This window comes from Lontra canadensis, unplaced genomic scaffold (genome assembly GCF_010015895.1).
Source record: "Lontra canadensis isolate GAN:19392208 unplaced genomic scaffold, GSC_riverotter_1.0 scaffold23, whole genome shotgun sequence".
NCBI lineage: Eukaryota > Metazoa > Chordata > Mammalia > Carnivora > Mustelidae > Lontra > Lontra canadensis.
In genome coordinates this window covers 12242605-12314693 of record NW_022631017.1, presented here as the reverse complement: position 1 = coordinate 12314693, position 72089 = coordinate 12242605, and the positions used below count along the sequence as shown (strand labels likewise).

Here is a 72089-nt window from a genome sequence, read left to right as displayed (position 1 = left end):
GGTGCCCCAGAAGTCTCACTAATTTTAGGAATAAATGAGGTAGTGTGATAAGATATTTCTAATTATTTCAAGAAGCAGCTCAGGAAGTTAATATAAATTGAATTCTGTCTTGGTGTGACCTGTGCAAGGTATTTTCATATTTGTGATCTTTTTATCCCCAATGTGCACTAGGACGTAGATATTCTTACTACCACTTTATGTAAGAGGAGACGAGGCTCACCACAGATGAGTGCTGTGACTGAGGTTACCAGGACTACATTGTTACTGTGGTAGGCCTATGTGACACTTGGCTCAGTACCCCTCCTTTGTATTTCTGACAGCAGAGATTTGTTTGTATTTGATTTTATCAACCAGATAGAAAAAATATATATATTGCTTGATGTAAACATAGTCCAGAAAGATAAAAGAACCTGGATATTGCACATGGAATTTTATTGTCCTTTAGGTCTTATTAGATTTGGAATTTCTGATTGATTTATTTTATGTTTGTTTTCACCAGTATTTGGCAGTTCCTGGTTTGACCATTTAAGACTGGGTACATTCTTTTTAAAGTATATTTGCCTAAGGCCTTTTTAAATAAACATTTTTTCAGGTTATTGATGAGTAAAACTTGACTGGAAATTTCAAAAATTCATGGGCTTAATTTATTCTTAAGCCTTCATATGTCCTTCTATTTAAGATAGGCAATACTAATTTCTTCATTTATTCTTTCATCCCACAAACTTATTCAGTGCTTACTACATTCTGGTTGTCATTCTAAGAATTGAAGAAAACAGACAAAGTCCCTATTTTCCTACCACTAACATGTTAGGGGGGAAAGACAGACACTAAACAATAAATACAATAAATAAGAAAATTGTTTAGTATATTGGAAGGAGAGAAATGAAAAAGTAATGTAGGAAAGTGGTGATCAGAAGTGAAGGGAAGGGTATTAGCAGGTTGCATTATTATTTTTTTTTTTGGCAGGTTGCATTATTAAATAGGATAGTCAGGGTAGTCCTCATGAGCACCTAGGTGCGCATACATGAATGGGATTTATTGTAGAGTTTTTTCTCATAGTTCAACTTGATTCCCTAACAGTTTCCTCAACTTTTTTAAACTACAAAGATAAACACTTTGAGATATAGCTGCCCTGCAGGCTCTTATTCGCACATCTAGTTACACTGATAATCCCTTGTCCAACATCTAGTTTACTCATAGGTACATTGTTGCTTCATCATGGGAGTCATGTGTGATCAACCGAACTCTTTGTAGGACCGCAGAAGCACTGTGTTAAAAATCAGCAAATTTCTTCAACAGCAACTGACTAATGAGGATGTGGAATCCATAGTGAAACAGGCTACTTTTAAAAACATGGAAGAAAAACCCAGAGCAAATTATGACATTGAGATCCACTCTCTGGAAAGGGCGGAGAACAAGACTTCCTCTGAAAAATTAATGATAAAGTGATAGGCTTTGTTTCAAAATTAGTGACAGTGTCCTACTCTAAGCGTCGTGTTCTTTGAAATAGTTTTCTGTGTGTAGATGGGTGATGCTGCGGTCTCCTCTCTGCCAGCATCTCTTGTGCCCAGTGACCTGGCCTGCCCAGACAGTCAGCCATGATGACCAGCTGTCAGTCACTGCTTGAAACCCAATCTTGTCAAAAAGATGTTATTATAAGAAATTGGCCTAAACTTTGAATTAATAGAAGAGCCAAATATATATAATTTATAATTCAGCGAGAGTTGTCAGATATGTGACCTGGTGAACTATAATTTTAAAGTTACTGCACATACTATACATGCCATATCTGAAATTCAAACAGTGCTCCAGTTTCTAATACTACCTTCTATAATACGACCATGTTCTGATACTCCTTTTGTCTTTATTTGCCTAAATGTTCTCTTTGTGATAAGGTCATCTCTGCACTGAAGTTTGCACTATTGACCATATTTGGATCTTTGATACCTACATTGATATTCCTTCACTGCCATTTTGTAGGTTAACCTTCTCTCTATTAAAAAAGTACTTCCTTTCCATGTGTCCTCCTTTTTTTTTAATTAATCATTTTTTTTAAATTTATTTTCAGCATAATAGTATTCATTGTTTTTGTACCACACCCAGTGCTCCATGCAGTCCGTGCCCTCTCTAATACCCACCACCTGGTTCCCCCAACCTCCCACCCTCCACCTCTTCAAACCCTTCAGATTGTTTCTCAGAGTCCATAGTCTCTCATTATTCACCTCCCCTTCCAATTTCCCCCAACTGCCTTCTCCTAACTGTCCTCCTTTTAATATTAATTATACACAGTGAAGTTGGGCTGGACTTTTTACCAGTTACATTTGAATGGACTATTTTGTATAGTTTGTGTTTTCTAATAAGAGGGAGGATTGTGAAGGTGTATCAAAGCCCAAACAAATTACAGCTCATGTTTTCCATGTTCATTTTGCACAATCTCAAGCTAGTATTTAGAAATATACCATTTTATTCCATTTGTTATGTGTCTGGTCTGGGTACATAATATGGTACCAGCGGAAGACCACCAAACTCTTAACTTGGGTATGTTTTGTGCATCTTAAGGATTAACACCCTTGAGAGTATCTTTCTTCTCCTTTATGAGTTGCCAATATTCTTTGTCCAGAGAATGCACTCTTTTATCTTTCATAAATCTAAGTCTATTCAGGCATTCACTCATTTTCTTATGCTTCACTTTATTGCACTTTGCTGATAATTGCATTTTTTACACATTGAAAGTTTGCAGCCACTCTGCATCCAGCATGTCTGTTAGCGCCACTTCATGTCAAAAGTTGCTCGCTTCATGTCTCTGCGTCACATTTTGATAGTTTTCACAATATTTCAAATGTTTTCATTGTTATTATATCAATGAGCTGAAAGCTCAAATGATGATTAGCATTTTTTAGCAAGACAATATTTTTAAATTTTCCTTTTAGAACAGGAGAGAGGTGGGGGTGGAAGAGAGACAGAGGGAGAGAGAGAATCTTAAGCAGGCTCCAGGCCCAGTGCAGAGCCCAACATGGGGTTCGATCTCATGACCTTGAGGTCATGACCTGGGCTGCAATCGAGAGTTGGATTTTAAACCAACTTAGCCACTCAGGTGTCCCAATTTTTAAATTTAGGTACTTACATTTTTTTTTGGACATAGTGCTATTGCATACCTAGTAGACTACAATATAGTTTACATGACTTTTATATGCACTGGGAAATCAAAAAATTCACTTGACTCACTTTATTGCAATACTTGTTTCATTGAGGTAGTGTGGGATGGAACGAATCCACAGTATCTCCAAAGTATGCCTATATTCTTTATCTACAACACTTCAGAAAGTATTTCTTTTCGTAGGATGATATCTTTTATTCTTAAAAAATATGCTGCTTCATCAGTTATCTTTAATCTGGAACTACAGGCTTAACTGCAGATATGTCCCCACATTCAGTCCTTTTCTCCAGATCCTTTACTTTCTCTAGAAAGCCAGATGTACCACAGAGCTAATGATACTTAATATAGGCCCTTTGCTATGCATGACACTTAATTTTGTATTTTCTTAAGAGACCCCTCCAAATTATATAAGCCTTAGGTGCCACAAATCCTGTATCTGCCCTATTCTTATATAGGACTCAAGAGGAAAAGATACTCACATGAATAAAGAACAATCCAGTGACCTGATTTAAACTAAGAGATGACTTTATAGATGAGCAGCCTCATTCTCTTGGGTTGCCACCTTTCCTAGGTTAACTCGAATGGAAGCACTTCCCTTGTGGCTTTAGTCAATTTTATGTGCAACCTTCTATAAAATCCTATCTTACAGTGAGGAATTAACACTTTGGCAAACACCTCTGTGCAATGTTGTTAATATAAATACTCTATTTGACCTCTACAGAAACCTCAAACAGTAAGAATTATGGTCCCAAACTCTGTCTCAGAATATTAGGATAATTTGTCCAGGGTTACACAGCTAAAAAGTTGGCATCTGGGATGTAAAACCACTTTTATCTCACTCTACAGCTCCACACAACACAACTGTATTGTTCTCTTTATTTCTCCTACGTTGATATTTGATTTTACCAAGATATCCATAGACTACAAAATTGATAAGCATGGAGGATAAAATACTCAGAAATTTTCCAAATAAGTTACTTAACTAATATGAAAGTAGACATACTGCATTTTTCCATTTGCCACAAGATAAAATTATCAACGAGGACTACTTAAAAGAGATGTTCAGCTCTAAATAGGATGGTGGGGGCAACATTTTGTTTTACAAAATAACATCACTTTCCAGCACAATTAACATTGCTTTTCTTCCACTCTGTATATCCATGTGGAAACATTTGTCAGGGGTTTAAGCGAGGGCCAGGAAAACAAAAATGGCACACTTCTTAGCTTTCTGTTTGGCTAACTGTAAGCTCAGTGAACATTTGGGGGATGAATTTATAAGACCTGGCCATAGTTTTGCTAAATATCTACAAAGCTGCAGAGTTCCTTAGTCCCGAGGCATAGGTTTCCACAGCCTCTCCCAAATGCCTTAAGGCTCCGCTCAGCCCCCCTAGTGAGTCCTCTTCTCCTGGCTGCGGTGGGGGCTAATCATCGCAGGTCGGAAGGTCACTGAAGGAGTAGCCCTGGCAGCCCCGGTGCGCTCTGTAGGCGATGAGCAGGTGGTAAAACCCGGGCAGGAATACGAGGATGCCAACAATCAGAACCGGAACGGCCCGGTTGACGCCCACTTTGCTGATGTGGCCCGCCAGCAGGAGGCAGCCCACAATAACGAGAAAGGTACCAATCAAAAACTGCGCGGTGGCACAGGCAATGGCTTTATAAGGAATCTTAGTAGAGCTTCTCTTAAACTTTAATATGTGAGTTCTCACTGTACATCTTTGCAACTTAAAGCTCGCTTTGGCAGGTAATGTTTCCTTCTGACGATGAATGTGTCCACTGTCAGTGCTGGAGAGCTTTGAGTATTTCACTTTGCTACTGGGGATCCCGGCAGCCACGTTGGTGCGACTGGGCACCATAACCGGCAGAGTGGATGGCGAGCTCGCCCACTGCAGCGGGCAAAGGCATCAGAGCCCCCGCGCCCACCCAACGGCTGCCCCGAGCCCCACGGAGGCTCGCTTCAGCATCTCCCTTTCATCTAACTCCCCCTAAAGAACTGTTTCTGCAAGACTGCCGTGTTCTTGATGGATATTCCTCTTTTATTGTGAAAAGTTGCGATTACTTTGATAGTCTGATGTTATATTGGCGTCTTTATTTTCTTAGGGCAGTTCTAGTCAACTCTGATTCCTTTGTCATTACAAGTATTCATATTGAGTAGATTAGCTTACATTCAGTAGAGTTCAATCACTCAATCTCATAGAATTTCCATTTTCCGTTCATGTTCGTCATCACATCCCACGTTTGCCTCTCTTCTCTTCCATTGGTCTAACATGCAGCAGACTTAGCTAATTTGATCAGCCTCCAATGGCTAACTAGGGTACAGGAGAGATGTGACCGTTGCCATCAAACCTTGATGAAATCCTGGCTCTGCCTCTTCTTAACTGTGTATCCGTGGTCATAATGTGTATCTAAAAGCCTAGTTCCTTCTGTAAAACAGGGAAGGGAATCTTAGCAGGCACTGCAGGAGATCATTGTTTGTACTTACTGAATGAAGGATGCAAACTGCCTTGCTTCTAGAGGTGCCCCCCATGGAGCTCAGGTCCTGACATGATCAACGGCAAGACATGTTCAAAGACTTTAAGGCATCTCATGCCCAAGTTTTGACTCATTTTATAGATAACAGCAAGTTATATTGCCTGAACATTGAATTGGCTGCCTTGTGGGAGTGATGTGCCCTTTAGAATGATAGGGTTTAATGAGAAGTGGTGTGGTCTTCTGTTAGGCTGTTGCTGAAAGGGTTCCTTTTTCATGAGGGGTTGACTTGGAGATCTCTAAGTTCTCTCTCAACTCCTAGAGTTTGTACCTGAGCTGCAGGCTCTGCTTCAAGCATTTTCTACCAACCAAATATAGGATTTCTCTCACTTCTGTGCTCTATGCCTACTACTTATTAACCTATCCCTTCTTATTAGTTTATAATTCATCATAAAATTTATCACCTACTATATCCACAATCTTATTTAATTCAATTTAACCTCATTTGGAAGGTGTATTTTAAGTTCTACCAGTGAGTTGTATTTTTTTAAGTGTATTCTTTTATATTTGACCAAGCTTTACCCAAACTAGAATATAAAGCTTCTCTACAGAAGTAATGGTGTATCTTCAAAGTCCTCTAAACCATAGAAAGCCTAGCACTAAGCCCTCTGGCTTTTTGTAAACTCAGTGTTTAAAAAATATACTACAAATAGAATATAACTACTTATGATAATTCTTCCTATAGCTATTTAAATTATAATCGTCCCTTTATTTACAAGACATTTTATAAGGTACAATCTTGTTTTTCTAACATACCTCAGAAATACAAAGTTTGATTTGCATTTTTGGCCTATGGTCACACACCTAGTTAATAGCAAAGCTAAGATGAGTTATACGTAGAGGATGTCCCAACTATTAGGAGCTAGAGAAAAGTCCTTTGTAATGGAGTTAAGCTTTGACTTCATTCCAATTTGTATTCTATGTCTATAATCACAATTGGGGTGAACTAGATGATAGAAATACTATCTCAGACATGTCCATAATGGGTTCTTGAGACCAGACATTTGCATTACGAAAGAGAAGAACAGTTGGAAGAGATCTGTCTGAGAAAAGAAAGTTAAACTGAGGCAGAGGAATGCAGTCTTATTCCAATGGCCAATCTCAGAGATGCTAACCAATTTTAGTGGGACTTCCATAGTCCAAAGGGGACCTGTGCCTTCAGTAGTAATTGTGCTGCTAGAAAACAAGAGGAAAAGATATGAATACAAGATACAAATTGTTAGACAATACTGACATACCAAAGGACAGAGGAGATGGTAATTCATTACAAAAATGTATTTCAGGTAGTTTAACATTAATATATTATTTATTATATTAATTTTACCAACTGGATTGGTCCATATCATGTTACTATTTCCTTAAATAATACAGCTGACTTATTTATATGTAAATAAATAATCCATTTTTAAGTTTAAAAATGTAAACAAGAGTAATTTCAGTACTCATTTATTTATTTTTAAGCTTTTTTAAAATTTAATTTTATTTTTTCAATGTTCCAAGATTCATTGTTTATGCACCACACCCAGTGCTCCATGCAATACGTGCCCTCCTTAATACCCACCACCAGCCTCACCTAACTCCCTGCCCCCTTCCCCTCCCAAGCCCTCAGTTTATTTCTCAGAGTCCACAGTCTCTCATGGTTTGTCTCTCCCTCCAATTTCCCCCAATTCACTTTTCCTTTCCTTCTCTTAACATCCACCGAGTTATTCCTTATGTTCTGTACTCATTTAAAATAGTGTAGAGTCCAGGCTTTCACTGAGGTAGTGTGACCATGTATCCAGTTGCTACTTAGGATCATTAAGGAAGAATTCAGCTTTGTAGACTTAACCCAGGAACTACCCCACACCTCCCCAAATTGAAAGTGGCAGAGATGCAATAAAATTATCCAGAGATCTGAAGACTTTCAACAAAATATAGCTTATCTGAGCAAAACTCACTTTTCTGTTTTCTTCCATATGCACACATCACTATTGCATACACTTACTGACAGCTAAAAGCAACAAAATCATGTTTCACTATAGTGCCCCCTTCTCTTTAGCATATATAACAGATATATTAGAGGTAACTAAAATATGTTAGAACTGTGCCTTATCTTCTGTCAGTAATATGTGTGCTCATGCATGTGTGTGTTCACTCTAATTCGCATGATAATACATTGATAAATGAATTTGTCTTATCTCTTTCTAAGGACAGTTGGAGATTGGAAAAATCACAAGACTGCCAAAGAATGAGAGATTTGAGAAATTTTTTAAAAGAAAAGATGAAAAATTTTCCTATTAAATTTATCTGTGATATTAATGGAGAATTTTAAAGTCAAGGCAACAGAAAATCACCTATAACATTTGTGCATTAGAATTACACAAATACATAAAATGATGTGGTGGGTTTTATGGTTCATTGATATTTTGCCCTGTGTTTACTTCTTTTAAGCTTTGACTTAAATCTTAGCCACATTTTTTATCCCTTGACTTGATGGTATAAACTTGGGCTTGGCTATTTGGGAGAGAAAGATTTCCCACTTCTTAACTTACAGACTATTTACAACTTCTATGCCTCCATTTACCAAAAGAGAAAAAACATATAAATATGGGACTAATGGGAGGACTGTTTCCGTAGCACCCTTTCCATGAACATAGTCCCTCAAGTTATAGATCTGTCGCCAACAGAGTGCTTCATACTGGTTCTTTTTTTTTTTTTTCTTTGAAAACAAAGTAACACTAGTATCTGTCAGCCATTTATGTTTACCATCATTCCAAAGGCCTTGAATGCCAACAGCTATCTTCGTTTCCTTTGTTTTTGCTTTTTGTTTGTCTTTTATTGCAACAGCTCCTTAATAACCTTACCATGCAATAGCTACTTTGTTTATTTCTTGCTTATGGAAAAGCTTGAACGAAATGACTGTATTACCAAATCGTCTGAATTTGGTTTGGTCTGATTATTCATCCATGTATATAGCTAGATCAGCAGAATTAAGCTATTTGCAATAGCTATCCTCCCCTCTCTCACTCAACACACACACACACACACACACACACACACACACATTAGTGAAACTACTACAGGCTGAAACACAAATTGTTCTGCAGAGGACAAGGTCAGATAGAGTCAATAGATTTTTCTTTGTCAAAGATTTTTCAGAAATTGTTCAGTAAGATGCTTTCCATTTAGGAATAATTTTTAAGAAGACCATAAAAGATTCTGTGTATCAATAATTATTTGGATTTAAAACATTTTAACACTACTTTTCATTCATATACATATAGACTCTTCATATTTGGCTGTTGACTTGGAAATCCATTCATAATTAAAACAAAATAATAATGGAAAAATTAGCATTTTCTTTCCATTAAAAGAATTAGTTATAATGCCTGACAGGTTCAGGTTCACTTCTATAACCATTTTCCTTTCATTTTTCATGATTTTTCTGGAAACTGTCCTGAAATCTACCTTTTCTCTTGGCTATCTATCTTTTACTGTGTGCGCACTGATCTCTGGCCCCACTGATCTCTTCAGTGATTCACAAGAGCAACAAGCTCTCCTCATCCTGTAAGCTTTCATAATTCCTGCTTTTCCCCTCTGAGGAATAATTTTCTTCCCTGTCTGTCTAGTTACTTTTATTTCTCCTTCAACCACTGACTTATTGAACATTTAGTTCATGGCTGCTGTGTATCAGGCACTGTGATATAATGGTCAACAAAGTTCCTTTTCTCATAGACTGTTTAGTCTCAGCATGAAGATGGAGGGAAGTGAGAGGGTAATGAAAAAACACAAGTAAATATAGAACTAGAGACTGCAATAAATGTAATAGGAAAAGGTAAATGAAACAATAGCACTAGTCACTGAGTGACCTACTCTGAGATACCAGGGAAAATTTCTTGCAGAGAAAATGGACTGGGTGAAAAGCCTACTGGTCCAAAGTGTGGCACCGTAGGAAATGCTGGGAGACAAGGGGACTGTAGAGCAGAGAATGAAAGGGAGAGCAGGGTAGGAGGAGCCTGCAGTCACACCTGGGTCAGCCACATAGGCTGGACTTCTGGCCAGCTACTTTAGGCTATAGCGGATCCTGAGGTGGGAGATATGTGCCTCTATGTATCCATTCCATCACAAAAAGTGGCTTTTGATGTATGTAAGTTTAAAACTCTGCCGTGACATCAGAGGAACTGGGATGGAATTGAACCTGGGACAGATGAATCTATTATAGATGTGTAACATGACACTACTCAATGGGGTGAGGGGGAAAAATCTGGTCTAAATAACTTAAGAACCAGTATTTTGTCTAAGTACTGTTAAGACTAAAGACAGAAAGAACTGAATACCAACATTGTACTCCAGTAGGTAAGTTTTTTTCCCGTAGACATATGATGTAGCAGTTCCTAAACTACTTTACGTGTATATTAGGGTTGGACAAATAAGCAAGTGTGTTATAGGTATAGGTTTCTTACTTTGAGAAAAGGAAGAAACATTGGCATTCTTTTTTCTTTTTTTTTTTTCTTTTGGTGTAGGAATTTCTTTTTTTTTATTTTTAAATTTTTTAATTTTTTTTTAATTTTTTTATTTTTCAGCGTAACAGTATTCATTACTTTTGCACCACACCCAGTGCTTCATGCAATCCGTGCCCTCTCCAATACCCACCACCTGGATCCCCCAACCTCCCACCCCGCACCCCTTCAAAACCCTCAGATTGTTTTTCAGAGTCCATAGTCTCTCATTGTTCACCTCCCCTTCCAATTTCCCCCAACTCCCTTCTCCTCTCCATCTCCCCTTGTCCTCCATGCTATTTGTTATGCTCCACAAATAAGTGAAACCATATGATAATTGACTCTCTCTGATTGACTTATTTCACTCAGCATAATCTCTTCCAGTCCTGTCCATGTTGCTACAAAAGTTGGGTATTCATCCTTTCTGATGGAGGCATAATACTCCATAGTGTATATGGACCACATCTTCCTTATCCATTGGTCCGTTGAAGGGCATCTTGGTTCTTTCCACAGTTTGGCGACCGTGGCCATTGCTGCTATAAACAAAGCCGTGATCACCAAGACAGCATGGGACTGGCATAAAAACAGACACATAGACCAGTGGAACAGAGTAGAGAGCCCAGATATGGACCCTCAACTCTATGGTCAAATAATCTTCGACAAAACAGGAAAAAATATACAGTGGAAAAAAGACAGTCTCTTCAATAAATGGTGCTGGGAAAACTGGACAGCTATATGCAGAAGAATGAAACTCGACCATTCTCTACACCATACACAAAGATAAACTCAAAATGGATAAAAGATCTCAATGTGAGACAGGAATCCATCAGAATCCTAGAGGAGAACATAGGCAGTAACCTCTTCGATATCAGCCACAGCAACTTCTTTCAAGATATGTCTCCAAAGGCAAAGGAAACAAAAGCAAAAATGAACTTTTGGGACTTCATCAAAATCAAAAGCTTCTGCACAGCCAAGGAAACAGTCAACAAAACAAAGAGGCAACCCACGGAATGGGAGAAGATATTTGCAAATGACAGTACAGACAAAATGTTGATATCCAGGATCTATAAAGAATTCCTGAAACTCAACACACACAAAACAGACAATCATATCAAAAAATGGGCAGAAGTTATGAACAGACACTTCTCCAATGAAGACATACAAATGGCTTTCAGACACATGAAAAAATGTTCATCATCACTAGCCATCAGGGAGATTCAAATTAAAGCCACATTGAGATACCACCTTACACCAGTTAGAATGGCCAAAATTAGCAAGACAGGAAACAACGTGTGTTGGAGAGGATGTGGAGAAAGGGGAGCCCTTTTACACTGTTGGTGGGAATGCAAGTTGGTGCAGCCACTTTGGAGAACAGTGTGGAGATTCCTCAAGAAATTAAAAGTAGAGCTTCCCTAGAACCCTGCAATTGCACTACTGGATATTTACCCCAAAGATACAGATGTAGTAAAAAGAAGGGCCATTTGTACCCCCAATGTTTATAGAAACATTGGCATTCTTTGTACTCTCTTTGAAATACTTCTGTAGGATCTTACTTAAAAGTAAAAATATATATATATTTAAAGAAATAAAACAAATGAACAAGAAAAAAAGAAGAGATAAACAAAAACAGACACTTAACAGTGGAGAACAAACCGCTGGTTACCAGGGAGCAGGTAAGTGGGGAGATGGGGGAGACAGGGGAAGGGGATTAAGAGTACACTTATTTGAGCACTGAGTAATGCATAGAATTGTTGACTCTTGGCATGTTACAGGAATACAATAAAAATTTATTGCATGTTGAATATTTGAATTCATAACAAATTGGGTTAATGGCATATCAATCTACTTTTTCAATGAAGAAATCTGTCACATGAGGAAATAACATTAATCCAAACCCCATACTCCACATCAAAATTCATATTAAGTTGACTTTAGAATGTTCTAGGAGAAATAAAACAAAACAAGAATGGAACTCTTCTAGTCACATATATCTATTACCCTCAGGTAAGACTTGCTAACGAATTTTCAAGAGTAGGGTCACATGGACTAGAATGAAGAAAACTTGTATTTATTAATCAGGTTCCAGTGTCAGACTCTGTACTAAAGACCTGTTTTATTTCCTGGGACATTTCTCAGAGCCACTTTGGTTAGGATAATTGATTCTTTTTAGGGCCCAATGATAGTTCTAGGAGAGACATGTTGGAAACACTCCTTGTTTAGCTTAGGGGCCAAGGACTCAAGAGGAGTCTCAACACTTCTATAAACCACTGAGCATCACCTTTGCACAGGAAAATTCTTTCATTTACTTGTGTCTTGATTACATCTTTTAGAATATAATCATAGTTGATTTGTGGATCATATACCCTGTTCTGAAGTGTAGCCTGTTTTTTATTTATTTATTTATTTATTTATTTAATTTTATTTTTTTTAATTTTTTTATTTTTTCAGCATAACAGTATTCATTATTTTTGCACCACACCCAATGCTCCATGCAATCCGTGCCCTCTACAATACCCACCACTTGGATCCCCCAACCTCCCACCCCCCGCCCCTTCAAAACCCTCAGATTGCTTTAGCATCCACACCACTCAGTTCTTTCTCCAAAACACTGCTAAGTTTAAGCACAGCACTTCCGAGATCCTGAAAGAATCATATGAGAAACTTCAGCATTTGAGAAATGCATGAGTTACCTCCTAACAATCTTACCACATTGTGGAAGACTGAAGGTGTGTGCGCTTATTCTAAGTTTCACAGGAATGTGTTACTTCTTTGTTCCTTCTATGAAAATGAAGGCTCTGGCTGTCAGATTTGTTATAGCTTCCTACTGCTTAATTTTATAAGGATAGCACATCACTCATTCATGCAAGAAACACTTTCAGACTATCTTTTCTGTTTCAGAGCTGTGCTAGCTGCTGAAGAAGTTCAAGAGAACAATAATATGCTATTTGTGCTTGTTAAGAGCTCACAATTTCATGAGGAATGAGTAAAGCAAATAATTAAATATAATGGGCCCGAGGAAGAAAACTTAGTCTAGATAACCTTTCTGGTGCCTTCTTCCAGACATTAAAGAATTGACACCAATTCTCCTCATACTCTTCCAAATAATCGAAGAGGAGAGAATTTTTCCAAAATCACTTTATATGGTCAGCATTGCCCTGATACAAAGAGTGAGACAAAGACACTACAAGCAAAGAAATACGATTCAGGTCACTTGAATTACAGCGCAATTCATGGTAGAAGTAGCTTTTGTTGGGAGGTGCTAAGTTCTATTTTGGACCTGTTTTGTTTGAAGACCAAATATTAGACATAAAAATAGGTGCATAAAAGACCAATTCAATATAAATGTACCTGCGCTGGTGAGATAGATATATATATATATCTATAGATATATATATATATATCTATAGATATATATATAGATATATATTTATATTTGGGATTCACCAACTTATTTTCCAGCCTGCTCTAATCTGGTTTACTGTATACCTCATTCTAGACTTCATGTCACTAGATTTGATGGACATTTTAAAGTCTCTTTTTCACTTGATTTAATACACCTGCTTGGCTTCTATGTCACCACAAATTTCTCATTTTCTTTCTACCTCTCAGACTGTTCCTTTTCTGTTTCCTTGGGGAGCTCATCCCTCTCCACCCAAAATTAGTATCCTAAGATCTCTCAGTAATAGATTCTAGTTCCCTTTCTCTTCTCTTCTTCCTTCTCCATTTCTCCCCTTTTTCCTACCTCCCTCTCCCTTTCTGCCCTCCCTTCCCATTCTCAATTTTATCCATGTTCATAATCTCCGTTTTTTTTWAAAAAGATTTATTTATTTATTTATTTAGAGAAAGTGAGGGGTGGGAGCTGGGGGGCAGAGGGAGAGGGAGACAGAGAATCCTAAGCAGACCCCACACAGAACACAGAGACTGACAGGCTCGGATCTCATGACCAGAGCCGAAATCAGGAGTCGGATGCTTAACCAACTTTGCCACCCAGGTGCCCCCATAGTCTCAGTTATATTCTATACAGTGATGATGCCCAAATGAATATCTTTGTTATAAGTTATATTCTATGCTGTGATTATGCCCTAATTAATATCACCGATATTTTAGCCCAGCTCTTCCTTGACCTTTAGACCTGTATTTTCTATTTTTTTTTCCAATGTCTTCATTTGGATACTTGATGCTTCCAAGGCATCTTAAACTCCATGTGTCAAAACCAACCTGGTAATCCTCTCTCTCAACCCTTATCCTGTTTCTGTGATCCCTGTAACATCTTCATGAATGACACCATTATCTACACTGATAGATGAACCAGGAATATAGGAAGCATTCTTGACACCTCTCTTTCTCATTTTTCCTTTGCATAATCCCTTCTTTTTACCTCCTAAATATGTTTTAGAGCACTGCATTCTCTAATCTCAATGATACCATTCTAATCCAAAACACCAATGTTTTTCGGTGGATTACTCATGGGTCTTTATCTTATTACTCTTAAAGGGCTTACTGCTTTTAAGTTGAAAGAAATCACTATCATTAACATATCTAAAGACCTTGCACAATCTGGCTCCTATGCACCTCTCTACCTTAGCCTTTCATCACTTCCACTTTGTTCTTTAATTTTTTCCTTCACTTCTTAAAAGATGTCTTGCACTTTAGTGCTTCAGGCAATTTGCACATTCTTTTTTGTTGTTGTTTTTTGCTTAGAATTCTCTTTTACCTCTCCTCCTTTTGTTAACTCATATCTGTTAGCTTATAGTTTTCATGTTACTTTTTCCAGAAAACATTGCCTATCACTTTGACTCTACCAGTTTTCTTCATTTCATGTACAGATTCTGTACCTATAGTTTTCCTTAGTAACACATATCACAGTTTTGGATTATATGTACCTGCTGGTGAATACCTGTCTTCCCTGTTGAACTATAAGCTCTATAAATAAAGGGTTTCTTCTTCTTTGTCTCATGATTTAGTACCTGTCACATGGTAGGCATTTGATAATTGTTGAAATAAATCAATGAAGACCACGCAATAGTGAACTTCAAATGCACTTTACTTGGTTTATAGAATGTTTTAAGATACGTTTGTTTGGATGCCAACATGTAAACATTATGTGAAAGCAAGAAAGAAGGAAGAAAGAAAGAGGGAAAGAAAGAACGAACGAACGAATGGACGGACTTACATGAAAGGACATACGTCCACCTCTGGCTAATTCAGCATATTTTAGTGCCTCCCCCACTCCCACCCCTGCTCTGCTGTCCTTTTCCCTTATTTAAGGTGTGCTTGCTCTAGATTTGAGTTTGCCTTTATTGCTACAAATGGTTACTTGGAAAAGAGTCATAAAAGATGATAGTGTAAAGTGCTAAGAGAGCCCGAGGAAACCAGTAATTATAAGATGGGCAGGAAATTAGAAACCCCCCCAAAAGCCTGAGAAGTCCTTAGGTATGAAAATAACTAGAAGGTAGTTCACTGAAACCAAGATAAGAAAAGGTTTCAAAGAAGTAATTTAAAACAATAATAACCTTTTTCTCTTACCTTCTTCATCTCCTCATACATCATGAACAGAATACTGAAATCATGTCTGTGCTCATACCAGCCTCTGATGTGATAAAACCAAAGGCTTCCAGGCACTATGGGGAACAATTGCATGATTTTAATAGAAACCTATCTTTCTAAGTATGTAGGAAAGGAGCAATGCAGAATAAAGAATCCCAAATACTAATTCTGAAGATTTCTTTAAGGTAAGCCCACTACTTTTCCTTACTTTTGCCACCTGAAAACATTTCTTTATTTCTCTTCTTATTATTTCAAGATCTCTAGATAGCAACATTAGCTATCTAGAGAGCAACAGAATCTTCTAAATGAATGAGAGCTCTGACTCCACATTCCACAAGCCTCCTGCATCAGTCTATCGTTCCTCATAGTGAAAAGAAAACTCTATAGCTCTGATATAAGGCCTACAGTGGGTCCATGACAGAAGATGAAAACTAAACTCTCCCTGAATATCAACTATTCTAAAACACATGGATCTAGGGGCGCCTGGGTGGTCCAGTGCGTTAAAGCCTCTGCCTTTTGCTTAGGTCATGATCTCAGGGTCCTGGAATAGAGCCTCGTGTCCGGCTCTCTTCTCAGTGGGGAGCCTGCTTCCCCTTCTCCCTCTGCCTCCCTCTCTGCCTACTTGTGATCTCTCTCTGTCAAATAAATAAATAAAGTCTTAAAAAAAAAAAAACAAGAACATGGATCTAGCTCTGGATCTAGCTAGTTTGAACTGCTAGACTATTTGTAGCTCTCTTACTATCTGGTCAAAATATTCTTTTTTTAAAGATTTTATTTATTTGACAGAAGCACAGAGAGAGAGTGAACACAAGCAGGGGGAGTGGGAGAGGGAGAAGCAGGCTTCCTGCTGACCAGGGATGTGGGGCTTGATGACCTGAGCCAAAGGCAGATGCTTAATGACTGAGCCACCCTAGTGTCCCCAGTCAAAATACTTTTTTTTTTTTTTTTAGACAATACGCCTTTGAAACCCTGACAATCCCTGAAGTGCTGGTGAGAATGGAAAAGCCATTGAGGGACAGATGAAGTTGACAGACGCTAGTATCCACTTATGTGAATCCCACCTTCAGTTATTAACCTTCTCCATCTCTGTAAAATATGTCCCCTAAGTTTGAGAATTTAATTGAATGGCAACATTGCCTCATAAACATTTTACTTAACAAAAAATTCATAGTTATCTTTTTCATCTAGACATCTTTCCATGAAATCTTCCAGATTATCTGAATCTTCTAATATAATCAATGATTTTGAAAAATAAAAATATGAGTTCATAACATCCTTGGGGTTTCTATAGATGCAAAGGATCTGCAGGGGGAAATAATACAAGTTTTAACAATTCCTGGTTGTTCTTACCAGTTTTATAAAACATTTACATAGTATTCCATTAAATGAATGCATGAAAATTTATTCTGTCCTCTTTGTTATTCATTAGAATTTAGGTTGTTCCCAACACTTGGCAATATGAAGACTGTTGCAGTAAATAACTTTATTCACAAGTCATTTCACATGTGCAAGCTTATAGGACTAACTTCTAAAAGTGAAATTACTTATTAGTAAGATTGATTTAGATTGCAAATTACACTGCATAAAGGCTATTCCAGTTTACCCTCTGTGTGCATTAACATTTGATATATAACCAAGATAGCACTATAGATCAGTGGAAAAAGAAAACCTTAATGGATGATGTTGGGACAAATAATTACATAGAAAAAAAGAAAGAAAATGGATTTCAACTTCATACCATACACAAAAATCATTTACAAATAGATTAGAATTTAAATATGAGAACAAAACTAACACCTAAAAAATAAATGATACATTTCTGGGCTTGGAGAAGAGAAAGATTTTCTAAACAGGAAAAAAAAATATTTAAAATAAAAATTGATGAACTGGACTACATTAAATTTAAGAATGCTGTTAAAATACACCATATAGTTGCAAAAGCAACAAAATATGAGAGAAGCAATGCTTATAACTAATACTAGATTAGTATCCAAAGTATATATGAAATGAATAAGAACAAGACAATGAATTACAAACTGGGCACACATCACAATTATTTCACAGAATAAATAATTATGATCAACAAACCTATCAAAAAGTGCTTAATCACATAAATAATTAGGGAAATGCAAATTAAGATCATTTGAGAAACCATTTTATAATTGTCATATAGATAAAAATGAAAAAAGTCTGATAGAAAAATTGACAAGGGGAAAAATAAGAACTCACCAGTAAAAAATTACTGGTGTTAGCATAAGCTGGTACAACTGTTTTGTATTAAAAAATAGCAGCATCTTATGAAGTTGAACATTTTTTTTTTAACTTTGTGGCTTTGCAGTTCTATTCTTGTTGCTCCATGGAAGCTTGTGCAGATATACACCAGGCAACACGATCAAGAATGTTCATAGCAGGGGCGCTTGGGTGGCTCAGTGGGTTAAGTCTCTGCCTTCAGCTCAGGTCATGATCTCAGGGTCCTGGGCTCTCTGCTCACAGGGAGCCTGCTTCCCCCTCTCTCTCTGCCTGCCTCTCTGCCTACTTGTGATCTCTCTCTCTGTGTCAAATAAGTAAATAAAATCTTAAAAAACATGTTCATAGCAGCACGTGTTACAATAACAAAATATTGCAGTGACCTAATTATTCAATGAAGAGAAAGCATAGATCTGATAGAATTACTTACACAACTTGTAAAATTATAGCTCTTTGAAAAATAATATTGAAAATCAAGGAAAAACACAGGCATATGGGCAAATCCCATGGAAAAAGAATACAAATGAAAATATAAAGTTCAATAAAATTTAAAGCCAAATGATTTAGCAGAACAACATATAATTTGTTTGCAGTGAACAACACAACAGGAATCTTTGTATACTGAATTATGTAATAGAAAAATTTAAATGCACAGATGCTAGTAAGTCTGTAAAGATTTTGATTAAGCAACAATCATAGTGGGGATTTATACACACTTATCTCTAGACATGAAGATAAAAGGATTAACAACTAATTTACAAAATTATTTAACAAAATTATTTAAAATTATTTTATATGTATGTGTTTGTGTTAGTGCCCCACACAGAGAATATACACCATTTTCTCATATAGTCATGGAACATTTTGAAAAACTGATCATGTAATTCACTATAAATTTTGAAAATTAGAAGTCTTATAGTACTATTACCTATTGATAGAGCTGTAATTCTAATAATCAACAATGAAGAAGTTAAAAAGAAAATTATTATTAAACAGTTGAGGAAAACATTTTCAAAATAACTTGAACCAACTAGAAAATTAAAATCAAAATGATAGATTGTTCAGATATTAACAAGAGTTTATCTATAGTTTTACTGAAGAAGATACTCATCATTTTAAAATGTCAATACTTAAAAATCAAACATTGGGTAAAGATAATGATATTCATTTAAAGAGAGGGAAAAATACAAACAAAATATGAAGAAATAATTAAAATGAAAGCAGAAATTAAAAAATAGAAAACAAGTTATATTTCAAAACAGAAGCTAATTCTTTGGAGGAAAAACCCCAATTTAATAGAAGATCACTGATATCTTGAAAAATGTAAAAAGAAATGTATTTATTCATTTATTTGAGAGGGAGTGAGGGAGAGAGAGAGAGGGTGTGAGCAGGAGGAGGGGCACAGAGAGAGGAGAGAGAAAATTCTCTCTCAGACTCTCTGCTGGGTGCAGAGCCCTCCAGGGGGCTTGATTCCACAACCCTGAAATCTTTATAGTAACAATAACCAAATAGAAAAGACGCCAGTGAGAGAAATTTTCAGTTCACAATAACCATAACAAAATTAACAAAAAAACCTAGAAATTGAGGGGGAAAAATGTGTAGGAAGTATATGAAGAACACCATGGCACATTTAGGGGGTATAGAAGTAAAGATGATAAAATAAACAGCAATAGAAGGATGCTGGATGGAATGTTGGACTATTGCAATGCCAATGATTGTTGTGGAATTAATCGATACATTTAAACAATTCTAATTGGCATCTAAGATCATCTGGGGAATTTGCCTATTAAAAAATCAAGTCAGTTTTGTCAAAGATTGTTTGACCATAGAGTTGTAGTCATAGAGGGTCCATATCTGGGCTCTCTACTCTGTTCCACTGGTCTATGTGTCTGTTTTTATGCCAGTACCATGCTGTCTTGGTGATCACAGCTTTGTAGTAAAGCTTGAAATCAGGTAACATGATGCCCCCAGTTTTATTTTTGTTTTTCAACATTTCCTTAGCAATTCGGGTCTCTTCTGATTCCATACAAATTTTTGGATTATTTGCTCCAGCTCTTTGAAAAATACCGGTGGAATTTTGATCGGAATGGCATTAAAAGTATAGATTGCTCTAGGCAGTATAGACATTTTAACAATGTTTATTCTTCCGATCCAAGAGCATGGAATGGTCTTCCATCTTTTTTGTGTCTTCTTCAATTTCTTTCATGAGTGTTCTGTAGTTCCTTGAGTACAGATCCTTTACCTCTTTGGTTAGGTTTATTCCCAGGTATCTTATGGTTCTTGGTGCTATAGTAAATGGAATCGATTCTCTAATTTCCCTTTCTGTATTTTCATTGTTAGTGTATAAGAAAGCCACTGATTTCTGTACATTGACTTTGTATCCTGCCATGTCACTGAATTGCTGTATGAGGTCTAGTAGCTTGGGGGTGGAGTCTTTTGGGTTTTCCATATTAAGAATCATGTCATCTGCGAAGAGAGAGAGTTTGACTGCTTCATTGCCAATTTGGATACCTTTTATTTCTCTATGTTGTCTGATTGCTGTTGCTAGGACTTCTAATACTATGTTGAACAAGAGTGGTGAGAGTGGGCATCCTTGTCGTGTTCCTGATCTCAACGGGAAGACTGCAAGCTTTTTCCCATTGAGGATGATATTTGCTGTGGGTTTTTCATAGATGGATTTTATGAAGTTCAGGAATCTTCCCTCTATCCCTATACTTTGAAGCATTTTAATCAGGAACGGATGCTGGATTTTGTCAAATGCTTTTTCTGCATCAATTGAGAGGACCACGTGGTTCTTCTCTCTTCTCTTATTGATTCGTTCTATCACATTGATTGATTTGTGAATGTTGAATCATCCTTGTAGCCCAGGAATGAATCCCACCTGGTCATGGTGGATAATCTTTTTAATGTGCTGTTGGATCCTGTTTGCTAGGATCTTGTTGAGAATCTTAGCATCCATATTCATCAGGGACATTGGTCTGAAATTCTCCTTTTTGGTAGGGTCTTTGCCTGGTTTGGGGATGAAGGTAATGCTGGCTTCATAGAAAGAGTCTGGAAATTTTCTTTCTGCTTCAATTTTTTGAAACAGCTTCAAGAGAATAGGTGTTATTTCTTCTTTGAAAGTTTGGTAGAATTCCCCAGGGAATCCATCAGTCCCAGGCTCTTGTTTTTTGGGAGGTTTTTGATCACTGCTTCAATCTCGTTACTAGATATTGGTCTATTCAGGTTGTCAATTTCTTCCTGGTTCAATTTTGGGAGTTTATAGTTTTCCAGGAATGCATCCATTTCACCTAGGTTGCTTAGCTTGTTGGCATATAACTGTTGATAATAACTTCTGATGATTGTTTCTACTTCCTTGGTGTTAGTTGTGATCTCTCATATAGGGTGGAAAAAAGACAGTCTCTTCAATAAATGGTGCTGGGAAAACTGGACAGCTATATGCAGAAGAATGAAATGACCATTCTCTTACACCATACACAAAAATAAACTCAAAATGGATAAAAGACCTCAACGTGAGACAGGAATCCATCAGAATCCTAGAGGAGAATATAGGCAGTAACCTCTTCGATATCAGCCACAGCAACTTCTTTCAAGATATGTCTCCAAAGGCAACGGAAACAAAAGCAAAAATGAACTTTTGGGACTTCATCAAAATCAAAAACTTCTGCACAGCAAGGGAACAGTCAACAAAACAAAGAGGCAACCCATGGAATGGGAGAAGATATTTGCAAATGACAGTACAGACAAAAGGTTGATATCCAGGATCTATAAAGAATTCCTGAAACTCAACACACACAAAATAGATAATCATATCAAAAAATGGGCAGAAGATACGAACAGACACCTCTCCAATGAAGACATACAAATGGCTATCAGACACACGAAAAAATGTTCATCATCACTAGCCATCAGGGAGATTCAAATTAAAACCACATTGAGATACCACCTTACACCAGTTAGAATGGCCAAAATTAGCAAGACAGGAAACAGTATGTGTTGGAGGGGATGTGGAGAAAGGGGAACCCTCATACACTGTTGGTGGGAATGCAAGTTGGTGCAGTCACTTTGGAGAACAGTGTGGAGATTCCTCAAGAAATTAAAAATAGAGCTTCCCTATGACCCTGCCATTGCACTACTGGGTATTTACCCCAAAGATACAGATGTAGTGAAAAGAAGGGCCCTCTGTACCCCAGTGTTTATAGCAGCAATGGCCACGGTCACCAAACTGTGGAAAGAACCAAGATGCCCTTCAACAGACGAATGGATAAGGAAGATGTGGTCCATATACACTATGGAGTATTATGCCTCCATCAGAAAGGATGAATACCCAACTTTTGTATCAACATGGACAGGACTGGAAGAGATTATGCTGAGTGAAATAAGTCAATCAGAGAGAGTCAATTATCATATGGTTTCACTTATTTGTGGAGCATAACAAATAGCATGGAGGACAAGGGGAGTTAGAGAGAAGGGAGTTGAGGGAAATTGGAAGGGGAGGTGAACCATGAGAGACTATGGACTCTGAAAAACAATCTGAGGGGTTTGAAGGGGCGGGGGGTGGGAGGTTGGGGGATCCAGGTGGTGGGTATTGGAGAGGGCACGGATTGCATGGAGCACTGGGTATGGTGCAAAAAACAATGAATACTGTTACGCTGAAAATAAATTTAAAAAATTTAAAAATATCAAGTCAGTGAAATTTGCCTTATCAGTTACAATGTTTAAAGAATGAAGAACTATGACATATTAAACCGATCTATCAATTATTGGAATAAACAACACAGAATGAGAGAGAGACTATGGAATCTTAGTATATGAAAACATAGACTTCAAAATAGTAGGGAAAGAGTAGATGCTTAAGCAAATCATATTGGGTCAATCAGCTAACCCCTTGGCAAATATCATTCTACAGTCATCCTTCAAATCACATTCAGTATCAGATACACTTTACAATTAAATGCAAACAAGAAAAACATAAAGTTAATTAGAAAAAAACCTGGGGAGAATTTATATAATCTTTGTGGTGTGGAAGCATTTTCTTAGTGAGACACAAGAGACAGAGCTATGAAGTAAATGTGAATAGATTGATAAGACAAAATTTAAAATCTTCAATGATTTTAAAGGTAGACTACTAATTGCCAAAATATTTGTCCCAAAGAAATGCTTCACCAAAGCAGTAAATAACAAACAAGTTAAAGAAAAATGGGCAAGTCCACCTCAGTGCTCAGGTGGTTGTGAGCCAACTATTGGTCATGATCTCAGGGCTGTGTGATCCCGCCCTGTGTCAAACTCTGTGCTCAGAGGTGAGTCGGCTGGAGATTCTCTCTCTCTTCTTCCTGTGCTCCTCCCCCTGCTGTCACTCTTTCTCTCTCAAATAAACGAATAAATAAATCTTTAAAAAAAGAAAAGAAAAATGGGTAGAGAATATAAAGACCATTCCAAAGCCAGAAATATATAAAAAGAGACTCCAGGTTATTAAAATCAAAAGGACAGCAAATTAGCCAAGAATAAGGGGATTTTTGTTTGTTTTGGGGGGGGTTGTTTTTTAAATTTTTTTAATTTAATTTTTTTTTTCAGCATAACAGTATTCCTTGTTTTTGCACCACACCCAGTGCTCTATGCAATCCGTGCCCTCTCCAATACCCACCACCTGGATCCCCCAATCTCCCACCCCCTGCAGCTTCAAAACCCTCAGACTGTTTTTCAGAGCCCATAGTTTTTGTTTTTTTAATCTAGCACAATAGTGAAGATCAGTGATTCCAATCATTGGTGAGCATGTGAGGAAAAAATCATTCCTTAGTATTTGATGAAGTATAAGTTGACAGATTACAGAAGGCAAGTAGGGAGTAACTAAATATTTGGTAATCAATTAAAATATTTGCACACTTTAATTTGAAAATCTCATTTTTAGAGGAACATCTCACCAGATCAGAAAGTACAGGGAAAGATCTATCAGACTGTGTTACTAATTTAGGGAAAGTAAACAAGACCATGAATTTCAGAGTAGATGGCAAAAGGGAGAAACTGGAGCATTTTCTTGAAAATCAGGAATAATAATTTTTTTTTTATTGATTTAGGCTCCAATGTATCTTTCAGCAACATTAACCACTCTATACAACATTGCTTCAAGGGCACCAATCATCCTGTATTCTAAAGAGCACAAATTAGGGGGCGCCTGGGTGGTTCAGGCAGTTAAGGATCTGCCTTCAGCTCAGGTCATGATCTCAGGGTCCTGGGATGGAGCCCTGCATTGGGCTTCCTACTCAGTGGGGAGTCTGCTTCTCCCTCTGCCCTTTCTTGTGCTCGCTTGCTCGCGCTCTCTCTCTCTCTCTCTGTCTCAAATAAATAAATAAATAAATATTTGTTTGTGTTGTCCATAATTATTCACCTAGAAGTAAAAACAGATAAAATTCTTTTCAACTCCTTAGGACTTTATAATAATGACTAACACTAAAGGAATATTCAGTATGGCCACATACCATTCAAATGTCACCTGTGTACCAACTCATTGACCATACTAAATACTTTCACCTAACATTGCTAATAGTGTTGTTATTTTATTACTGTCTTATAGATGAGGGAACTTAGATACTCAGAGGTTAAACAGCTTCTCCTAAAACCCAGGGGTGGAGGTATTATCATGATTTCAAACATATCGATTTGGAAAGCAAGGCACAAGGGAGTTCAGCCAAGAGTCCAAGGTTGCCAGCTATTAAAGCTGGCAAGATGTGGTGACAAACAACTTGGGCACAGAGTTCATGCTTTTTATCTTTTTACCATGTAGGTTATTGGAATTTTATATTTTTTAAATTGTTATAGAAATAGAAAATATTTTAATGAATGTACTTTTTCTTTTCTTTTCTCCCCCTAGAACATGAAGAAGCTGCTGTCTCTGAAAAGCAGTTTCTAAGGCTTTGAAATCTGATATGCCTTTTCAAATGTGTTGTGGAAAATGCCTTGTATAAGAATCAGCTTTACTATGGAAATTTTACCCTCATATAGTTGCAAGATATTGTATAGTAGTTACTATATTTTCCAGTAAGTGTTTTTTCAGAAATCTGAAATAAATCTATAGAAGAAAGTAAAAATAAAAATAGGAAGCAAATAATCTAAAAACATATACATTTAAAAATTGAGCCAGCCAGGCTTTTCTTCATTAGCTCTGAGAAATCTATTCTTTTTTTTTTTTTTTTGAGAAATCTATTCTTGAATCAAATAGATGAGAGAATCTCAGAAGTTTTAATATTAGGTTAGAACCAGCATATATTTCAGTTAGATAGGTTTTAAAAATCTTTGTGCCATCAAGAAAATGAACTTGTTAAAAGTTTTGTGGTGGGTATTAAGGAGGGCACGTTTTGCATGGAGCACTGGGTGTGGTGCATAAACAATGAATCTTGGAACACTGAAAAAATAAAATAAAATAAAATAATTTTTTTTTAACAAATAATTTTTTTTAAGATTTTATTTATTTATTTGACACAGAGAGAGATCAGAAGTAGGCAGAGAGGCAGGCAGAAAGAGAGGAGGAAGCAGGCTCCCTGCTGAGCAGAGAGCCCGATGCGGGGCTCGATCCTGGGACCCTGAGATCATGACCTGAGCCGAAGGCAGCGGCTTAACCCACTGAGCCACCCAGGCGCCCCAAAATAAAATAATTTTTAAAAAAATTTGCAAATATGGCTTTTCTAAATTGCACGTCAAACAATATGTACAAACTATGAAACTCACCTGATCAATAGAAAGATGTCAGAGGTTAGAGTTTTGCCGAGTCAGAGTGGAAAATCACTTGTGTTACAATCACCTGGGTTTCTAGGTGAATGTTCATGGTTCTAGGTCCTATACCAGACTGGTAGAATCAGAATCAGGGGAATGTGACCTAGAAATATTCATCCTGACAACCTCTCCATGACAACCAAAAAATGAGAAGCAAAATAGTGATAAAGTACTGTCTTGGTTTTAATGAATGTTTTACGTCAACCTCTGTAGAAGCTTGGTGGGATATTATTTGTCTCCAATTAAAAGATCCAATTAAGTCCCTACTGATCTGCCAGGGGTTCCTCATTTAAGCTGAAATTCAGGAAACCTCAACTAGAGAGAATAGAATAGACAAACTATAAATCACAAAGAATAGCTTCAATTGAAGTAGGTAGAGAGTTCTTTTGACTTTGGCATCACAAATTTTCCAGGAAATAATCTTGGGAGAACTCAGCCTTTGTGGTGTGGTTGGGAGAATTTATATTATGTAACTTGGACAACTGGAGAAACTGTAAGTAGGAAATACAGTTGAAGTGAAAGGCAAAGGTGAAATTGTGAATCACGGTTCATACTCCTCCTGACACCCCACAATGCTACACACACACATTCCCCCCCCCACACACACACAAGCAAAAAACAATTTCAGAAACTCTGAAGGAGGAAAAGAGGAAAAAGTTGTCAGCAGCCTGCAGAAGCACTATGAATATCACTAGTCTTTTGCTACTTATTATGTTTAGTCTGTCCTGCACAGTCTCAGGAGAGAGGAAATTTAAAAAGCTGCTGTGTCACAGAAACAAGAGAAAAAGAGTGGGTGGACTCATGGAGGATCTCAGCACTGGCAGTTGTATATTGTTTGCTTCTCCTTGATGAACACGGAAGAAAGTGATTGTGTGAAGGAAAGAAAGTCTTGTGTCTCCCTCTTATTCTCACTTTGAAGTTCAAAAGAAAAAAAAGTGATTCAAAGGGACACACACACCCCAATGTTTATAGCAGCTATGTTCACGATAACCAAACTATGGAAAGTGCCCAGATGCACATTGACAGATGAATGGATAAAGAGGAGGTTTTATACACACACACACACACACACACACACACACACACACACACATACAGGAATACTACTCAGCCATAAAAAATGAAATCTTGACAAGTTGCAAAGATGTGGATGGAACTAGAGGGTATTGTGCTAAGTGAAATAAATCAATCAGAGAAAGACAGAAAAATAGAGGAAAAACAGAAAAATCAGAAAAAAAAACACCCATTTGTATGTTGAAAAGAGAGTGAGTCATGGAAGAGGTTTAAGTCTACCCTTTTACTACTCATTATTTCAGATCAACTGTTGAAGCAAAATCCAATTCTGATATAATTTCTAGGATAATAGGGATTGATCTGTTCCTAAGAAATACTCCCTACAGAATTCATCTTGGTCAATGAACCATGTTCTACAGAGTCAGCAGGTAGCTGACAATTTGGATACATAAATTGTGTAAGATTTTGTTGATATTGGGAAAAGGATATCTGTTTACTTACTCAAAAGAGCAAGGAAATCAAACTCTTTGAAGATATTAAAAAGAACTGCAGAAAAACAGGTTTCATATTCACTTATCTTTGGCAACCTTGCAACAAACAAGATCTTTTTTGAAAGCAACAACTTTCGTGGACACAGAGGTGAAATTTTTTAGAAATAAGTGAAATTGGTGAAATTTAGAATCTTTCAGACCCATCTTACATATATTCTTCAGGTCTTTATTTGCACCATCCTCTATAAAACTGGCTGTGGCTATGGAAGTTTCCAAAGGCCTCATTGTCGCGGCCGGCAGGACAAATCGACCAGGGTCGAGAGGGTAAGAGGATGGTGAAAAGAAATTAAGAGACAAAGAGATGGGGGCAGGAGGAGCACCAAGGAGGATGCCCAATAGTGCCAATTTTATTCAAGGCTGTGAGGCATTATATAGCTAACAGAAACAATCATAAGAAAGTATCTATTTTTAGCTGATTACGAAAGAGTTTGCAACATGCACAGAAAATCCTTCAAGCTTTCCCATTATCTATTTCCCAAGCACCAATAGCAGACCCTCTAGCGCCAGATGTACTGACTTCAAGGCCAGTCAAGACATAGTTTATGCAAGCACAGCACAGTCTTACAGTGGTGTAGTCTATAGCCCGTGCAAGGACAGCAAGGACCAGCCAAGAATTTCTGACCCCGGCCAAATCATCTCTATCTGACTAGCAAACGTGTGGGAAGTCACGTAGGCGAGCGCACAACACGTAGCACAGACCTTTCTCAGTGCTACTTGACTTTATCAACCTAAGCCTTTTGTTTGGCTATTCAGCCTTTAAAGGAGGCACAAGTCAGGGCCTGCTTTGGTTCTCGTCTCAAGCCTTACCGTGGCCTCCACACCTCATAAACTTACTACTTAAATTTTCCGAAATGCTCAGGGTTGTCCATCTTAAGTGATGCCCTTCCACTTTTGTTTTTGTTTTTGTTTTAAGTAGACATTACAGAATATTCAGCCCACCTTTTCTGTATTCTACAATAACGGGCATTTATATCAGAACTTTTGCCCATTCTTCAGTCATCCTGCCTGCACAAGCTGCCCTTTGATAATCATTCTTGGGCTTCCACTAAACATAAAATCCTATCCCAGGGGAGAATTTTAATCCTTTCAATGTCCAAATCTTCACCTGTAAGGACATAGGGTTTAACCTGTGGATACTTTAAGCTTGGAAAGATCTCATGTTTCACATAGTGTTTGTAAATTGAGACAATCCATTTTGAGGGAAGCCTGAAAAGTAGAAATTAATGGGAATAGACTACATATCAAAAGAAATAGCTCAGTCAAGAATATCTGATTTTATAACATGAATTTTCATTGAACTGAATGCTTTAGGGCCTTTTGAGATGTTTGAGATATTTTCCCTGTTCTCTCTCTCTAGACCATTCTGTAGTGACACCAGAGTTTAAAAGACAGTACCAAATCTGTGACCAAAGGAGTTATTTGTTTCATTTCAATACCAAAGAATAATATGTAGCAACTAATCTTTTTGTCTTCATGGAACCTTCCAATGCTTAGTGATATCTTAGTTTTCTAACCCTTTGGAGGGGGTACCCTATCCTAATAATGGTCTGTCTAATGTATAAACTAAAGGCAATTTATATGGCTGATGTCAGCACAGTTAAACTTCTTACCTCTATCAATATGATTAATGACCTACTCTAACAGCAATAATGATCACATTAATGATAATGCTAATAAAAATTATAATAAAAAGCTTTAATCAAAAAGAAAACAATCTGAAGGGTTTGAAGAGGTGGGGGGGGTGGGAGGTTGGGGGAACCAGGTGGTGGGTATTAGAGAGGGCACGGGTTGCATGGAGCACTGGGTGTGGTACAAAAACAATGAATACTGTTATGCTGAAAATAAATTTAAAAAATGATTAAAAAAAAGAAATAAACTAAAGACAAAATGGAAAAAAAGATTTGGAAATCCCTTTGTAATAGTGATACAATAACTTTTTCCTCTTCTGTACACCAAATAATCAATTCATCTTATATTTTTACATCTTTTAAGAGCTCAAAGAATTGAGGGAATTCAGAGCATATCATATCATATCATATTATATCATATCACATCAAATTATATCATGTCATATTTCCTAGCTCTGCTTGCTAGGAGACCCAAAAGCAATGGGAAGTCAGAGCAATTACCACACCTAAAGCCAAGATCTTGGTTTCTAAATACCATGCTCTATTTAAAGGAATTGGGAGAAATGGCTGACAAGCACTTGCCATGTGTTAAACATTTGTCTTAAAACATGCATTATGTGGTAGGGTAAGTTATGACCTCCTTTCCCGAGAAAGTGACATGGCCTACTCCCCACAGCTGTGCAGAGGCATCTGTGGCCTTACATGGCAAAGAGGACTTGGAAGAGGTAATTCATGTTTACTCATTAGTTGACTTTAAAACTGGAAGACTGGATAACACTGGATTTTCTGGGTGGACCCAATGTAATTCAATGAGCTTATAAGGCAAAAGAAGAAGGCAGAGGGAAAAGGATTAGTCCTCAGAGCCTTTAAGGAGGAAACCCTGCCAACACCTTGACTTCAGCCCTAAAGATATTAAGTTAACTCTGCCATGCCATCCGGGACCTCTGAACTGTACACATGTAATCTGTTATGCAACAACAGGAAACTAATACTCATTATATTTTGATTTCAAAACAACTCAGTGACTTAGATCTTGCAACATCACCATGAAAACTGAGATATCCAGAGATTAACTGTCAATCAGACCACTGATAAGTGGTGAGCTGATTTAGAAACTAGATCAGACCATGGAAATAAAACTCAATAATGCGACTTCTAGAATTGCTACTATCACAGCAACTCTCCTTGACCTATTCTCAAATTTTAAAAGGCTCAAATCTTTACCTCTTAATGTCCATGTCTATCTGTTTTGAATATTTTTTAATCTTTCAGGTCATTAATTCCAGTCTCAACTGGGATGATTAGTTTTTCCTCCAGTGAATATAAGACAGTCATTAATTGGATAACCATGTTTTTTAAGCTTCAGAGGAACTTTAAAAATATATACACGTTGAGTCTTTTAAAGTGACCTTACTATTTTTCTTTTCAAATTTTCCTCATTTTTCTCTCCTGGCTGCTAGAGTTTCTTATATGGTCTTGAGATCTGGATGCTGGTATGGTATAGTCATTACCTCTGTGGATTAGTGGCTTGTCATTTTGTGTTATTTATGAAATCTTTCTGTGACAGAAATTGTACATTTTTAGATAATCATTTCTATTAACCTTTTCATTTATGACATTAAGAGTTGATGTCTTGCTTAGAAAAGTCTAACCTAAACGAAGCCTGAAAAACAGTGTGTTATATTTACTTACCATTGCTGTTATGATTTTTCAATGTTAGATATGTAGTTTATCAGGAATATTAGTTTCATAATTGATAATGTGTATGATTTAATTTTCTTTCACAACACCAAGTATTCAATCATTTTATGAGTAAATCCACCTATGAGTTGAAAACACGTATTATTTTCTTATATATAGACTCATTTTTATACTTCCACCTATTTTTGTACTAGTGCTACACTATATTGATATTACTCATTTTATAATATTTTAAATATATAGTAAGATATGTTGCTTATTCTCTACATCACTATTTTTGAAAATGTCCTTGAATAGTCTTATACACATGTTTTCAATGTTTACTTTACATTCAGTTTTTCAAAAAGTTTATTGAGCTTTTGATTGTCATTAAGTGAAATGTATGTGCAAATATAAAAAATGTTAACATCCTTTTTAATCTTATTTATCTCTCTACAGGAAGTACATCTCATTAAGTGAAATGCATATGCAAATATAAAAAATGTTAACATCTTTTTTATCTTATTTTTCTTTCTACAGGAAGTACATCTCACTACAGGAAGTACACTTCAGGCATGTTTTTCTTCTTTTCCAATTCTTTTTTAGGAAGTTTTTGTAGAATTTTTGTTAAATTTCTTATGTAGGTATCTTACAGTTTTCACATCTCTTGGGGGTTTTCTTCCCCTTTTCTATTTCTAACTGGTGTTGCTTTCTCTCAACCTTAGAAGTGCACCTCTCTAGTTGCTCTTCAGGAGAACCTATTGTGAAGATGCTAGTTGGTTGAAGGCCTTCAGTTTATAGCTTTGGATCTGCCTCAGCTTCAGTACTGAAGTCACATCCCCCCTACCCCCGCCCCCGGAACCCCCCCCCACCCCGCCCAGTCACTTCAAGGAAATGACTGTGTCTGGAAGTGGTATTAGTTCCAGGCCATTTCTTCCTGACATAGGGCTCCTGTCATAGAAAATCTTGTCCCTGGCCCTCACATTGGCCTTGTCAAGAATTTCTCAGAACTTCATGAAAGTTTGAGGCCCTTCTTATCCTTCTTTTCCTTTCTCCTGGCACAGGTATCAGAATTGTGCTACTGTCTGAAGGAACTTCTCACCAGCTCCTGCTCTCTCTCCTCTTCACAGATACATCCCCAGTAAATCATGTGTCTAATTCTGTCCATTTTTTTAGTGACCACTGCTGAGACAACACAAATTGACATGAGCCCATGTAAAGTAATCAATTAATTTTGTATATTTTATTTTCAGCCATCTTACTGAATTTTCTCATTAGTTGTATTAGTGTTTTAGCTAAATCTACATGTTTTTGTATAAAAGCATATTAAAATGCAAAGAACATTAATTGATAATTTGGAGGAGCTACCTTTCTTCCCATCAGCTGGTCAGGAAGACGTGCATGTAAGACAAAGAAAGAGGTAGAACTTGAGGGTACTGGGTACAAAGTTCTCCCTTGGATGTGTGTGTCCAGGACTAGAAATTATGTAGTAGATGAAAACCACTTAGGCTTCATGTGAGGAATAGCCCTGGTCTAATTTCAGTTCTATGAATTACTAATTGTATGGCAGGTTATCTAAGCTATCTAAATCTCAATCTCCAAAACTATAAAATGTTGGGAATTAAAATATATGGTAGGACCAGGTACACAATTCTAAATCTAGCTGTTCTTGAAATCAGTTCTTAGTACTATCCCAAAGCCGTATGTCCAAATTTTCTAGCAATAAATGAGAACAACCCCACAACTTGATACCTTAGTTATCACTTGGCTTAATTTTTTCACTAGTTTTCTTCTACCTACTTGTCTGATTTATTGTTCAATGATTACAAAATTATTTGGGGTGTAGGTTTTAATTTCCTTGAAGGCAGAAACTAGTTTCATGTTCCCAAATAACCTCAGGGTCTAACACAAAATGAGCAGCTAGTAAATACTTATTCATAAGAAATAAATAATTCAGTTGTTGTATTAATTGTCTTCTAATCAAGATCACAAATGTATAAAATATCTTCCCACAAAGATTCTATATCAGTCCATGTCTCTTGAAAATCTTAAGAATTATTATAGTTAAAGCAATCCATCATATATTATTCAGCTCTAATTCCAACATGTTTTGTATTGCTGTCCAGTGTGATGATTAAGCATGAGGACTGTGTTTGAATTCCATTTCTGCAAGTCACTGGATCTTGGGTCACCTATTCTTAGCCCCAAGTTTCTTAGTAAGAATTACAAATAATGCTTTTTTAAATTGGAATTATAAGAGCACATATTATGCTTTCCCCCACAGGAACTAGATGACACCCTCAGATTGATGAAGTCTCATTAATAAAGACATTTTCCATGCTGATGTGGGTTGGTGGCAAGGAAATCACAAGGGTACTCAAGACTAATTGGGAAAAGACAAAATATCTGTAAAGGGAACCCAGATAGCTGTGTGTAGTTTTCCTGACAGGACTCGGGGACACAGTTAGCCCTCTGAGATATTCCAAGAGGGGAACCAGGAGTAAGCACTCTCATTTCTCCTTCCTACCTCCCTCAAACCTCCATCCAAGGCCCTTGATAAAATTAAAACAGAAGCCAGAAGGTAAGGCTTCCCATTGATATAATGGCTAGCTCCAAGTAAACAGCAGAGTAGAGAATGGTAGAAACACAATTTGAAGGACCAAATGGAAATAATCCAGCCATATCATGGGATTGTTAAGCATGTATACTTAGAAAATTATCTAGGTCCTCACATGTGAAACTCTTACACTCAATAGTAAGAAGATAGACAAAAAACTTTTTTTTTTTTTAATTTTTTTTTTTATAAATATATATATATATATATATATATATATATATATATATATATATATATTTTTCCCCCCCAGGGGTACAGGTCTGTGAATCTCCACGTTTACACACTTCACAGCACTCACCATAGCACATACCCTACCCAATGTCCATAACCCCCCCCTCTCCCAACCCCCTTCTGCCCAGCAACCCTCAGTTTGTTTTGTGAGATTAAGAGTCACTTATGGTTTGTCTCCCTCCCAATCCCAACTTGTTTCATTTACTCTTCTCCTACCACATTAACCCCCCATGTTGCATCTCCTCTCCCTCATATCAGGGAGATCATATGATAGTTGTCTTTCTCCGACTGACTTATTTCGCTAAGCATGATACCCTCTAGTTCCATCCACGTTGTTGCAAATGGCAAGATTTCATTTCTTTTGATGGCTGCATAGTATTCCATTGTATATATATACCACATCTTCTTTATCCATGCGTCTGTTGATGGACATCTAGGTTCTTTCCATAGTTTGGCTATTGTAGACATTGCTGCTATAAACATTCGGGTGCACGTGCCCCTTTGGATCACTACGTTTGTATCTTTAGGGTAAATACCCAGCAGTGCAATTGCTGGGTCATAGGGTAGTTCTATTTTCAACATTTTGAGGAACCTCCATGCTGTTTTCCAGAGTGGTTGCACCAGCTTGCATTCCCACCAACACAACACTTTTTAAAGAATGAGCAAAATCAGTATGGTACTGGCACAAAAATGGATACATAGATTAATGGACAAGAATAGGGGACCTGGAAATGGACCCTCAATTCTATGGTCAACTGATATTTGACAAAGCAGAAAAGAAGATCCAATGGAAAAAAGACAGTCCCTTCAGAAACTGGTGTGGGGAAAATTGGATTACCATATGCAGAAGAATGAAACTGGACCACCTTCTTACACCATACACAAAGACAAACTCAGAATGAATGAAAGACTTAAATGTAAGACAGGAATCCATCAAAATCCTAGAGGAGAACACAGGCAGCAACCCGCTGTGACCTGGGCCACAGCAAGTTCTTGCTAGACACGTCTCCAAAGGGAAGGGAAACAAAGAGAAAAGTGAATTATTGGGACACCATCCAGATAAAAAGCTTTAGCATAGCAAAGGAAATAGTGAACAAAACCAAAAGACAACCAAGAGAGTGGGAGAAGATATTTGCAAATGTCTTATCAGATAAAGTATCCAAAATCTATTAAGAACTTATCAGGGATGGTGCCTGAGTGGTTAAGCTTCTTTCTTGTCTTGGGTCATTATCCCAGGGGCCTGGGATCTAGCCTCATATCCCATCAGGCTCCCTGCTCAGCAGTGATTCTATTTATTCCACTGCCCCTCCCACTGCTCTCCCTCTCCCACTCTCAAATACATATATAGAATCTTTAACAAAAAAAAAAAAGAAAAGAAATTGAATTGGGGTAAATTGGAGGTGGGAGACAAACCATGAGAGACCATGGACTCTGAGAAACAAACTGAGGGTTTTGGAGGGGAGGAGATGGGGGGTTAGGTGAGCCTGGTGGTGGGTATTAAAGAGGGCACGTATTCATGGAGCACTGGGTGTGTTGCATAAGCAATGAATCTTGGAGCACTGAAAAAAATTTTATAAAATAAAACATAAAAAAATTAAAAAATGCACGCACGGATTGCATGGAGCACTGGGTATGGTGCAAAAACAATGAATACTGTTACGCTGAAAAGAAATAAAAAATTTAAAAAAAAAGCAAAATAAAGCTTATTAGCATACCCATTTTCATCCATCAAAAAAAAAAAAAAACTTATCAAACTCAACACCTCAAAAACAAATAATCAAACCAAGAAATGGGCAAAAGACAGGCACAGACATTTCTCCAAAGACGACATACAAATGGCCATCAGACACATGAAAAAGTGCTCTACAGTACTCAGCATCAGGAAAATACAAATCAAAACCACAATGAGAAACCACAACACAGCAGCCAAAATGGCTAAAATTAACAAGTCAGGAAATGACAGATGGTGGCGAGGATGGGGAGAAAGGGGAACCATCCTACACTGTTGGTGGAAATGCAAGCTGGAGCAGCCACTCTGAAAAACAGCATGGAGGTTCCTCCAAAAGTTGAAAATAGAGCTAGGGTATGACCCAGCAATTGCCCTATTAGGTATTTACCCAAAGGATACAAAAATAGTGATTCAAAGGGACACACACACCCCAATGTTTATAGCAGCTATGTTCACAATAACCAAACTATGGAAAGTGCCCAGATGCACATTGACAGATGAATGGATAAAGAGGAGGTTTTATACACACACACACACACACACACACACACACACACACACACACACGAATACTACTCAGCCATAAAAAATGAAATCTTGACAGTTGCAAAGATGTGGATGGAACTAGAGGGTATTGTGCTAAGTGAAATAAATCAATCAGAGAAAGACAAATATCAAATATCAAATATGATCTCACTGATATGCAGAATTTAAGAAACAAGGCAGAGGATCATAGGGGAAGGGAGGAAAGAAAATAAAACAAAATCACAGAGAGAGACAAACTAGAAGACATTCCTGGGGTGCCTGGGTGGCTCAGTCACTAAGCGTCTGCCTCTGGTTCAGGTCTGGGATTGAGCCCCGCATCAGGCTTCCTGCAGAGGAAGCTTCTCCCTCTCCCACGCCCCCTGCTTGTGTTCCCTCTCTCACTGTGTCTTTCTCTGGATCAATTAAATAAATAAAAATATTTTTAAAAAAAACAAGCTAGAAGACACTCCTAATTGAAAGAAACAAACTGAGGGTTGCTGGAGGGGAAGAGTTTGGGAGGATGGGGTAACTAGGTGATGGACATTGAGGAGGACCGGGTTATATATAAGACTGAAGAATCACTGAACTCTATCTACCTCTGAAACTAATAATACATCATATGTTAATTGACTGAATTTAAATTTTAAAAATATGTTGAGAGTAAATAAGAATATTTTAGAGGTATTTGAACTTAAGTTTTTTTTTTTTAATTTTTTTCAGTGTTCCAAAATTTATTGTTTATGTACCATAGCCAGGCTCACCTAACCCCCCATCTCCCTCCCCTGCAAAACCCTCAGTTTGTTCCTCAGAGTCCACAGTCTCTCATGGTTTGTCTTCCCCTCCCATTCCCCCCAACTCACTTCTCCTCTCTATCTCCTAATGTCTTGTGTGTTATTCCTTATGCTCCACAAGTGAAACCATATGATAATTGAGTCTCTCTGCTTGACTTATTTCACTCAGTATAATCTCTTTCAGTCCCGTCCAAGTTGATGCAAAAGTTGGGTATTCATCCTTTCTGACGGAGGCGTAATACTCCACTGTATATATGGATCATATCTTCTTTATCCATTCGTCCATTGAAGGGCATCTTGGTTTTTTCCACAGTTTGGCGACTGTGGCCATTGCTGCTATGTGAGTTCCCTTCTTTTCAAAATATATGTTTGATCTCCCTTCAAATATATTTTATTAGAATCCTCTTTTCAAGTAGCTTTCTATAAATTTTGCTTACTTTTTTTTTAATAAACTTTTTTTATTTGTTTTCAACATAACAGTATTCATTGTTTTTGTACCACACCCAGTGCTCCATGGGAGGTGAACAATGAGAGACTATGGACTCTGAAAAACAATCTGAAGGGTTTGAAGAGGTGGGGGGTGGGAGGTTGGGAGAACCAGGTGGTGAGTAGTAGAGAGGGCACGGATTGCATGGAGCACTGGGTGTGGTACAAAAACAATGAAATTAAGTTTTAAATAACAGTGCTGTGCAATGTCACCTTGACACCTGAGGTAAAAGGAAAAATCAGTAATATTTTAAACTTTGGACATTTTATCTGTCATAGGTTTTGTTAATTTAAATATTTTTACTACTGCATTACAATATTATTCATCCTAATAACTGAATTTGGTCTCTCCTTCAATTGTGCACCCAAGATCAGTACCTCACTCACAGTACTGTAGTCTTTGGTAGAGCCAAAATGCTTTCAGTGTTCCCTGGCCTCCATCTTAAGAATACCAGATAGATATCTCTAGAGGTGGAACCATGTGGAGTTGTAGGTAAGGGGGCCTTCTTTGTGTAAAGGACGGTGCTCAGGGGACGAAGAAGATGAAGCCATCTTATGGCCCTAAGCAGAGAGTTAAGCCAAAGCAATTCAAAGCCTAGAAATTACTGGACTGTGGGCTAATAAAATAACTGGTATGAGTTGGACCATACCACTTCAAACATATCTCAATTCAGTATAATCATTAAATTAAAATGATTTGGAAAAGTGAATTGGGGGAAATCGGAGGGGGAGACGTTTATGAGAGACTGTGGACTCTGAGAAACAACCTGAGTGTTTTGGAGGGGAGGGATGTGGAGGGATGGGCAAACCTGGTGGTGGGTATTAAGGAGGGCATGTATTGCATGGAGCACTGGGTGTGGTGCATAAACAACGGATCTTGGAACATTAAAAAATTAAATTAAAAAAATAAAATAAAATGATTTATACTTTAAGTTTCCTGAAATTGTTAATAGAATGATTCTTGTGGAACTCAGAGTGTTGAGAGGTGTGGCTCTAGGATATTTTCCACCTATATATTTGGGAAAATGTTTTTTAAAAAACTTCTTTACATTAATTTGGATCTATCTTCTGACATTTAAACATTCTTAATGGTCAGACAGATCCATCTGTATTTATTAAAAGACCTTTGAACATTACCATCTGTTACTAAAGGTATTTGTTTTAAAAGGTAAATGTTGATGTTACACCCTTGAAAATTATCATAAAAGTGAGTGTTTGGTACGTTCTCAAAGGTATGCATTAATATCTGTCCTTTTCCTTGTCGTTATGAGCTAATTTGGAGGATCCTTTTGAGATAGACACATCCCTCTGTACGTTTGATAAAAGGAGCTTGGGATTCTCTCTGACCTTGGTGCTCCTTTGATCATGATCCAACACACATTGCCCAGCCCTAGGAGCTAGAACACCAGAGGATAAAAACAAAGATTTAATGTTTAATACTTCATATTTTAGTTCACCACTGAAAGTTAATGTCTTGCATAGCATGAAAACATGTGAGATGATTCAAGTGGAAAGCATGAGAACTGGGATAATAGTTCTTCCTCCTAACTGGGAGCCTGGGAAATCATGCTCTTAGCCTCTGATCCTCAGTTTCCTCATTTCAAAGGTGAGGATTATAATACTTCCTGAACATGAAAAATTTACTTAAAAATGACAACTAATAAACATATTCAAATTGATGAGTTAACACTGCAGCTGTTCATGGGTCCTTGTCTCCAAATATCCCCAGATTTCCCATTCCACCTTGTCCTCCTGTCACACAAACAAAATTATAGGGGAGAAGTATACTGCCATGGGCTGATGTTTGTGTTTCCCAGAAATTCATATGTTGAAATCATGAGCTCCGTGGTGATGATGTGAGGAAGTGGTCTCTGGGAGGGGATTAGTGCCCCTGTCAAAGCTGCCTTGCGCTCCCTTGCCACTTCTGCCATGTGAGATCACAGTGAGAAGACAAGGAAGGAAGGGGATTCTCTCCAGACAAGAAATCCTGGTGGCATTGCCTTGGACTTTCCGGTCCAAGAACTGTGAGAAGTATATGTCTGCTGTTATAAGCCACCCGTCTGCCCTCCTGTGATGGCAGCCTGAATAGACTCAGACAAATGCTCCTAATCTTCCCTTTGCCTTTATTTCATCAAAAAAGTGAATCCAAGAACAAACAAACCATGTAGCAGTGCAGGTGGTGTGTCCTTCTGCTGTGGGGCCACAGCTGAGGCCCTGTACTGCAACTCTAGCAGCAAAACTGCCTCAAGTTAAAGCAACTTGAAGGGCAGCCCAGCTCCTTAGCTCCCTGTTTGATCACTTGTGGGTCTTACTCCTCTGTCATTGCAGTTCAGTTCCTCCTCTACCCAGAGTAGCTGCCAACACTCCCTCACAGGTGGTGTTCCTGAGGGCCCTTTCCAGTCCCCATGAGAATCTCAGTCTCTGTCCTCAGAGGATCCCAAAAGAAAGCATCCTATGAAATGACTTCAATTAAAGCAACCTGGTGACCTGATGGCAGAACAGAAGCAGAGCCCACCGAGGACAGTGCTTGGTGGGATGGGTGTTGAGCCAGGGTCCTTGCTCCCCAAGACCCCAGGTGAGCTAGGAAACTGGTTCTGAGTGTGGCCTGGAAATATGTGGATGCATTTCTGTTTGTCACAAGCTATCAGGGTGGGAAGAAGCCAGGGATCTCAAACACGTTCCGTGAGATATAAGCACAGCCCCACAACGGGAAGGGCTGTTGCAGAAACAAAAGGCACAAAATAAACAGAAACCTGGAAACCTTATTCCCTTTGATGGCCCCTTGTTCAAGTTTTGTCTCCCATACACTCTTTGGTATCTGTGGCTATTTGTGGGGTTTTTGGTATTTGTAAGCAGTGCAGAGGATCATAGGGGAAAGGAGGGAAAGGTAAATGGGAAGAAATCAGAGTGGGAGACAAACCATGAGAGAGTCACAACTATAGGGAACAAACTGAGGATTTCTGGAAGGGAGGTACGTGGGGCAATTGGGTAACTGGGTGATGGGCATTAAGGAGGGAACGTGATGTGATGAGCACTGGGTGTTACATGCAAGTGATGAATCACTGAACTCTACATCTGAAACTAATGGTGTACTCTATGTTGGTTAATTGATACAAATTAAAAGCAAACAAACAAAAAGCTATAGACCAATAACCCTGACGTGATGCAAAAATTCTCCCCAAGAAAGCAAACCAAATTCAGTAATACCTTGCAGTAGCAGACCGCTGGACCAAGTGAGATTTATCTCTACAATGCAAGTTTCATTCAACACACACAACTCAGTAAATGTCATATACCAATAGAATCAAAGATAATATGAGAGACTATGGACTCTGAAAAACAATCTGAGGGTTTTGAAGGGGCGGGGGGTGGGAGGTTGGGGGAACCAGGTGGTGGGTATTAGAGAGGGCACAGATTGCGTGGAGCACTGGGTGCGGTGCAAAAACAATGAATACTGTTACGCTGAAAAGAAATAAAAAATTAAAAATTTTTAAAAAATTTTAAAAAAGATAATATACCATGATTATCTCAACAGACACTGAAAATGCAAATGAAAACACACAACATCCTTTCATATTTAAAACCCTAAACAGACAGAGTGTGGAATACAGCTAAACATAATAAAGACTATCTATGAGGAGCCACAGCATATATCATGTTCAATAGTGAAAGATTTCAAGGTTTTCCTCCAAGATCAGGAACAAGACATGAATGCCCATTCTCAACACTCTTTCCCTACTAAAAGCCCTAGCTAGAGCCTTTAGGCAAGACAAAGAAATAAATGGCATCCAAGTCAGAAAGTGGAAGTAAAATAGCCACCACTTGCAGATGAAATGGCTTTATATATAGAAAATCCCAACAAACCCATCAAAAAACTATTGAAACTAATCCATAATCAGAGTAAAGTTGTAGGATACACAATCAATATATAGAAAGGTTTCGTTCCTTTACACTAATAATGAAATATCTGAAAAAGAAATACAGGTATCTCATTCAGAGGAGCAACAAAACCAATGAAATCTCTGTAATGTAACCGAGGAAGTGAAGGACCTACACAAGGTAAACTATAAGACTTTGCTGAAGGAAGCCCAAGAAGACACACACAAATGGAAACACATCTCATGTTTGTGGACTGGAAGGATACGTATCATTAAATGTCCCTACCCCCCAACACCGTCGACAGAGGCAATGCAATCCTCCTCAAAATACCGAAAGCACCCTTCCCAGAAAGCAAAGGACCCTAAAATGTATGTTTCGGTGATTTAACTATGATCCGTGTAGCTTTAAATCCCTTCGCGTTGATCCTGCCTGTTTGTTGAGCGTCGTGGATGTGAAGATTAGTGTTTTCCATCAACTTTGGGAAGATCTGAGTCATAAGTTCTTCAAAGATTCTTCTCTGCCCTTTCCTCTCCTTGCACTTACGTTGGCACGCTGGACATTTCCTCCAAGTCTCTGAGGCTATGTTCAGTTTTCTTCATTCTTTGTCTTTCCAGTCTTTTCATTGTAATTCTTCTCTGTCCTCTTCGTGTTTCCTAATTCTTTCTTCTGTCTGGTCAAACATATTTTTGAGATGGAGTGACTCAAAAAACAGGGCGTATTTTTTAGAGCTGCTTTGTTAGCTAAGCCCGGGGTTTGGGGTCTGTTTGGACACGGTTGCCAGGAATGGCCAGCAATCCCTGCACCAATGGATGGAAGATTTCTCCAGACTTCGATGGGAAGGAGAGGAGAAGGCAAGGAGGGCAGCACTCAGAGAAAAAGTGCTTTTCTTCGCTCCTGCTTGCTCTTTCAGGATAATCATAAATCTTTTTTTTTTTTTAAGATTATGAGGTTTATTCTTTATTTTCTTTAAACATGAAAGATCATGACATTATTATTTTTATTCTTTTTTCTTTTTTAAATTTCTTTTCAGCTAACAGAATTCATTGTTTATGCACCACACCAAGTGCTCCACGCAATACCTGCCCTCCTTAATACCCACCACCTGGCTCCCCCAACCAACCACCCCCCCCCGCCCCTTTAAAACCCTCAGATTGTTTTTCAGAGTCCATAGTCTCTCATGGTTCATCTCCCCCTCCAATTTCCCTCAACTCCCTTCAACTCTCCATCTCCATGTTATTTGTTATGCTCCACAAATAAGTGAAACCATATGATAATTGACTCTCTCTGATTGACTTATTTCACTCAGCATAATCTCTTCCAGTCCCGTCCATGTTGCTACAAAAGTTGGGTATTCATCCTTTCTGATGGAGGCATAATACTCCATAGTGTATATGGACCACATCTTCCTTATCCATTCGTCCGTTGAAGGGCATCTTGGTTCTTTCCACAGTTTGGCGACCGTGGCCATTGCTGCTATAAACATTGGGGTACAGATGGCCCTTCTTTTTACTCCATCTGTATCTTTGGGGTAAATACCCAGTAGTGCAATGGCAGGGTCATAGGGAAGCTCTATTTTTAATTTCTTGAGGAATCTCCACACTGTTTTCCAAAGTGGCTGCACCAACTTGCATTCCCACCAACAGTGTCAGAGGGTTCCCCTTTCTCTACATCCCCTCCAACACATGTTGTTTCCTGTCTTGCTAATTTTGGCCATTCTAACTGCTGTGAGGTGGTATCTCAATGTGGTTTTAATTTGATTCTCCCTGATGGCTACTGATGATAAACATTTTTTCATGTGTTTGATAGCCATTTGTATGTCTTCATTGGAGAAGTGTGTGTTCATGTCTTCTGCCCATTTTTTGACATGATTATCTGTTTTGTGTGTGTTGAGTTTGAGAAGTTCTTTATAGATCCTGGATATCAACCTTTAGTCTGTACTGTCATTTGCAAATATCTTCTCCCATTCCGTGGGTTGCCTCTTTGTTTGGTTGACTGTTTCCTTGGCTGTGCAGAAGCTTTTGATTTTGATGAAGTCCCAAAAGTTCATCTTCGCTTTTGTTTCCTTTGCCTTTGGAGACATATCTTGAAAGAAGTTTCTGTGGCTGACATCAAAGAGATTGCTGCCTATGTTCTCCTCTAGGATTCTGATGGATTCCTGTCTCACGTTGAGGTCTTTTTCCATTTTGAGTTTATCTTTGTGTACAGTGTAAGAGAATGGTCAAGTTTCATTCTTCTACATATAGCTGTCCAGTTTTCCCAGCACCATTTATTGAAGAGACTGTCTTTTTTCTACTGTATATTTTTTCCTGTTTTGTCAAAGATTATTTGACCATAGAGTTGAGGGTCCATATCTGGGCTCTCTACTCTGTTCCACTGGTCTATGTGTTTGTTTTTATGCCAGTACCATGTTGTTTTGGTGATCATAGCTTTGTAGTAAAGCTTGAAATCAGGTAATGTGATGCCCCCAGTTTTGTTTTTCTTTTTCAACATTTCCTTAGCAATTCGGGGTCTCTGATTCCATACAGATTTCAGGATTATTTGCTCCAGCTCTTTGAAAAATACTGGTGGAATTTTGATTGGAATGGCATTAAAGGTATAGATAGCTCTAGGCAGTATAGACATTTTAACAATGTTTATTCTTCCAATCCAAGAGCATGGACTGGTCTTCCATCTTTTTGTGTCTTCTTCAATTTCTTTCATGAGTGTTCTGTAGTTACTTGAGTACAGATCCTTTACCACTTTGGTTAGGTTTATTCCCAGGTATCTTATAGTTCTTGTTGCTATAGTAAATGGAATTGTTTCTCTAATTTCCCTTTCTGTATTTTCATTGTTAGTGTATAAGAAAGCCACTGATTTCTGTACATTGACTTTGTATCCTGCCACATCACTGAATTGCTGTATGAGTTCTGGTAGTTTGGGGGTGGAGTCTTTTGGGTTTTCCATATAAAATATCAGTTCATCTGCAAAGAGAGAGAGAGTTTGACTTCTTCATTGCCAATTTGGATACCTTTTATTTCCCTTTGTTGTCTGATTGATGTTGCTAGGATTTCTAATACTATGTTGAACAAGAGTGGTGAGAGTGGGCATCCTTGTCATGTTCCTGATCTCAATGGGAAGACTGCAAGCTTTTTCCCATTGAGGATGATATTTGCTGTGGGTTTTTCATAGATGGATTTTATGAAGTTCAGGAATGTTCCCTCTATCCCTATACTTTGAAGCATTTTAATCAGGAATGGATGCTGGATTTTGTCAAATGCTTTTTCTGCATCAATTGAGAGGACCACGTGGTTCTTCTCTCTTCTCTTATTGATTCGTTCTATCACATTGATTGATTTGTGAATGTTGAACCATCCTTGTAACCTAGGGATGAATCCCACCTGGTCATGGTGGATAATCTTTTTAATGTGCTGTTGGATCCTGTTTGCTAGGATCTTGTTGAGAATCTTAGCATCCATATTCATCAGGGACATTGGTCTGAAATTCTCCTTTTTGGTAGGGTCTTTGCCTGGTTTGGGGATCAGGGTAATGCTGACTTCATAAAAAGAGTCTGGAAGTTTTCCTTCTGCTTCAATTTTTGAAACAGCTTCAGGAGAATAGGTGTTATTTCTTCTCTAATAGTTTGGTAGAATTCCCCAGGGAATCCATCAGGTCCTGGGCTCTTGTTTTTTGGGAGGTTTTTGATCACTGCTTCAAACTTGTTACTAGATATCAGTCTATTCAGGTTGTCTATTTCTTCCTGGTTCAATTTTGGGAGTTTATAGTTTTCCAGGAATGCATCCATTTCATCTAAGTTGCTTTACTTACTGGCATATAACTGTTGATAATAACTTCTGATGATTGTTTCTATTTCCTTGGTGTTAGTTGTGATCTCTCCCTTTTCATTCATAATTTTATTAATTTGAGCTTTCTCTCCTTTCTTTTGGATTAGTGTGGCCAATGGTTTATTGATATTAACATGCCTCTCTCAGTAATAGACAGATCATCCAAGCAGAAAATCAATAAAGAAACAAGAGCATTGAATGACACATTGGACCAGATGGACCTCATAGATATATACAGAACATTCCACCCTAAAACAACAGAATACTCATTCTTAAAAAATAATAATAATAATAATGATGAAAATAATAAGCATGATAAAAAAAAAGAATACTCATTCTTTTCAAGTGCACATGGAACCTTCTCCAGAATAGACCACATACTGGGTCACAGATCAGGGCTCAACCATACCAAAGGACTGAGATTATTCCCTGCATATTCTCAGATCACAATGCTTTGAAACTGGAGCTCAATCACAAGGAAAAGTTTGGAAGGAACTCAAACACCTGGAAGCTAAAGACCACCTTGCCTAAGAATGCTTGGATCAACCAAGAGATCAAAGAAGAACTTAAACAATTCATGGAAACCAATGAGAATGAAGACACTTGGGTCCAAAACCTATGGGATACACCAAAGGTGGTCCTAAGGGGAAAATACATAGCCATCCAAGCCTCTCTCAAAAAAACTGAAAAATCCAGAATACACCAGCTGTCTCTACACCTTAAAGAACTGGAGAATCAATAACAAATTAAACCAACTCCACACACAAGAAGGGAAATAATCAGGACTAGAGCAGAGATCAATGGGATAGAAGCTAGAGATACAGTAGAATGTATCAATGAAACTAGAAGGTGGTTTTTTGAAATCATAAATCTTTAACACTGGTTTTCAAACCCATGATGTGTGACAAGGGGTCTTACTGGAAGTAGGAGGGTCTGTTTATGGGAAAAATACGATATGCTAATCTGCATATTCTATGAGTTTGCTACACATAGCCTAGGGGAAAATGCATTCATCTCTCAGATCACAGGGTGGCTGTTTGGGCTAAGAAAGCTTTGGGAAAGGCAACTGCCTTCAGCATTCCCAGGGCACAATGGTCACAGTGGTCTCTGCATTCCAAAGGCCTATGCCCTTCCCAGAAACCCTCCCTGTCCTTAGTGACCTCCCTGTTACCTTTTAGCAAGCCAGGTATTAGGGATGATTTCATGCTTTACTTTAAGCCCAACACACAGTTTTTAATTGTTCTTTTTTCCTGCATGTATGTCCTCCTTTCCTGTTTTTCAGCATATGGTACTTTTTTGTGAAAACTGGGCACTTTAGGATTCTGAACTGATCCTGGAAATGGTTGATGCTTTTCTACTTTATTCTATTTTTAATTTTATCGTATAGTGACTTATGAGAACTAATTCTATGCAGTCTATCCCCAGCATGTGCACACTCTGATGTTACTGCTTAGATTTCTTTTCTTAATTCTTGGGTTATATTTAAGACAAGGCCAATATAGCTTAGCAGTCAGCCAATTCTGGGTCAGAGGTTGTACGTAAACCCCTTAAGCAGGTAATTTTCCATTTCTCACCCTCATAATTTGGCAAATAATGAGAAGTTGCATAACCAGAAGTTTCAGTTTACTTCCCTGAAGTTACTTATTTTGGGGACTCTCAATGATTGCTTTCTAGGAATGACAACTTTTGCTTCATGGAATGTGTTACATTTTAATCTAGAGAACACTGTGAGGAGAAGGTTTTCTGAATAACTGCCAGGTCAGATTTCTGTCACATTAAACATTTATTTTCTGGGCAGTAAAATTTCTCCAATAAAAGGGATTAAAGCCTTCCTTAGATCAAACTTTATTTAATGAATGGAGACAATAGGAAAGATGAAACCAAAGAGGAACTCTAAAGTTCCTGAGAGTCATTCTAAGTGAGAGACACAAGCTACCTTTTCCTGGTGGAGGATTTACAGAAGAGGGGCAAGAAAACATGCATTAGGAAGGCTTGAGTCAATTTCCAAATCTGATAGTATGCATGCCATCGTCAAGAAATGCCAGCGAGTGGTGATTTATCTGTGTGGATGTGAAGAGATGTTTATTATTCAGGAAGAGATAACAATAAAAGAGAAGCAGCATCTAGGGTCAATAGTCCAAGTACATAGAAAGGGAATTCGAATAAACCTATGAATGTCTAGACTTTATGACCATTCTATTTGGAGGACAAACTAGACAGAGTGTGGAACCCCTGAGAAAGAGGACACAAAACAGTCCCTGAAGAGCCAACCCAGGACCTATCTCCTGCTCTGTGGTATAGTGGTATGAAGACCTCGCCAACTGTAAGACCATCAAGGGGTTTAATTCAGGCAAGTGGTGTTTGGGGGTTAAATGACATTACATTTGTGTCCAACATATTGTGGAATTTGGGAGAGTGTCTAATCCCTCAAAATACATGTATTTTCTTCTGGCAGACATGGATTTCTCTCCTCAACTTCTCAATTCTTCACACTACACTTTTTCTCCATTCTGTTCCATAAGACACAACACAAAGAATCAAAGACACCGATACTCCTGCTATTGAAGAAGAAGCAACCTTATCCATTGTACTACTGGTCTCTGGCCATTACAGTATCATGAGTGGGACAGCAAGCATACATGCACATTTTTTGCTATAATTCAAAACCACAGACTTTGAACCCTAGCCAGCATCGCTGAGTTGCTTGAAGCATTTATTTTCAAATACTTATTGTAAATGCCTCAGTGCTATTCACTAGACCTTTGGACGATCTAATGGATAACATCAGCCAACCCCTCCTTTTTAGTGATTTATTGATTCTGGGAACTCTAACTGGTGAAGTATTAAATCTCTGTGCAAACATAGTTTTTACCTGTGTCTTTCTTCTTCATCAGCACACAATTGTTCTTCTCACTTGCCTTCATATCAGAAGTTCATACTTCATTTCAAAGAACTCTAAGGTAAGTGGCTTCATTCTACCTTGGGGATGAACCACTTTTCCCTTCTCCCTTCTAGGTTCTCTGGATGGTCTAATAATCAAATTGACATAAGTCAGATAAATTCACAGAACAGAAATATAACTACATGTGTGTGGGAGACCCACAAAGTCATGATGAGTCAAAGGCAGTCTGAAATTTTAGTCTTATAAATCATCCTAAGGTAAGGAGAAGGGGGTGAAATGCTTCAGAAGTCAAGGAGGAGGAAGACAATTCACAGGAAGATGAGGAGAGCTCATATGTGGTAGAGATGTGTACCATGCCACCAAAAGAGTCTTTCTAATAGAAAAAGTTACATGTGGTAGGAGCTCTATACCTGATGTAGCTCTCTATCTAAATCCTTTTAGGCAGAGAGAGTAGAAAGCTGTTGTGAATCTGCTGGGTCTTAATTGCTTTCAACTAAAACATCATCCACGTGCCAGATTGATAATTTTGGGGATAGCATACTCTCTGTTTCCTTTCTCTTGTCTGTACTTACTAGTTATGCAGTTTTAGGTGTTTGGTGTTTTTCTAAACACTAGGCTAAAAATGTGTAAGGTATCAGCTCCTCTGCAGGAAGCAAGACTACACTGTCCTTCTTGTGCTTTGATTTCCAATGAACTGAGACATTTTCTGATTCTAAATATTTATTTAGACATTTAAGAACATACACTAAAAGAAATATTTAATTCACCATGAATGTAGTAATTATACTAGGATGTAATATAAGTAGAATATAAGGTAGTAGAATTATGTTTTGTTCATGAAAAAGTCAACATGTTAAACCTAATTGTTATTGTTTTGATCCCAAAATATGGAATTAGCTTCTGTTAGGGAGTCAGTGCTCCTTGATAATGGAAGTTAACATTAGAGCCCAATGGGTATGGAGCTGTAAATGAGGTTGTTTCTTTGAACACCAAGGACGGCAAAGATGAGGAGCCTTAAATAACTCTAGTGGCAGAGTAACTTATCTCCTCTCTCTTCCTCTACCCTTCCCTGTCTGGTCCACCTTTCTTCCCTGGCTACCAATTCATGTTGATGATTCCAACTACTTTGCAGCTTTCCCAAATCTCCTTTGTAAAGAGAGTCTTCAGTTCTCTGTTTTTTATTAACAGTGTGACTGTCACAATATATTTGAAAGATTTCTTATTTCCCCTTGTCTTATAATGACCCTTTCTGGGGCATCCTGGAATTGCTTTCAAATTGTGGGATTCTGAAGCTCTGATTTTCTCAGCTGTTCCTATGTCCAACTACTTTGTGAAACAGAAAAAAGTCATCTGAAGAAACCCCAAGTCCACTATAACCTCAGGATTCATAGCCTTCAAGATTATCTTCCATATGGTTAATGAGAGGTAATAATGAATGGCAAAAAGTACACATAAAAGATGATTCATGAGGCTGTTTTTGCACTTTCTGTGTGTCAACCATTATTTGAGTGTTTTCTCTCAGACTTTTACTTTGTGCCTTTGTTCATTTTGTCATAATGGACAGATGAATTGCTCAAATGCAAACTGGAAGATAGTCATGTCTGTTAACTCATGCTTGCTATACCCCAGTCATTCTAAACAAGGGGCACGTTAAGAAAGAAAACAAAATTTAAAGTTACCAAAGAGAACATGAATACATAAATCCCACCCAGAAAATATATAAAGAAAAGCTTCAAGAAACCTGCTGGAACCTAACACATTGTACTTCAGTTACGGGGTAGGGGGTAAATCCCAGGTGATGAAGGGGTGGCTGGGGGACAAGTGTGTCTAAAGCCTGTTCAAGTCCAACTTGTATGTTCATTTGTATGTGTGTTTGTATATATACATATATAGGTATGCTTTCTGATTAAAGTATCTTTTTTTGCAACTACAAAAATTATTTTTAAACCATTTTCTCTGTAGCTATAAAAATGGAGCACATACCCATAAAACTAACCTCTAGCCCGTGAACAGCTGGCTCTTGGCATTAGACCAAACTCACACTCAGAACCCAGGACAGTAACTTTCAGAGCCAGCCAGCTTTCAGTGACAGTGAAGAAAACAAGATATCAATTTCTTTTCACAGCATATGGTCAGCAGCTGAGAGACAGAAGGGAAGAAAACATAAAATTTTACTAATTTCTTTCCAATCGTTTTGTCTCTCTTTTGCAGGTGACTGAAGTATGGAAGACATGGACAAATTCTTATTCAAATTTAAAGGATATTATTTTAATCGATTACCACTTGATATTGGCTTTATAGAGAATTTAGATAATTTTGAAATCAGAGAAAATGATGTCTTCATAGTCACATATCCCAAATCTGGTAAGTTCTCTATTCTAATAGTTAATCTAAGGAATTACATGATACTTTTATAATGTGGGAACTCTGATTTTTAGTAGTATTCTATACAGACATATACACATAATCAATTGGATATTATAGTGTCAACTGAATTTAATATCTTATGAAGCAGGTCTTTTATAATGTAGGTAGAAGTTATTTTTTTTAAGATTTATTTATTTATTTGTCAGAGAGAGACAGCAAGAGAGCACACAAGCAGGGGGAGTGGCAGGCAGAGGAAGAAGCAGGACCCTGGGATCATGACCTGACCTGAGGCAGATGCTAAACCAACTGAGCCACCCAGGTGTCCCTAGAAGTTATTTTTGATGTGGACAAGGAAATGGAGAGAATACTGAAGTAACTATGTTGAAGACACCCTATCAAACACTAAGGTGATAAAATGGGCTTGGAAAGGATGTAGAAATATTTACCATTTAGGCACCTACTTTGGACAGAGAGTTGAAATTGTATCTAATAACCAAGTGCATGAGAAGGAGGAAAATTAACATATACTAATTCCATAATGTGTAATAATCCCCAACTATTTGGGTCTACTTTTGCTATCGCACTCAGATCAGACTGAAACATATAGACATATGTATAATGCGTATGTTCATCTTTGTGAGTGTATATATACATGCACGTCTCTTCACAGCCTTTGCTCATGTTTTGTTTTTGTTATATTTGCTGTTATGTCCTATGAGTTCTTGATATATTTTGATGTTAACCCCTTATCTAAAATGATTTGTAAATATTTTTCTCTCTTCATAGGCTGCTTTTTCTTTTTGTGGATAGTTTTCTTTGCTGTACAGAAAACTTTTTTGAGTTATGCCATTTAATATGTATTAGAAAAATATATAATTAGCACATCAAATCCATAGTTTTACAGATGTCACTATTTAGAATGAAACTAAAGGAGATAACAATGTTACACTTAAGATAACCTCAAGAAAAATAATAATACAGGAGGGCAATTTAGAAGTATCTATCTATAATTTTTTTTTAATTTTTTATAAACATATAATGTATTTTTATCCCCTGGGGTACAGGTCTGTGAATCGCCAGGTTTACACAAGAAGTATCTATTTAAAACAAAAATTTAAATAGCCTATGACTCTGCATTGAACTTCAAGGAAGCAACCCTTGGTAAACATACATACACACGTGTGCACGCACACACACACACACAAACACACACACACACACACAATGTTCCTGTGTCGTGTTTTGTAATAGCAAAAGTGGAAAACTGTCTTAACTAGATATCACAAAAGAAATGGGAAAGGTCTGAAAGATCCATATGATGACACTCTATTAGGCATTGCAAAGGATGAGTTGAAGCTACATTTAGCAAAAACAACACACATAGATCTCAAAAACAAGGTTAAGTGAAAAAAGCAATTTCAGAACAACTCAAGATACCATTTGTATGAAATACACCATAATAGTTTCAATGAACTCATATATATCAAAGCCTAAAAAAGTCTAACATACATAACAGCAATTTGAGAGAGACAGCCAATGGTAGTCGAAAGGGGCTAGATCTTTTATAAATCTATGTCTTTAGAGAATGGATTCATGGGACACTTGAGTAATTAGATCTGGTTGAACATTTACAAAACATAATGCAGTAGACAATCAGGACAAGGTGACGATCTGACAGTGTACGTGAATGAGCAAATGCTGACCTCATGGCAGCAGGCTGTGCTTCCTCTGCATGGTCCCTGCAGCTGACACACCTAGTTCTCAGAAGGACCGTCACACACACTCGGCCAGGATGTGGCCCAGTCTACCTCTCCTCTACTTCCTCACAATCCAGGTTGGAGCCCAGGCACCTGGATACTATACATGACTAAAGCTAGAGGCTTCGTTAGGCCCTTCAGTTACCAGGTAAATCCCAGTGGGGCCGTGGAACTTTCTCAATAACCAAGGCATTTAGCATGTCCCAGATTTGGAGGCTCCTTCTGTCCCCAACAACTGGGATCAGAGCTCTCGGGGGTCTAGGTATGAGAAGGCTTGTCTTCTGATGGGTCAGTGCATACTGGGCACCAAGCACGGATAAGGCCCCCAGCAAGGAGCTTGACATCATTAAATCATATGGGGTAGGTCATATTGTTAGCTCCATTTTTACAGACAAGGAAACGGAGGCACGGAAATGTCAAAAGATGTGCCCAACAACAAACAGGTAAGTGACTTAAAAAGAAGACTAGAACCCATAGCTGTCTGTCCTTAGAGCCCAGGCTCTGCTCCTAGTGCCCAACCAAATCCTACCAATTCATCAAGCTTCAGCTCAGGAAGCCTGGAGGTGATCATCCCCTTCTGTCATTCAAAGTATGTACAAATATGATTCCGCTGACCATGAGAAATCAGGAACCCACTGCATCTCCTCAGTAGGAGGGTAGAGATTATATCTGATTCAGCTCTGTGTTTCAAGAAAAGAGCCTGACAAATAAAGAATGCTCAGGATATGCCTGATGGATAACAAATGAATGAAAACACCAATGAGTGAATGAGGGCAGTTTCACCTGACTGATTCCGTTGAGTCCCTAAATACCTCTGCCCAGCCCTGGGGTGCTGTCATACAGAGCTCTCTTGAGATCAGATTCAGCCTAGGCTTTTCTAAGGATGGGTCTCCAATATCTTTATTATTTGGCAAACACATTCATATATACACACGAAGACACATATATACACATATACATACACATATACAAGGAAGATGCAAGGGGCTCAAGGAACCCATGATTATGGGTGATGATGGGGGGAGGCTTGGGAGAAGGGATAGGGTTAATGGACAGATGGCCCTGTTCAGCTCAGTTCAGTTTAGCACCTTCTTCCAAAGGCCTGGGTGCTCCTTGTACCTGAGGAATTTTTGCTCCAGACCTAGTATCACCTCTGTTCCACTTGGTAATTGACAGCTGTGCCTGAATCCCATAATTATACCAGTTAGGGACAAGAGGTAGGGGAAGGTTTGGGCTAAATATCCAGAGGTTGGGAGAGGTGTAGCATAGGGACAGAGATAGGGCAGAATTATTGCTACTGTTCATTCGGGTTGGGGGGAGCATCTGGGTACTTGGTGAGGTGGAAGGTCAGGATTTTGCTGTTGACACAGTTTCTTTGCTCAAGGTAGACTGCAAAGAGGCTCTCAGCCTTGGTGTCAAACTCCTGCTTGTAGGAGAAGACAATGGCCTGGATGTGGCAAGTTGATTATTCTTTGATGTAATTGACCATCTTGCCAATGTTGGTGTCATCCAGGGCAGCATCATTCTCATCCTGGATAATGAAGGGGGCTGGCTTGTTATTGTGGATGGCCAGGAACAAGGCTAGAGCAGCCACTGTTCTCTCAAGCACTGACAAATTGTCCATAGACCATAAGAGTTTTCCAGGAGCCACATAGTTGTAGTTGGTGCCATCCCAGTAGGACTCCTCAGGGTTCTCAGGGCTCAGAAATGTCTGAGTACTCTGTTGTCAGATAAGGCTTGTAGATCTCATTAATTTTGGTGGCCACACATTCAAAGCAAACATTGAAGCAGTCAAGGTGCTCCTTCTTGATCTGTTCAAATGCCTGCTTGGCTTTCCTGGCTTGCATTTGGGCTCCCTCCAACTCATCTGAGGTCTTCTAAAACTTATCTCAGATACTTCCTAGATTTTCCACAGCTTTCATGTCAGGGGCAGCTATATGCTGGAGTATACTCGCTGCTCACTCAGCTTCTGCCGCAGTGTACTCACCTCCTGTTTGATCTCCTCAGCCTGGGCATCCTCAGATCTTCACACAGGTCACCGTAGTCAAGCTCAATGAGGGCTTCTCACACAGAGTTACTGGAAGTTCACTGGGAACTACTCACTAAATCTTCCCTCTGGGACCTACACTCTCCCTGACTAATGCCATCCATAGTGTCCTTACACAGTGCCCACGTGATGTCCTGCATCTCGTAGCAGATTGTGGTGGTCACTACATTTCTGTTCAAGCTTGGTCTCAATGGCTGTGACCTCCTTCTGTAAATGGGTCATTTCCCTGTTGGTGTCCCAGTTTATTGTGGACCTCCTCCATCTCATCATTCTTGTCATTCAACTCTGTTCCCTGTAGTTGTTTTCTCTAGTAAGAGACTATTGTATGGTTTCCCTCTCTCTCTTCTCCCGACCCTGTTAATCTGTTTTGTTTCTAAAATTCCACAATACGAGCGAAATCATATTGTCTTTCCCTGACTGACGTGTCTTGTTTAGCATAATATACTATAGCTCCATCCACAGCATAGCAATGGCAAGGTTTCATCCTTTTTGATGATTGAATAATATTCCATCATTCATCTTCTTTATCTGCTTATCAGTCAATGGATGTTTGGGCTCTTTCCATCATTTGGCTCTTGTTGATAATGCTGCTACAAACATGGGGGGTGCATTTATCCCTTTATTTCAGGATTTTTGTACGTTTGGGTAAATACCTGATAGTGCAATTCCAGAGTTATAGGATAGTTCTATTTTTAATTTTTTGAGGAACCTCCATACTGTTCTCCAACTGGCTACACCAGTTTACATTCCCACCAACATTGCAAGAGGGTTCTCCTTTATGTCATCCTCCCAATATGTGTTGTGTCCTGGGCTGTAATTTCAGCCATCTGACAGGTGTGTCATTTTATCTCATTGCACTTTTGGTTCGTATCCCTGATGATGAGTGATGTTGAGCATCTTTCATGTGTCTGTCAGACATCTGTATGTCTTCTTTGGAAAAAAAGTCTATTCATTTCTTTTGCCCATTTCTTAACTGGATTATTTGTTTTTTGAATGTTGAGTTAGAAAAGTTCTTTAAAGACTTCAGATACTAACCCTTTATGAGATATGTCATTTGCATGTATCTCCTCCCATTCTGATGATTGCCTTTTTAAAAAATTTTTTAAAAGATTTTATTCATTCATTTGAAAGACAGAGATCAGCAGTAGGCAGAGAAGCAGGCAGAGAGAGAGGGGGAAGCAGGCTCCCCGCTGAGCAGAGAGACCAATGCAGGGCTCTATCCCAGGACCCTGGGATCACGACCTGAGCAGAAGGCAGAGGCTTAACCCACTGAGCCACCCAGGTGATCCTGAAGATTGCCTTTTAGTTTTATTGATTTTTTCCTTCACCGTGCAGAAGCTTATTATCTTAGTGATGTTCGTATCATAGGGGACAGGAAGAGAGGAAATATTTGCAATGTTGACAATTTAAAATGATCTACAATGTAGTAGGACTATAAATCAAGAAGTAGGACACAGCAATCTGACTTTATAAAAAGAGCCAAAGAAACGAGCGGGAAATGTGCAGAAAAAAATCACCCTCCACCAATACCAACAACTTCCCCAAACTGGGAAACAATGATATGTTCATTTACATCTCCTGGACTGAACAACACTGGAGGGGTGGATAACTCTGAATGCTGACAGGGAGTGCATAGAAATCTGCATGCATTAACATATTCCCCTGAGAGAGTAGATTGAAGCAGATTCCCCAAAGAGCCATCTGGTACTCCCTGCACGACCGCAGTCCAGACATAGGAGACAATTCCTGTCTTGCCTATTTGCCTCCAAGAAAATCTCATGCGGGTGCCTAGGGAGCAGGAGTGAGAGTGTACACTGCAGATTGTTTGGTGGGGGGGTGTCCGTTGGGGGAGAGCAGACAGGACAGTGTGGGAATGCACACCCTGAAACAGCATCTGATAGACACAATGGATCAGACGTAGCATATAAATAAATGTTAAACTACAGTGTACAGTGGTAAACAGAAACATATGATGCCCATGGATTGAAAATACAAACACAGGGCTCCTGGGAGGCTCAGTGGGTTAAGCCTCTGCCTTCAGCTCAGATCATGATCTCAGGGTCCTGGGATCGAGCCCCATATCGGGCTCTCTGCTCAGCAGGGATTCTGCTTCCCTCTCTCTCTCTGCTTGTAATCTCTGTCTGTAAAATAAATAAGTTATAAAAAATCGAAAAGAAAATACAAACACATACAATAATACCTATTTCATAAGAACACATTCCAGTAAAGTATGCATTTTAAGCCCCAAAGCCCCAAAGCCTGCTTGTCTGTGGTGGGTTAGGGGTTCGATGAAAGCAGGAGATGAGATAAAGGAAGGAATAACAGATCAGGGAGGGCCTACTGAGAATCGGTGATGTTACTATATGAAGAACTGAAGGGAAAAGCTTAGTACATCATCATGCTAACACCTGACCATGAAATAGGTGGGAAAAAAAAGAAAGGAATGAAGGGAGGAGAAAGGGACAAAGGAAGGAAGGAAGGAAAAGAAAGGAAGAAAGAGAAAGAAAGGAAGAAGGAAAGAAAGAGAGACAGAAGGACTCAATATGAATGAAAGCGGCATGGACACCTGGGTGCCTCAGTTAACTTCTGCCTTAGGCTCAGATCATGATCCCAGGATCCTGGAATTGAGTTTCGCCTCAGGGTTTCTGCTCAGTGGAAACTCTGCTTCTCTCTCTACCCTTTTCCCCTATTGTTATCCCTCTCTGTCATTCTCCCTCTCTCAAATAAAGAATAAAGAAATAAAATCTTAAAAAAACAAAAGGAAAAGTGGAGTGGGAGAAGAAGCTGAACACATCTGAATTTTTGAATCTGTGCAGAGATTTTGCATTCTCTCATTGAGTCTCTATAGAACTGTGGCATTCTACATAACTTCTCAGCTACCCTCAAGCTGTGATCCCTCCTGCAGAAGCAGTGTCTGTTATCTGGGAAAGCTGAAAGGATGCCAGAAAGACTTCCAGAGCTTTGTAACAAAGAGTTTTCATTCAGTTTGAGCTCCAGCTGTGGTAACACAAAGGCCTCTGTGTCCTTGGTCTTCCCTGGGCAACACTGGAGGACTACAACACCTAAAATTAGGTCCTGGGTGGACCAGATAAGGGGCACACCAGCTGCACCTGTCGCAGGGAATGTATGCCCAAACGTGATCTTGCTCACTGGGTGCTGCTACTTAGCATGGGTGATGGGATGGTCTTAGGAAGCAAGGCTGGGATGGGAATTGACAAGGGGCCAGTGGGTTTTCTCATTTCAGAAGCTGATTTGAGTCTTTCTGGGACCTGTGACTTTTTGCTGTGGTAAGTCTTTTAAGGCATTGCCTGGATATGTCAGAAGGATTACCTGTATGAAGTGTGTTTTCAACCTTAAAGCCCCATATATGAAGCATGCACATGAACTGTAAGGAAAATAACCAGGCAATTACACCCACATACTTTGTGACAAATGTCCACTCTAAGTGAAATTAGGTGACATAGTCATAGTAAGAATTGTCACATCCCACTTAAAGCGAAAGGTCCAACATTCTGCATCATCTTTCCCTTCCCACCTCCATGTAGGTGTCCAGGAGCCTCCTTTAAGGATTTATAATGAACATTGTTTCCCAAAGTGGAGATCACAGGAGCAGAAGCAAATGGCGGGAAGGGCGACAGCTGGGAAGTGCCTCCTTCCATGGATTTCCTTTTCCTTGGCTTCTTTTGGCTCATGTTCTAGGAGTGGGGTTGGGGAAGGAAGTAGAGAGGCAGGCATAGAAGATCATTTGAAAGTCCCATATGTGAAGCAGAAGAAAACATGGAAGAGTCAAGGAATAAATCTGTGGGACAAATGCCCACGGAGTTTCAAATGGAGCATCTCCTGAAACAGGAATAGAAAGGCCACATTTGCTTTCTTTCTCCCACACTGCACTTTACATATGTTAACAATTCCATTCAGATAAAATTACATTGTACTTATTATAGTAACAAACTCTGATTCATGATACATCTACCTCCATTTTGGATCATCATTGAAAACAAAATTATTTCTTTACAGGAACCATCTGGTTTCAGCAATTATTAAGTCTGATTTATTCTGAGGAACATCGCAAAGGCACTGGAAAACTGAGAACCATGGACCGAGTCCCCTTCTTTGAGTACAAAACTCCAGAAATGGATTTTGAGGAAAGACCATCGCCTCGTCTCTTCTCTACCCATCTCCCACACTACTTGGTTCCCAGTGGGCTGAAGAACAAAAAAGCCAAAGTAGGAAATGGACTCTGACTGCTGAGAGCTAACTGCTCTTTTTCACTATTTCATTTCATTTCAGGACATCAACACTGTGCACTCATCCAGCTGTTGGCAAATGTAGCATTTTACACACTTTAGTTTTCTTTTTTGTTTTAAAGACTTTATTTATTTGAGAGAGAGAGGGAACAAGCAGGGCAGGTTGAGGGAGAAACAGGCTTCCTGCTGTAAAGGACCCCTCCTCTCACCCCCACTCCCATGCAGGGCTTGATCTCAGGACCCTGGGATCATGACCTGGGCTGAAGGCAGACACTAAACCAACTAAGCCGCTCAGGCACCCCTTTACTTCAATTTTCAATAGCCATCTGTTTTCTTATCTCATAGTATCAGATTTGTATCTTGCACCCTTTGTTTTCTGATTATACAAGTAATGCAGTCATTAGAAAATGAAAGAGTATATATGTGTTCATTTAATTTACTTTATACAGGGTGTTATAATATCATATATAATATATATCCTTTCATTTTTGAATCAGCTGTATTAGCAAGGATGTATAAAATGCTAGCAATTTCTTCTGTTTGCTCTGCGTGCCCTCCCTCATTCTTTTTCACACTTTACCTCTTTTGCCTACTTTCTCTTCAAATGTACCTTGTTCCTTGGAATTCCAAGGGAACCTCAGAGGCAATCATTCATCTCTGCTAAAGTATTGTCTCTCCGTCTCCCTGGATCAGTCGCCTCCATCCACTGATAATTTCAGCTCTTGACTCATGACTTTCCACTCTCCCTCTACTCCTGCTGCTCACGGGATTATTTCTAACTTGAAGTGAATGGTGTTTTCTCAGCACCAGAGAAGGCTGAGCCAAATTGTACCAGCGGGGTCAACGGAAAGAGGCAGTCATTCTCGGGGTCATGCAACTGCAGGATTGCCTCCTTCATGTTGACCTCCTCAGGCTCTGCACTGGTCTCCCATACCTCTACCCCTGCCAAACCTCATAGTATTGACACCACCTCCAGTGACCTTTTCCTTCACCAACCTCCGGAGTTTATAAGGTGGTATAAACCTGCCTTTATTCATGACACCATTTGCCATCTGTGTACCTGTTATTTATTGTCCATTTCTGGCCAGAGTGTAAACATGAGAGAGATGGAGTTTGCAGCACATGGAATAGTGTCCAGAGGGTAGTAGAGTTGAGTGAATGAACAAAGGCATCACCAGTAATTGTCCTAACTTGAATCCTGACTTGAAGCACTTTGTTCTCAGAGAGCTGCCTCCTTTGCCTCCCACTCCTTTCAGTTGTCCCTGGAGTGACCAGTCACCACATTCAGATCTCCAGTCCCTCCCTCTCCACCTCTCCACTCCCTCTCCACATTCTCTCATCCATCTCTTCCACTTCTCCGCATCCACCAATAGCTCCATATTTGACATTCAAATCACTTTTGTCTCAATTCCCTTGCTCTAGCCAACTCTATTATGATCAGCTGCCAACCCCTAATTCTGGTGAAACCCAGTACTTGTATATTTGTGCCTGTGTTCATGAATCTGGTAGCATGCTAGGAAAAAACCAGTACACTTAAAAGTTGTATCTTCATTTTACTTTTATGGCCTCAATTCTCAAATTTACATTTTAAATGTTTTGCTCCCCTCTCCCCTTTCTAAAATAACTGCTTGCTATTGTCTTCTGTCTTCAAAAACCTCAATATCAATCTTCTCCAACTATCGCAGTAAATGACTCTCAAAAAACCATTCCCAGTCAATGACCTCCACGTTAGAAACCTCCACTCATTGCCTTCGCTCCTTAAGAAGAAAGGTGGTATGTGTACATCCTGATGGTATTTTGATTTTATCTTCAAATCATTACATTCCCAACATTCCCTGTATTAAAAAATGTGTCATTATCTACCTAAGAGAGTTAGTATCAGGACAGGTGGCACAAGTGACTCAGTTGTACCATTGGGTCTAGGTCACATTTTACTTCTCTAAACATATAGATTAATGACAAGAAGCCATTTTCAAGGCCAAAGTAGGAGACAGGAAGAGTCACAGAAAGGGAATGAAAAGAACTTCTTCCTTCATCTTTAGGAGGATCTTTTCTTTCTTTATGGAGATATCAACCACTGCTGACAGTTGTTTGATATTATCAATCACTTTGTTGATATCAGGTAATCCCCATGCAAGAAGAGCTCTATTTCCAGTACAATGGGACCACTCAGTGCTTACATCCATCTTCCCATCGCCTAGCTTAAGGTTGGCTCCGGGCAATGTGCAGGGAGCAGTAGGTGAATGAAAGCTTTCCTAGATGCTTCCCGAAGGAGGCACACAATATATACATGCCATTGCACAGTGAAAATACAAGCCTTGGGTTTCATCCAGGGCCCCTGAATATTCTGTACACACAGCGAATAAGCCACTTAAATGTGGGTTGGACAGAGATTGATGATATTTTATATTCTAATGTCAATGGGTTGCTTAGGTGTTTTATGAAAGTGTGCCTTTGGATTGTTTAAAGCAAACAACTTTTAAAACGAATCCTATATTCCTCCAATACAAAAAATACTGAAGTAAGTACTGCATGAAAAGTACCTGCAGTTTACACTACAAAGATATATAAATAAGAACTATGTAAGCCATATGCTGAAGGATGAAAAAACACACTATGAATTTTCCAAGATGATTTGAAAATATCTTAGTACGTTTTTCCTATTGATATACAATTTTATGGCTATGGGTCATTGTGGCATGTATTAGCTTGTTGCTATAGGGACAAGAGACTATTGTTGCTCTCTGTCAGGGTGAGTTGAGAAGAGGTACCATGGGAGGTGTGTCTTGAGGAGTAATTGAGAGTCACTAGGCCAGTCGTAAAGAGAGAGGCATGGCTGAGAAGGGGAAACCCAAAATACAAAGAGGGCTGAGTATATACACGACATGATTAGGGAAATGTAAAGTGAAGACTATAGGCTTCATCCGATTGGAAGGTTGTAGGGTAAAAATATGAGAGAATGAAAGCCTCAGAAATAATGAATACCTCCTTTCTTTCCAGATTATTTATGTATACAGAAACCCTAAGGACGTTATGTGCTCATATTTTCCCTTTGCAAAGAATGTGACGTCACAATTTACAGGTACCTTTGAGGAATTCATGAAACGATTTCTCGAAGGAAGAGGTAACTATAATTTATAGCATAAGCAACATGTTTGGCATCCTGTGGTAAACTTTTAAGCTTAGTGAATTTGGCAGGGAGAAGATGATGAACTTAAGTTGAACAGGGGTCAGTAATCAATGTATCAAGGCAGTTGGTAGGGTTGTCTTGGATGACTATGACCAGGCATTGTTACAAATTTTGCTTACTCCTGCTCCCTCTCAGGAGACCATCAGGTTACAGTTATATCACCAGAAAATATTTAAATTTACATCTAACCATGGCAAAAGGGATTCATGAGCTTACAGTTTTCCAGTCTAGCTCAGAGAGAAGCATCTCAATTTAGATCACAAGATTGGGCTGTGCACAGCCTATTGCATGGGGAGCTCTACTTGACAAAGTTCTGTTCCACATTCCTTTCTCTTTTTAATATTTTTAAATTTTTTAAATTTTTAAGTGTCCTCTAAGCCCAATGTGGGGCTTGAACTCACAACCCCATGATCAAGCATTGCATACTCTAACCTGGGAGGTAGCCAGGTGCCCCCTGCATTCTTTTCTGAGGTGCCAGTGTGCCTGCTTGAGCAAGAGAAACACCTACAGACGTAGGGATGATGATCTGGAACAGGAGACTTAACTAACATTAGTCTCTGTGCAGAGCTCAAGTAACCCATCGGGGAGCCTTCATGTTGCATGCAGCAGGGAAATAGCTCTGTGTGTCTTTAGGGACAGGGTGAGAAGCAAAGAGGAGAGGATTCCTTTCTCTGTTCTCTGGGTTCGGTTTTTCTCTTCCTATGGGTAGATGATTTTCTGTCTATATGAAATGCATTTTTAAGAGACTGATTGTTCCTTGAGTTCATGTAATTGTTTCCCATGGGAAAGTTGATAGCTCTCCCATAACCAGGTGCCAGAGGAAATCAGGTATCTGCAAACAGACTTCCTTTTCCTTCTATGTTATAAGATTCCTGCACCTCCCATAACTGTAGCTTCTTCTCAACCTGTTCAACATAATTACCTAAATATGTATCTGTTTTTCCCACAGTGATGGGAAGTCTTTGGTTTGACCACATCAAAGGTTGGTATGAGCACAGAAGCCTCTTCAACATTCAGTTCATGACCTACGAGGAGACGAAGAAGGTGAGAAACATGACATCAGAGACTTCATGGCAGCTGAAAGGCACCCTGAACGAATGAATTGATCGTTAGTGGGTAGAACACCCAAAAACAATATCAAATTTGAGATCCCGGATTAGGTGTACAGGAGACCTCTTTCTTCTATCAACCTGGACCTTGATTACTAGGTTGTCATTTACAATTAATTAACTGGAACTTTCTTTTCAAAAACTGACTGTGTAGGAGGCATTGTCTCTTTTTTTAAAATTTATTTTTTATTTTTATTTTTTAAAAACATATATTTTTATCGGCAGGGGTACAGGTCTGTGAATCGCCAGGTTTACACACTTCACAGCACTCACCCCAGCACATACCCTCCCCATTGTCCATAACCCCACCCCCCTCTTCCTACCCCCTTCCCCCCAGCAACCCTCAGTTTGTTTTGTGAGACTACGAGTCACTTATGGTTTGTCTCCCTCCCAATCCCATCTTGTTTCATTTATTCTTCTCCTACCCCCTTAACCCCCATACCACCCTGAACGTGCCCGATCTCATCTGATCTCAGAAGCTAAGCAGGGTCGGGCCTGGTTAGTACTTGGATGTGAGGCATTGTCTCTTAACCTATGAGGCCATACACGTGTTTGACTCTCGTGAGCCAGATTTTTGGTCACCTGTTGATGGATTATGAAATCAATTTTCTGCTTTTGATTCTGGTAACTTTCTAGATGTTATATTCATCATTGTGGAATGCATCCCATGGGAAACTTTAATCTTATCTGTGTATGGTTAAGCACTGCATGAAAAATTAAGTGGAATGTCTGTGTATGATTAGAAGGAATGCAGCTCCCAGTAGTCAATGATGAACGCATTAAAACAGAAGAAGTTCTATTACTGATTGTCTGAATCCCGGAGGCAGGCTAGCCTGATATTGTTTGTGGCATCTTCAGCATGTCGTGAATGTCCCAGGCATTTTCTGTCCTTCTTTCCTATCATATCTAGTGTGGCAATGATGTCTCCTCTCATAGTAGCAGGATGGTTGTTGTAGCTCCAAAGTCATGTCCCCAGATGACAGCATGTATGGCAGAAAGAGAGGGAAGTGGGACAAGAATGACTTCCTTGCCTTGCTTTGCTACCATCTCATCACTGGGAGGAAAATCACTCTTTTAAGCTTCTGTTTGACTTCATCTTTCTGTTTCAATACCAAAATTGGGGCATTGTGACCACCCTAGATGAATGTCTTGTAGAGAGCAATGGGTGTGCATGAGGATCTTGGATCAATCAGGATCATTACGGGACAGGGGCTGCACACTGCTGCCCGAACACCATCAAAGATCTCTAAGCAGGAAAGAGGAGAAAGAGCTGCAAGCCAGGCAAGAATAAGGGCTGCCACCTGCTGAGTATTTGTCCCTGGTTTCTGTTACCCTGCCCCAAGCTCATGAAACCCTGCTTGGACTCGCTTGTTGAATCTGTAACACCTACCAAAGAGAGACTCCGACCATGATTGGCCTTGTAACATTCTTCACACTATGGCCTCTCCATTGCCTCCAGCCTCTTCTCCCCATTTTCTCATCTGGGCCAAGCACCTGTAAAGCTACACCAGGGAAACTCAAATTCTGATAGTCCTGTAACCTGGTATCTCATACCTTCCATGCAACCGCAACACTGCGTATATTCTTTCTTTTGTCTGGACTCCACCCCTTCAATGTGACTATCTAGAAAACACCTCTCTTTGCTTGAATTCTCAGGACAAGTTTGTCATCGCTGTTGAGACTTCCTCTCAATTCTGTTACACAGCTACTCTCTACCCACAGGTCTGCGTACTGACTTCCCAGCTCCGATTCCCCGTTGTGCCTCTGTGCCCCTGCTCCTTTGCATGGGCAGTGTCTGACATAGGTATCTGCTTCCGCAATACTTGCTGAGTTAACGCAGATAAAATGAACATGAGTGTTCCCAAATGAACCCAAATACGCTCTAGAACAGTGCACAGTGAAAGATGAATTTACCAAGAAGGCATAAGCAAGTCACTTCATGGTCCAACTCCATTTTTCTAGCCAGCATAAGCACCTACATTTTTCACTCCCATAACAATACTTAGCTGTGGCTTTTGTTGAAGTCTTCTTTCTTATAATGTGCATAATTTACCATACTCTGATTTATTTCAGGATCTCAGAGGTTCTGTGTCAAAAATCTGCAAGTTTCTGGGGAAAGGATTGAGTGAAGAGGATATGGATGCGGTTGTGAGACAGGCCACATTTGAGAACATGAAGTATGACCCACTGGCAAATTATGACAATATAATGGCCACTGGATATGGGCCGAATGTAAAAGGTCATTTCCTTCGCAAAGGTGAGGGTGAACAGTGAGCAGCCATGTTGCCCTGAGATAGCAATGGGCCAGATTGTAGCTTTTAAGCTTGTTGGTGGACTTTCCTAACATCATAGGCCCTCGTGGGCCTGTTCATTTGGCTAGAAAGATGATTTCCTATGATTTCTTCTGGTGTTCTACAAGGAGACTCTGTTATTTGTTCTCTGAATGAATCTAGTGAGTAACTTATAGTCACAAGGTCTTCTTCATGGCCCCCTGACAATCTGCCGATTCCTAGCACAATGTCTCCACAATTGGTTGTTCATTTAGTGTTAGATTGCTTCCCATCATTAGCGTGCGCTCAGCTCCTGTTGGAGAGTTAATGACAGGTCTGTGGCCCTCACTGGCTGCTCTTCCTTCTCTGCGCTTTACCCTCAAGCTCCTCCAGGGATGACTTAAGAACACACATTCACTGCACTTTTGTTCCTGGGCAGGACTGTCATGTGTCCTCTAGGAAACCAAATTTTTACATCATAGAAAGGTATAGGAAATATCTGATACTTCTGGTGACTGGGATTTTAAATGAGTAACTCTTTATATAACTCATACATTGGAACAAGTTAAATTTTTTTTATTTTATACCATCACTCTAATGATATTTTATGATTTTAAAACATGGAAAATATATAATACAGAATGAGAAACATAAACTTTATGGTCAGTCATAGGGTTCTATGCCTCTATGTCAAGTAGCAAGAAATATTCGCTTTGATTTCTCTAAATTAGGATTTCCTTCACTTAATCTCTTCCTATGTCTTTTCTTATTCAACTCGAAAATATGACCACTGGTACCTGGGAGCCCACCTGAGGTGGGGACTTGCCTTCCCGTTATGCCCCACACACTCTACCCTGTTGTCGATGCTAAGGCCCTTCGCAACAGCCCTGTCCTTGCACCTGCGACTTGTTTCTCTTTGAAAAGAGAAAATGTTCTGTGTTCCTCCATCTTTCACACACCTGAAAATGACAGACTGGAATGGCTAAGAGGGAAACTAGGAGGAGTCAAACCACCTGTGGAAGTGACTTGCGACCCCTTATGTTTATTGTGCGCTCACATGCACTCTTCTCTTCGGTGAGGTGCAACGGGGCGGGACTTCATTTGCACCAGCGTGAGCATCCTGCACTGTTGTGGTTTGTGTCTCCAGTTTCCTTAGAGTTTCCATTTGTTTCTGTTATTGTTTACAGTGCAGTGTGTTTGAAGATCAGTGTCTCTTTTCTTGCCTCTGCTTCTGTCATCTTCTGTGTGTCATCAGCCCTCCGTGTCTAGAAGTTTAAAGTAAGACTGTTGTGAACCTAAAGTGGGTAAAGGAGTAACTACAGGTGAGCTGATCCAAAGTGTAGGACTACAGGTGGCATTTTCCAAGTCTCTCTGAGCATCCGTGTCCTCATCAATAAATGTTAGCTCATCGATATGTGATTCTATGGACGTTTTAAAGGAGTTCAGAAAACTACCAGAGCCCAAGCTAGCCTGGAACGCAATAGTAAACAAGTTGCCAGGGTTTTCTTCTTTTCCAGCTGGCTGCCAGCTGAGAAGTTGGGCTAATGATCTTCAATTACACCAGAACTGCCAGGATGAGGTTGTCCCCTGGCCAGGAGGTGAGAGAGTGACAGGGCGTGGCCGTGTGCAGGAGTAAGTGAGGACCCTTATGGGGAGAAAAAGGAGAGTGCCAGCAATGCTTCTCCCATCACCACTAAGGTATCAAGCTACCTCTTCCGCAGAATCTTCCCTGATGCAGTTGCCTTGTTTTCCCTCCCAGGTACCATCGGAGACTGGAAAAATCACCTGACTGTTGAGCAGAATGAAAGGTTTGACAAGATTTTCCAAAGGGAGATGAAAGATTTTCCCCTGGAGTTCACCTGGGACATGAATGAAGACTAGAATGTGAAGAAAAGCACAGATCTTTAAGAAAGCACTGTCAGAAGGAAACATATTGAATTGTCCATGTTCATCTTTGACTGTCACTGAATCATTACTGGAAAACCTGTGTGATGAATAACTATGAATATTCCAACTCTCCACCAAATGCCATCTGTGGCCTGTTGTCCATTGGCGGGGATCCCCCAGTGTCTGTTCGATAGAGGGTTTCCTCTTGGTTTTGGCATATAATTAGGGAAGAGTTTTAATTTTATGTCCAGAAATTCCAAAGGTCTTGGGCCAAAAAGAGGTCATAATATGTGATCAATTTACATCTTATAATAGAAGTCTTGTCATTTATAAAAAAAGTTACTTACGGCCTTTCTTCATATGTAAGGTTTTAACTTTTATGTAGTGAGTCAACCTTTCATTTTATGGCTTTTAGGTTTTGTGTCTGACTTTGAGTGTTGCCATCACAAGTATTTTCATGCATTCATAAATCCTATCTTTCTTTCTCTTATGTTGTAAGAAAACGATATTTTTCTCACACATAACAAATTGACCCAAGACCGTTGATCAAAGAGCCACCATTTTAAGTAGGCATTTTAATAAATTCAGAGACATGACCTCGTCCCAGTTTCATGCACGTGAGCCAACTTATTTTTCTGATGATGTACTTTTCCCATAACCATGCCATAATTTCTTAAATAAGTTAATAAACATCATGACAAGTTGTATAGGAATAACACAGAGGGCATTAGGAGAAGGGAAGGAAAAGTGAATTGTGGGAAATTGGAGGGAGAGACGACACATGAGAGCCTGTGGACTCTGAGAAACAAACCTAGGATTTGGAGGGGAGGAAGATGGGGGGACGTGTGAGCCTGGTGGTGGGTATTAAGGAGGGCACGTATTCCATGTAGCACTGGGTGTGGTGTATAAACGATGAATCTTGGAACACAGAAAAAGTAGAATAAAATTAAAAAATAAAAAAAAGAAATGTTGCTGAGTACTGCTTTATTCCTAAAAAGTCATTTAAAAACTGGCATTAACACTAATTGAGTCTTCCCATTCAGAGATATTTGTACCCTCAGCATTAATTTGTATTTTCTTTCCTGTCATTTGGTACAGAGACTGGGGCCTTATCCATGCTTCGCTTATTTCCTCCAGAGTTTACCCTAAGCAGGCCCCTGTGGTATTTCTAGCTATTGGGAGGAGGATATTTTTGAGTTATGTTTTCCAACTGCTGATCGCTGCTCCTGGAGCTTTGCCTTCTCATGTATCCCCTGGGTTTCTGGTAGTAAGGCTGGCTGAGAGGAAGCAGGGCAGTCAGTGCAGGCCTGCAGGGGTGTGGGGGTGTGGGTGCGGCCATCCATCAGATTCTGCAGGCCCGCTTCATATGGCTATGTGTTTCAGTCCATCTTGCGGTTGCTGGCTGCCTCGTGTGCCTTGACTTCCACTGACCTTCGCTCTGTTTATCTTTCCTAAGAAACACACCTCATTTTTTTCCCAAGCTGTAGCTTTATACAAGGATATAAAGGGCCCTGGTCCACCCAGACACCCCATAAACATATTACTCATATAAGAGCTAGCCGTTTCCAGCTATATAGTCAATATGTGCCAGGCTCAAGCACGACTCCTTCCATGTATTTTGTTGTCCTTGTACCAAAACACATAACTTCTGCTTTTGGCTATTCTGAATGATACCACTAAGAACATTCACGAACAAGTCATTGAAGGGACATGTTTTTTTTTTTTTTTTCATTTCTTTTCGGTAGAGACCTCCAAGTTGAAATGCCAAACTCCTCTCAAGGACTCTATCTTACATCAGCACCACTGGAAAGGATTCCTATTTCTCCATGTCCTCACTAGTATGAGTCACTTCCAGTCTTTGTGATATAGCCATTCAGTACAGTAGGAAGTGGGATATCATTTTCTGAAGGAAGATCAAGAATATTGGAGGGGTGTCTGGTGGCACAGTCAGAGGAGTGTCAGCTTCCTGGTTTATCTTGGGTTTTGATCTCAGAATGGTAAGATGGAGCCCCATATGAGCTCTCCCCTCAGCAGGGAGTCTGCTTCAGATTCTCCCTCTCCCTCTGACCCTCCCCAACATGCTCTCTCTCAAATAAGAAAGTAAATCTTCTTAAAAAAATATTGGAGAAGGATACTAAGTTAGAATTTCAAATCATAGTGACATGGATATTGTCACCTGGATCAAAAGCACTGTCCAATCTAATATGTGGATATTTTACTTATTATGGGTTTTGTCTACATTAATTTTTATTTTTTAAGGACTGCATTAAACCATTATTTACCCAATTACTGAGAAATGGGTGCCCCCTTAAATTTGGCACCAGATGTAGTTGACTCAATCACTACACCACAGTCCTTGGGAGTTCAACAGGTCTTTCCAAGTTTCCTGGCCTCCACCTCCCAAAGCATTCAGTATTTGCCACCTGCAGCTTTGCACAATGCCTCCAGATTCTGCTTACCTCATCTTTTTGTGCCAGCAAGGATGCCATAGGATAAAAAGTGGATACATAGTGGCCTAAGGCAAACCCAAGGAAAGGGTTACATGAACATTTCCTACTTGAGGTAAAACCAGGAAGAGTGATCCAGAACAGCTCTTACAGATACAAAGTAAGAGTTCATGGATTGTACTGTCACAAAGTCCAGAGATATCTTCGCCAAGAAGCCAAGTGATGCATTCTTGGATTCAGGAAGAAGGATAATATGGATTTTCAATATTTCAATAATCATGTGCTAGCCCATTCTTACTGTTACAAAACAAGCTCGGCAATGACCTCCAGTAGCTCACAGTGCTTGTCCTTGGGAGAGCATACATATCTGGCAGCAAAGGTAGACACTGTATGATTATATATCAAGACAGGTCACACACTTCCAGAACAGCGGGGAGTACTTTCAGAGAAACCATGGAGTCCTAACTCCACTGATCTATCACTTTCTGGTAGATAGTGTTCCCTTGATCATGAACCAACACACATTGCCCAGCCATAGAGAGCTGGAACACCAGAGGATAAAAACAAAGATTTTAATTCACCACTGAAAGGTAATGTCTTGCATAGCATGAAAACATGTGAGATGGTTCTGGTGGAAAGCGTGAGAACTGGAATAATAGTTCTTTCTCCTAACTGGGAGCCTGGGAAATCATGCTCTTAGCCTCGGGTCCTCATTTCCTCATCTCAAAGGTGAGGATTATAATACTTCCTGAACATGAAAAATGACAACGAATAAACATATTCAAATTGGTGAGTACACACTGCAGTTGTTCATGGGCTTTTGTCCAATACTCCCCACATTTCCCACCCCACATTTCCCACTCCACCTTTCCCCCTGCCACCACAATGAAATTGTAGGGGAGAAGTGTAGTGCCATGGGCTGATGTTTGTGTCAACAAGAAATTCGTACATTGAAATCCTGAGCCCCATGGTGACGATGTGAGGAGGTGGGCACAACTGGGATTAGTGCCCTAGTCAAAGCTGCCTTGTGCTCCCTTGCCACTTCTGCCATATGAGGTCACAGTGAGATGACCAGGAAGGAAGGGGATTCTCTCCAGACACGAAATCCTGGTGTTATTGCCTTGGACTTCCCAGCCTCTGAACTGTGAGAAATGTCTGTCTGCTGTTATAAGCCACCCAGTCTGTGCTGTCCTGTGATGGCAGCCTGAATGGACTCAGACAAATACTCCTCATCTTTCTTTTGCCTTTCTTTCATCAAAAAAGTGAATCAAGGAACAAACAAAACATGCAGCAGTGCAGGTAGTGTGTCCTTCGCGTGCAGGGCCACAGCTGATACCCTGCATTCCAACTCCAGCAGCGAAACTGCCTCAAGTTAAAGCAACTTGAAGGGCAGCCCAGCTCCTTAGCTCCCTGTTTGATGAATTGTGGGTCTTACTGCCCTGTCATTGCAGTTCAGTTTCCTCCTCTTCCCAGAGTAGCTGCCATCACTCCCTCACAGGGGTGTTCCTGAAGGTCCTTCCCAGTCCCCATGCAAATCTCAGTCTGTGCCTCAGAGGATCCCAAAAGAAAGCATCCTATGAAATGACTTCAATTAAAGCAGCCTGGTGACCTGTTGGAGGAACAACACTGGAGCGGAGCCCACTGAGGACAGAGTTTGGTGGGATGGGTGTTTAGCCAGGGTCCTTGCTCCCCAAGACCCCAAATGGTGCTAGGAAACTGGTTCTGAGTGTGGCCTGGAAATATGTGGGAGCATTTCTGTTTGTCACAAGCTATCAGGGTGGGAAGAAGCCAGGGATCCCAAACACATTCTGTGAGATGTGAGGACAGCCCCACAACGGGAAGGGCTGTTGCAGAAACAAAAGGCACAAAAATAAACAGAAACCTAGAAACCTTATTCCCTTTGCTGGCCCTTTGTTCAAGTTTTGTCTCCCGTACGCTCTTTGGTATCTGTGGCTATTTGTGGGGTTTTTGCTATTTGTAAGCAGGGAAAGGTGAATGGGAAGATTCAGAGAAGGAGCCAAACCATGAGAGAGTCGCAGCTATAGGGAACAAACTGAGGATTCCTGGAAGGGAGGTGCATGGGCCTTGGGGTAACTGGGTGATGGGCATTACGGAAGGAATGTGAAGTGATGAGCACTGGGTGTTACATGCAAGTGATGAATCACTGAACTCTACATCTGAAACTAATGGGGTACTCTATGTTGGTTAATTGATACAAATTAAAAACAAACAAACAAAAAGCTATAGACCAATAGCCCTGACGCAATGCAAAAATTCTTCACAAAAATGCAAACCAAACTCAATAACACCTTGAAGTAGTAGACCGCTGGACCAAGTGAGATTTATGTCTACAATGCAAGTTTCATTCAACACACACAACTCAGTAAATGTCATATACCAATAGAATCAAAGATAATATACCATGATTATCTCAACAGACTCTGGAAATGCAAATGAAAACACACAACATCCTTTCATATTTAAAACCCTAAACAGACAGAGTGTGGAATATACCTCAACATAATAAAGACTATCTATGAGGAGCCACAGCATATATCAATTTCAATAGTGAAAGATTTCAAGGTTTTCCTCCAAGATCAGGAACAAGACATGAATGCCCATTCTCAACACTCTTTCCCTACTAAAAGCCCTAGCTAGAGCCTTTAGGCAAGACAAAGAAATAAATGGCATCCAAGTCAGAAAGGTGGAAGTAAAATAGCCACCACTTGCAGATGATTCAACTTTATATATAGAAAATCCCAACGAACCCATCAAAAAGCTGTTGAAACTAATCCAAAATCAGAGTAAAGTTGTAGGATACAAAATCAATATATAGAAATGTTTCATTCCTTTACACTAATAATGAAATATCTAAAAAAGAAATATAGGTATCACATTCAGAGGAGCAACAAAACCAATAAGATCTCTGTAATGTAACCGGGGAAGTGAAGGACCTACACAAGGTAAACTACAAGATTTTGCTGAAGGAAGTCCAAGAAGAAGACACACACAAATGGAAAGACATCTCATGTTTGTGGACTGGAAGGATGCGTATCATTGAATGTCCCTACCTGCCAACACTGTTGACAGATGCAACGCAATCCTCCTCAAAATACCGAAAGCACCCTTCCCAGAAAGCAAAGGACCCTAAAATGTATGTTTCGGTGATTTAACTACGATCCGTGTAGCTTT

At 39.2% G+C, this 72089-nt stretch overlaps 2 protein-coding genes across 2 annotated transcripts; one reads left to right on the top strand and one right to left on the bottom strand.

The window, feature by feature from the left end:
* Positions 1-4555: 4555 nt before the first annotated feature.
* On the bottom strand, positions 4556-5044 carry LOC116870601 (transmembrane protein 230-like). Its single transcript, XM_032862550.1, has one exon. It carries the CDS (start codon positions 5008-5010, stop codon positions 4579-4581), a length of 432 nt encoding a protein of 143 aa, XP_032718441.1. The 5' UTR covers positions 5011-5044; the 3' UTR covers positions 4556-4578.
* A 42508-nt stretch (positions 5045-47552) lies between these two features.
* LOC116870600 (amine sulfotransferase-like) lies at positions 47553-66474 on the top strand. The gene is made up of 7 exons (XM_032862548.1): positions 47553-47634; positions 49788-49940; positions 57765-57973; positions 60995-61118; positions 62134-62228; positions 64367-64550; positions 66323-66474. Exons 2-7 carry the CDS (start codon positions 49799-49801, stop codon positions 66442-66444), a joined length of 876 nt encoding a protein of 291 aa, XP_032718439.1. The 5' UTR covers positions 47553-47634; positions 49788-49798; the 3' UTR covers positions 66445-66474.
* Positions 66475-72089: the final 5615 nt, after the last annotated feature.

Excerpts from the sequence above, each read along its gene's own strand:
- LOC116870600 (XM_032862548.1), top strand. The coding sequence starts at position 49,799 with ATGGAAGACATGGACAAATTCTTATTCAAATTTAAAGGATATTATTTT. Across the intron at positions 49,941-57,764 it reads AGTCACATATCCCAAATCTG|GAACCATCTGGTTTCAGCAA; the intron begins GTAAGTTCTCTA and ends ATTTCTTTACAG. Across the intron at positions 61,119-62,133 it reads ACGATTTCTCGAAGGAAGAG|TGATGGGAAGTCTTTGGTTT; the intron begins GTAACTATAATT and ends TTTTTCCCACAG.
- LOC116870601 (XM_032862550.1), bottom strand. The coding sequence starts at position 5,010 with ATGGTGCCCAGTCGCACCAACGTGGCTGCCGGGATCCCCAGTAGCAAA.